General features: G+C 45.7%; 10 protein-coding genes across 10 annotated transcripts; 2 read left to right on the top strand and 8 right to left on the bottom strand.

The window, feature by feature from the left end:
* Positions 1-1,757: 1,757 nt before the first annotated feature.
* PtA15_18A258 (uncharacterized protein) lies at positions 1,758-2,560 on the bottom strand (the record flags this gene model as incomplete). The annotated part of the gene is made up of 2 exons (XM_053164779.1): positions 1,758-2,341; positions 2,512-2,560. The coding sequence occupies 2 exons, from the start codon at positions 2,558-2,560 to the stop codon at positions 1,758-1,760; spliced, it is 633 nt and encodes a 210-aa protein (XP_053028755.1).
* An 11,519-nt stretch (positions 2,561-14,079) lies between these two features.
* Positions 14,080-15,951, bottom strand: PtA15_18A257 (uncharacterized protein; the record flags this gene model as incomplete). The annotated part of the gene is made up of 6 exons (XM_053164778.1): positions 14,080-14,153; positions 14,241-14,682; positions 14,761-15,414; positions 15,490-15,579; positions 15,672-15,805; positions 15,888-15,951. 6 exons carry the CDS (start codon positions 15,949-15,951, stop codon positions 14,080-14,082), a joined length of 1,458 nt encoding a protein of 485 aa, XP_053028754.1.
* A 454-nt stretch (positions 15,952-16,405) lies between these two features.
* Positions 16,406-18,629, top strand: PtA15_18A256 (uncharacterized protein; the record flags this gene model as incomplete). The annotated part of the gene is made up of 9 exons (XM_053164777.1): positions 16,406-16,417; positions 16,490-16,903; positions 16,975-17,115; positions 17,212-17,256; positions 17,320-17,416; positions 17,504-17,778; positions 17,908-18,136; positions 18,221-18,351; positions 18,450-18,629. 9 exons carry the CDS (start codon positions 16,406-16,408, stop codon positions 18,627-18,629), a joined length of 1,524 nt encoding a protein of 507 aa, XP_053028753.1.
* Positions 18,630-19,514: 885 nt separating this feature from the next.
* Positions 19,515-20,030, bottom strand: PtA15_18A255 (uncharacterized protein; the record flags this gene model as incomplete). The annotated part of the gene is made up of 1 exon (XM_053164776.1): positions 19,515-20,030. The coding sequence occupies one exon, from the start codon at positions 20,028-20,030 to the stop codon at positions 19,515-19,517; it is 516 nt and encodes a 171-aa protein (XP_053028752.1).
* Positions 20,031-22,453: 2,423 nt separating this feature from the next.
* PtA15_18A254 (uncharacterized protein) lies at positions 22,454-25,015 on the top strand (the record flags this gene model as incomplete). The annotated part of the gene is made up of 14 exons (XM_053164775.1): positions 22,454-22,517; positions 22,617-22,716; positions 22,803-22,994; positions 23,072-23,309; positions 23,396-23,405; positions 23,478-23,626; positions 23,711-23,792; positions 23,907-23,928; positions 24,012-24,056; positions 24,150-24,222; positions 24,335-24,414; positions 24,502-24,679; positions 24,771-24,911; positions 24,992-25,015. 14 exons carry the CDS (start codon positions 22,454-22,456, stop codon positions 25,013-25,015), a joined length of 1,398 nt encoding a protein of 465 aa, XP_053028751.1.
* A 5,436-nt stretch (positions 25,016-30,451) lies between these two features.
* On the bottom strand, positions 30,452-30,931 carry PtA15_18A253 (uncharacterized protein; the record flags this gene model as incomplete). Its single annotated transcript, XM_053164774.1, has 2 exons — positions 30,452-30,468; positions 30,658-30,931. The coding sequence occupies 2 exons, from the start codon at positions 30,929-30,931 to the stop codon at positions 30,452-30,454; spliced, it is 291 nt and encodes a 96-aa protein (XP_053028750.1).
* A 2,232-nt stretch (positions 30,932-33,163) lies between these two features.
* On the bottom strand, positions 33,164-34,006 carry PtA15_18A252 (uncharacterized protein; the record flags this gene model as incomplete). The annotated part of the gene is made up of 2 exons (XM_053164773.1): positions 33,164-33,373; positions 33,476-34,006. The coding sequence occupies 2 exons, from the start codon at positions 34,004-34,006 to the stop codon at positions 33,164-33,166; spliced, it is 741 nt and encodes a 246-aa protein (XP_053028749.1).
* Positions 34,007-41,687: 7,681 nt separating this feature from the next.
* Positions 41,688-42,970, bottom strand: PtA15_18A251 (uncharacterized protein; the record flags this gene model as incomplete). The annotated part of the gene is made up of 4 exons (XM_053164772.1): positions 41,688-41,844; positions 41,942-42,494; positions 42,591-42,677; positions 42,778-42,970. The coding sequence occupies 4 exons, from the start codon at positions 42,968-42,970 to the stop codon at positions 41,688-41,690; spliced, it is 990 nt and encodes a 329-aa protein (XP_053028748.1).
* Positions 42,971-43,900: 930 nt separating this feature from the next.
* Positions 43,901-44,883, bottom strand: PtA15_18A250 (uncharacterized protein; the record flags this gene model as incomplete). Its single annotated transcript, XM_053164771.1, has 4 exons — positions 43,901-44,094; positions 44,259-44,487; positions 44,634-44,716; positions 44,829-44,883. The coding sequence occupies 4 exons, from the start codon at positions 44,881-44,883 to the stop codon at positions 43,901-43,903; spliced, it is 561 nt and encodes a 186-aa protein (XP_053028747.1).
* Positions 44,884-56,007: 11,124 nt separating this feature from the next.
* PtA15_18A249 (uncharacterized protein) lies at positions 56,008-56,734 on the bottom strand (the record flags this gene model as incomplete). Its single annotated transcript, XM_053164769.1, has 4 exons — positions 56,008-56,030; positions 56,279-56,378; positions 56,449-56,556; positions 56,726-56,734. 4 exons carry the CDS (start codon positions 56,732-56,734, stop codon positions 56,008-56,010), a joined length of 240 nt encoding a protein of 79 aa, XP_053028746.1.
* Positions 56,735-70,150: the final 13,416 nt, after the last annotated feature.

Below are 70,150 nucleotides of genomic sequence, written 5' to 3'. Positions count from 1 at the left end.
ATCTTCCCAGCAAGAATCTCCGCTCAAACCTTAATGTGAGGTGAGTTAATAGTGGTGATGAATATTGGGGAATATTAATTACTGGTGCAGGGACAAGCAGTGATAGTCGGATCATCTAACAGTTGGATAGTGTGAGTCACTGATGTTTGGTCAAATATATTTACTCTTGATTCACTCCTACTTTCATCCAATTATTTGGTTTCACCCACCATTTTTTTTCTGCTGTAGTGATGGCCTCTCATGTTCCTGTTTTCTTGCCTATTCTATGGCTCAGCTTATCTCAAAGCTTAAGTACTTTATAAATCTCTCCTGGGAAATGAGAAAAATTTGTGCAACTCAACCTCACCATTAGCTCCTATGAACCACAAGTATTGAATTATCTTGTATACTTTGTTCATTTATTGTGGATGAATTTTGAGTAATAAATAAATCCAGCACATCATCAAACTTTAATTTAAGGGATTTCCACAAGGAAAACAAACCCTTCAGTGTCAAACAGAGATAAAAACCAAAGCTTTGGCTACTAAAAGGCAGGGAGCATCTGAGCAGGGGACTATTCTTGCAGCGGCAAAGCCGCCTTGGCCTCTAGTGGTACATATAAAATCATCATTTGAAAGTTTTATGATTTTATGATTTTATGTAATGAAAATTTTCTGATTTCAACTTTGAACACCTTAACTGTAGACTAGAGGCCAAGGCGGCTGCGCCGCTGCAGGGCATACAGACCGGGGCCACACAACAAATTTAATATTCAGTAAGGTCTTACAAGGCCTCTGCTGTGGCTGCAAGGCCCGCAGGCAACCCCAAGTTTATCAGCCTCCATAAAATGGCCCGTAGCAAACAAAACCCCGGGCACTGCTTAGAAAGTCCCTAAATTGAATACAGGGTCAACACAATAGAGCGCTAGGAGAGAGTTCCAGGGATAAATTTCAGCTCACTACAGGATTTCATATTATGTAAAGATGAGGCTTGGGAGCCTTGCTAGCCACGGTCAACCCCAAACAAAGATCAAGGCTCTTTGAAAGGGAGTATGTAGCAAAGTTTTGATCAATCGATCAGTAATTAGTGATCAACTTTTGAACACTTGCAAACTGTCAAAGGGTTGTCATTGATGTGCTCTCGAATCTCATACCAATACAACCAGATATAACCTAGCATACCATCCAATCATCAATCAGGAAAGGCCATGGATAGTGTGTAATCCAATCTCACAACAAGAAACTAACATTCACTGCTATCTCTCCTCTGTTTCAGTTTGTTCCATCTAGAGCCCCAAGCCCAATGGCCCACCAACAATTGGCCAAGCATGGGTCTCAGTGCCATCAACAGTAAGATTTGACCAAGGTGCCCATCTCTTTGCACCGCCCCATCTCTATCACACCGTCATCAAGGGGGAAATGGTGATTCAGTATGTTTACTACACCAAGAGGTTTCTCCAAATCAAAGCTTCTTCAAAAGCTAAAATATATGCTATGGGAAGGCTCACTGACCACCTTTACTGGCCATATTTCAGGATATTTCCCCAAGGTATTTGGAATGTTTTTTTTTTAAAAAAACATGTTAGTTTCTCTAATACTGGCTGACATTTTCTTTCTCTCTTTGTGACTGGGAATGCTTGTAATTTGAATGAACAGCTCTGACAAAAAAAGAAGAGGATATTTTCAACTTTGTTTACTTTGCAGAAAGATTACATTCAACAGTGGAACCATCATATAATTTGTGAAACCCAAATGATGCCTTTGCATACCAAAAGTACATCAATAAAATACGCTGTTTCCAGGGAGACACGCACATGCCCACTTGAAACACTCCTTGGCGCGCAATAAGCACTCTTTCCCGTGGATCCCCATCTCCACCGTCCGGGCCCCGTACATCTCCCAGAGTCTGTCAAGGCTAGGACTGGTCGCGGAGCCGGCGACCACTGGGAGGAGGGGCACGGAACGTGTCCGGGACGACGGCCCCGGCTTCTCCTTGCCCCGCTGCTGCTGTTGCGGGGCTCGGTCTGGGTCGCCGAGTCGGAGCCCAAGTGGTGGGGGCGGCGGGCGAGGAAGCCGGGCCGCTTGAGGTGCCATTGCTGGAGGTCGTATTGTGCACGCAGTGCGCGCAACCTTGCGGGTGATATTAGCCGCCGGGAAGTTCCAGGGACATAGAGCAGCGACGACACCGATGGGCTGTTTGATGACGAGATTTCTGACGGCAGGGGTAGAGCTGGGGACAATGATCCCTTCGGTCCGAAGAGCCTCCTCGACGAACCAGTCCACAAGGCTTGCCGCATAGTTCACCTTGCCCAGCGCATCCTTCCAGCTCTTCCAGCTCTCTGTCACAATCAGCGGGCCCAGGTCTTTGGCATTCGAAAAGATCAGCTGTTAAACTTGCGGAGATAACTCTGGCGGACAGCCGGCGTGCTGTGCCGATAGCTCGAAAGGCCCGGCTGGGCCCAGATCTTTCAAGTTCTTGTCCGGAAACGTCCCTATTTGGTCACCAGTTGTGTACCTCTTTGTGGCTACATACCTTGGAAGAGCAGGTGATGGGCTGGGTGGAAAGGGTGGTTGATGGGCATCAGGCGGGGAGAGCTTGAGCGGGGTGGATGAAGAGGCGAGGGGAGGCCGACGGTGGTGAGCGGATGGTGGTGAACATTACTTGGAGTGGTCTGCTGAGGAGAAGCCGAGAGATCTTCCCCATCACAACTTTGACTTCAACCACAGCCCAATCAACTCAAACCAAAAACAATGTGTATGACAGCCCATTCAACAGCGCCGGATACTCAATACGGGCAACAGCTTGTTTGCTGTCAGGTCTGGTATTGATTGCATTCAACCCTATTCAACCTACACACAGAGAGAGAGAAATAAAAAGCTGTCAGTGTCGGGTGCGAAGAAGGAGGAGGAGACGTACCAGAATCGGCAGATTGCATTGCCAATGTTGTGGCTGAAGTTTCAGTCCGATTGGAGACATCATCCCTGCAAATACAACCGAACACTGTTGTCAAGTGCTGAGCCAGAGGCCAACACATGACTTGTATTGTTGGGCTGAGTACACCACAGGGATCAGATTCTTTGGTTATGCCATGCCGGTGTCTAGGCAATGGCAAGCGTGGCGCAGGTATCAAACGGCGGGATTAATGGCTGACATGAGGCAGGGGCCTGGCGGTGAAGTTGTTGCGGGAAAGCGGGGACCTGGATGATGGGGTATATAAACCAGCCAGGTTGTGTGCAATTGATCCCCAGGGCGTCCTCTGCCGCTGTACTTCCAGCGTGCGGTTCGTCTCACCCCCTCCGCTGTTGCACTTGCGCAGTTTGAGGGGCTCTACTTGGTGGCCCCCCTTTGCATAATGCCTTCAATGCGGCGCGCTGGGGGTCATCCTCTCACCATTTTTTAACCCTGCTAGACAGGGATGGATGGTGGGCCACGGTGCATCAGCTTGCTGATGTTAGGTGGCTGGGTGCAGATTATTGCTCTGTTTTTGGTTGTTGTAATATTGTGGTTTTTTTGTTGATTTTGGCATTTGTAGAGGGTAAACCCTTCATCTTTTTTTCCTGGAGGTTGTAAAGGGGAAACCCTTGATTTTTTTTTTTTGTGATTTTTAAAGATTTGTAGGGGAAACCCTTGAAGTTTTGTTCTGTGATTCAGAGGCTTTAATAAACTTGGATTAAATGTAAGAAGCAAGAAAATACCAATGAAAACTATGAATGCTAATAACTTCTGATCCAAAGGGAATTTCAGGGTGGTATGAGTGCTTGAGTGACTATGGATGAAATGAGGTGTAGAATCTGAATCTGGGATAATAATGATGGATATGTGAAGGATATGTATGATATGAGAACGGACTTACTTTGCGCACTGCAGAAAACTCTTTGCGCACTGTGGGGGTTGTTGTCTTGACGTCCCACCCCCAGTGCGCGCTTTCGCCACGGCTCTTCGCGCACTGTGCATTCCCCCAAAAAAACGGCTTGCATTTCTTGAGATATTTTTTGATGAATCAATAGAATGGCTTTTTATGATCCCCCTAAAAAATAATCAAGTCATTTAGGGGTCTCCTTGAGCCTAGAGAAAATTGACATGAAAAAATCATATTTTAACGCGGCAGGGACCTGTAATATCGCTTCCTGTGCCCCAGTAGCCCCAAAAATTTCACAGTATCATGGTACATGTGCAAATTCATGACCTGATAATTTTCAGAATTTTCACCAGCTTTCCTGTAGCCCAAATAGGTATTGCGTTTATTATTTTGCGTATATGTATAACTTTTTTGTTACACACACCAAAGGCACAAAATTTTAAGAGCACAGAGAAATATGCTTCAAATTAATTCCCTGAAATTCCTAGCAATATTGTGTCATTATAAAATGAGATATAAGGGGTGCGCAGCAGGCTTAGTAGGAAAATTACTGTTAACTGTATAGCTTTTTTGTTACACACCCAAACAGTCTCAAAATTTCAGAAATGTTTTCATTGTGGATATTCTCCGCTCCATAAATTTCTTGGCAATAGTGTGTCATGATAACATGAGATGTAGTGCAGCGGGCTTAGTTGGAAAATGACTGCTAACTTATCTCATGTTTTAATGACACACTATTGCTAAGATCTTTATGGCGCGGAGAATATGCAAAATTGAAACATTCCTGGAAATTTCAGACTGTGTCAGCGTGTAACAAAAAATCTATACATGTAGCAGCCATTTTCCTACTAAGCCCGCCGCGCACCCCTTATATCTCATGTTATCATGACACACTATTGCCAAGAAATTTATGGCGCGGAGAATATCCACAATGAAAACATTTCTGAAATTTTGGGACTGTTTGGGTGTGTAACAAAGAAGCTATACAGTTAGCAGTAATTTTCCTACTAAGCCTGCTGTGCACCCCTTATATCTCATTTTATGATGACACACTATTGCTAGGAATTTCAGGGAATTCATTCAAAGCATATTTCTCTGTGATCTCAAAATTTTGTGCCTTTGGTGTGTGTAACAAAAAAGCTATACATATACACAAAATAATAAACGCAATACCTATTTGGGCTACAGGAAAGCTGGTGAAAATTCTGAAAATTATCAGGTCATGAATTTGTCAGAATTCTGGACTCATCCGCTCACAGTTTTCTCTTTCTACTTCCCGTCTAGCCAAGTGGCTAATGTTTGTCCTGTCATGTGTGGCCAAGTGGCCTCCATCATCCTGTCTGGCCAAGTGGCCCCTGTCTCCTGTTTGACCGAGTGGTCCCCTGTTCCTGTCCCCTGTTCCTGTCCCCTGTTCCTGTCCCCTGTTTCTGTCCTGTCCCCTGTCCTGTCCTCTCCATGTCACCTGTTCAGTAACCTGTCCAGTACCCTGTTCTGTCCTGTCCTGTCCTGTCCTGTCCTGTCACCTGTCCTGTCCCCTGTTATTGTGGTTAGGCCCCCCTTTGGATCTTGCTGGGGGGCTCTCTAGTTGTTTGGTTAAAGTCCGCTCCTCGGACATGAAATAAAAATCATCGAGTCTGAGCTTCAACAATCTCAACCCTGCTCCTTGGTCCTATCTGTTCACCTGATAGCCCCCCCCCCTTTTTGTCGCCTCAACCTGAAGAGCTGAAATCTTAACAGAATTTGCACATGTACCATGATACTGTGAAATTTTTGGGGCTACTGGGGCACAGGAAGCAATATTACAGGTCCCTGCCACGTTAAAATATGATTTTTTCATGTCAATTTTCTCTAGGCTCAAGGAGACCCCTAAATGACTTGATTTTTTCTTAGGGGGATCATAAAAAGCCATTCTATTGATTCATCAAAAAATATCTCAAGAAATGCAAGCCGTTTTTTTGGGGGAATGCACAGTGCGCGAAGAGCCGTGGCGCAAGCGCGCACTGGGGGCGGGACGTCAAGACGACGACCCCCACAGTGCGCAAAGAGTTTTCCGCAGTGCGCAAAGTAAGTCCGTATTAGAATGGTGATATAAGCGGGAACAGGGTTACCACACTTCTTGCATGGACACAGCCCATGCTGGAGCGGTATCCAAAGCCGGGGCAGGGGTGGTGGCCAAAGGTCCAGAAGAGGTATCAGGGGCTGGTGATGCGGCTTCAGACTCCTCATTGTGGTCATGCTTGTACTTGAATTTGAATTTGAAGGCCAGGGACTTTGGCGGGATCTCAAGGGTAACTTCTTCTGGGTTTGATCTCTGTGCATAACATTTCAGCCTTGTTGGAAAATAATCAGGGCTGGGAATGAGAAAACTTACAATTAACTTAGACCATTTGTTTGCTTGGGCCATGGTCAGCTAAAAATACTGTTTTGGGTTATTGGGGTTGACACAAATGTTTGCCTCAGGACTCGCGGATAGACCCTTTGCATGTTCATGGATCATGTGCAATTGGGTGATCAAGTTGCTGAGTGAGGCCAAAGCTTGAACCCCTTCCAATTGTTCCTCAGTTGGGGCAATGGGAACAGGCACTCTGCCTGCATGAGCTCCCGTGAGCTGCCTCAATGCAGACTCAGCCTAAATTTAGCGGAGAATCTGTTAGTTGCCAATCATGGGGATTTAAATACACCAAGGGAAGACTCGCCTGTGCCACCACCTTGGGATCTTTCTGGTATATTTGGCAGAAAATCTGTTTTGATTCCAAAGTCCCCTCGGCAACCTCAAGGAATAGCGTGAAGATTTCCGCAGAATTGAGTCAAGTTTTGTGGCTGGCTGCAAATATGCCACCAGATGGAATCACTATGTTCCAGTAGAGGTTCCCAGATTCTTCCTGTTCTTCCGCAAATACTCCAAGGCCGACACTTACAAGAGTCTTGATACGGTCGATGACTGTAGCTTTAAAGAGTTCCATGTTGGGCTTGTTTGTCTTCTGATCAATGATGATCCTGTTGCGGTCAGATGGAACCCCTTTGGTTGGGATAGGGAGGGGGTTTGGGGTGGCTCAAGATCGCTTGCGTGCACCGCTGCTGTTGGCCGGTTGATTAGGAACTGGAACAAAAAACACACATTCTATGTGGATTGGGACCTTGGGGCGGCCAAAGGTTGATGCAGCACTTCTTTGGGTCAGAGGTTTGGAGACACTGGAGGGAGGTGGGCAAGCTTTGCTGGATGCTGGAGTCAGGAGTGAGGGGTCCATTTTCTGGCTTCTGATGAATGTGCCTTGGCAAAGATTGAATTCTTCAACGAGGTGAGAAGTTCCATCAAAGAGCGTTGGAACATAGCGCTCCTCCGCCGGTGTGTTGGATGGTGGAGCCATTTGGAAAAGTCTAGGTTTTGGTCACCCATTCTGCGCCCAGAACAGACACAGCCATGTCATTTGAGAAATGCGCTGGAAAGAATGAGATAAGGGACTGAGGGACTTACCAAGCTGTGGAGATGGTCCTGATCCAAAGCCAAGGTGTTGTGGGGAGTGGATTGCTGCCATTGTTGGATTGCTGTGGTGATCTGATCCAGACAGCCGGCCACCTCACGCCTTGTTGCAGCCCCCCGGGGGTCCCCGGGTTTCAGCCGTGCACGGACTGCGCACGGGCTTCTGCGAGTGCACGCCAACTTTTTGATTTTTGCGGCCAAAGCTAGCTTAACAAAGCCTCTTGGGCGGAGGGTCCGGGGGACCCTGCCCGGAGGGCTCTCTGCAGGAGAGGCTTATGAGTTAATTCTTGATTTAAGCAGGAGCAGAAAGGATCTGCTACACTAAAAATTCCAACTAATATAAAAAAACTGAATACACCGAGTTGTAGGTTCTGTTCTTGCAAGGAATTTGAGTTACTTATCTATCTTGTAGCTAGAAAAGCAACTCCTGAAGTCCCAAACAAGTGGAGCCTCATTTGGAAGACTTGTGCATTTTTGATCTTTTGAAAAGTTCAACAGATTGTGATAGAAAAAATCTGAGTAGACCAAATTGTAGAGAAAGAAAAGTAGCATAGGGTACCAATAGGGCATATTGGTGGAGAGGCTGGGGGCAGAGATGGCCCCTGTGAACACGGGTACCTGTTTGGATGCGGGTACCCGCCAGCTTTTTTGCCAAGTTTGACACCCGCACCCACACCCGCACCGCCTGGGGCAGTCAGAGCCGGTACCTGCAGGTACCCGCGTGGGTACCGGCGGGTACCTGCCCCTCAAAATCGACCGGAAGGAATATTCCTTCCAGTCAAAGAGGTTTCAAAACCCCTCAACTGGAAGGAATCCTTCCGCTCGAAGAGGTTTTGTAACCTCTTCGACTGGAAGGCCTTCGAAGAGGTTACAAAACCTCTTTGACTGGAAAGGCCTTCCAGTCGAAGAGGTTCTGTAACCCCTTCGACCGGATTGTAACCTCTTTGACCGGAAGGAAGGCCTTCCCAGTCCTTCCGGTCGTCGTGGCAGCCGCCACCTGCCCAAACAAGAGCGGGTACCCGCTAGAATACCCGGGTACCCGCTCGATTTCTCCCAGAAATCCAGCATCCGCACCCAAACACGCACACGCTGGCGGGTACCCGCCGACCATGGGCGGGTACCCGCCAGCGGATAGCAGGTACCCGCGATGGGTTCGTCGGGGCCATCTCTAGCTGGGGGAGGAGATATAAAAATTTTAAAAACCTCTCAGCCAAATGAACTTTCTGCTTCCGCGTAAAATTTGGGATAATGTGCGAGTCCCTCCCTGCGGGAGGGGCGGCTTCGCCGCCAGCCACAGCAAGCCTCCCACCAGGGGGACTTGTGTTAAGTTAAGGCCAAATTCACAACCTTACTTGGACATGCTGTAATTTGGGCACAGAGGGAAACTTGTTGCACACAGGAATTTCTGTTGGCTTGACATCACTTGACGTTGGGCCTCCCTCCGTGCGCACCACCGGCTCCCCCCAAAAAAATATCTGCACGGAGGGGGTCCAAACGTCAAGTGAAATTGAGCCAACAGAAACACAAAGTAAATCCATACAAAAAAATAACCTGAGGGGAACACCCCCCAGGGATTTTTAACCTGTCAAAAACTATTTGGTACACAGCCCCGCAAAAACAGAGTTTGAGGGGCAGAAGTACATACCCCATGACCATTTGCTGTGCCGATGGCTGGCAAAGACTGGTCCTGGACCAGATTATACCCACTCCCTCAATGACTGCACAGCACGCATGTGGAGTGCAAATCACCAGTAATCAAGGGGATTAAGCACTCCTCTTGATGACCAGAACGGTCCTGGTCATTGAGAGGAGTGCTTAATACCTTTTGCCCCTTGAAATCTGATTTTGAAGGGCTGTGTACCCAATCCATGAGTTTTTGGCAGGTTGAAAATCAATGGAGAGGAGGAGCCTGCACTCAGGTTATTTTTTGTTTTTCCTTTTCATTATTATTTTGTGTCAAGCTGAGGGATCCAAATCCTCCAAGAAATTGGAGGAGGGGCAAGAAAAATCACCTCTGCCGCCTGGAATGGGAATTTCAAGGTTTTAATTTGCAGTGCACAAAGAATTTTGAGCTACCGCACACTGTGGCAGGGACTTCAAGTGGATGCCCCCTGCAGTGTGCAACAATTTTTTTGCAGTGTGTGAAGGACATCTGTTTTTTTAATGCAGAATCTTGATTGCTTCTATAGAAAAAAAAATACTGAAGCTCAAGATTTTGAACTTTGATTCTGCTGGTGCCTCATGCACATGACCCAGAACCTCTGGGAAGGGCCCAGGTACGGTTTCCAGCCCTACATTCAACTGGCACTGATTTTTTTGAAAGAATAACCCCTGTTTAAGTAGAAGTGATTTTGCAGGTTTTGGGTTTGATCTAATGTTTTTATGAAATATTTTCTCCATGGAAAGAGTTTCATTCCCTTCATTTTTTCAAAGCCTTTATGCATGAACTGATCATGCATACATTTTGATTCACACCTTCTTCCAATGCGGACCAAAATTGAAATGAACATTTCTTTATTCAAAAAAACCTGTAAAAAGATTTCTGGATTGGCATTGAAGTAATAGTGGAACAGGACCTCACATGCCGCTTGTGCAATCAGCTCAGATCTTGTGGATTCATTCTTTGTTTCATCAAAATTCAGGGCATCTAATATTTTCATTTGAGTGAGTTTGATGACAGAACTTGAACTAATCTTGTGGTATCCATTTGCTTGAGGATGAGCTTACCAAGTGAGGATTGTGTAAAATTCATTTTGAATCCCAGTTTGCTCATCAAAAAAAAACCACATCATCTGAATGGTGTCCCAAGCTGTGTATCAATCTGAAATATATCTTCAAAATTAGGTTGATGAGATCTTCAATTTCCAGAAGGCTCCAGTTTCTTAGAATAAATGTAGGGTATGATCACCAATGTGTTTTTGCAATTGAAAATCCCACCATTTCCTAAGTTCTTCAATCATTGAATGATTGATCCTCAAATTTAGACTTGTAATGAATTTTTTATAATTTTTTCCAAACTTGTATACCATTTTCCATTGTTCTTGAGAATTCATTTCATTCTGGGGATTGATGTTTTCTGTTTTCATTTCAAAAACTTGTCTGGTTTTATCTCCTTTTCTTGGATTTTCCTCCACAATTCCTTCAATATTTATCATTTTCCTTGTTACAAATGGATGTATTTTCTCATTTCCCTGATCAATTAATCCTTTCTCCTGATTCCATGGTAAGAAATTGTGATTCCTAATTTTCCGTTTGAATGTTTCCAAACCTTTCCTGTGAGCCAAGCAGACTGTATCCCAATATTGGACTTTTTGTAAAAAAAAAACAGGAAATCATGATTTCTTGGGAATAAAACTCTCCACATGTTTTCTTTAAATTTCTTGTTGTCAGAAGAAAGATCCTTGTTGAGATTTTCATAGTAATTGATCATAATGGTGAACGCGGCTTGTGTCATCAGAATTTGTTTTTGACAGACTGATTCAACTGGGTTCAAACTTGTATGATGTAATATTGTGTAAGATGGAGGTGTAAATTTCTCAGAAAGAGCCCTGAAAATCAGACTTGTGATTGCTTTCTGTTGTTTGTTAGCCGCTGAAATTTTTTTATCATGATTTTTTGCTGAAGGGCTTACTTCATCCTCCATTCTTGATCCACCAAAAAAAATCAACACCCAGCTTTGCAGATTTTTTTGTTCTTGGTAATAGTCCTCATCTTTTGGATTTAGCATCCGTAAAAATTTAGAATTCACACCCCAAAGAAGATGTGAAAAGGCTTTAAAACTGTTGCATGATTTTGGGTCTGTTAATTCTTCAATTGGGATCAATACTTCAGAATTCATCAGTGGATAGATCAAGAGAGCTTATAAACTGCAAGATTTGCACGTCTCTTTCCACCAAAAGTTTGTGACAAAGCACATCAGGGATCCCCAGCTTCATGGTGTACATCCAGGCCCAGGTTTTAGGATTGTAATCTTCATAACATAATTCTTCCTTATGAGAATTGATGTTTTCAACTTGAAAACATCTTACTACTTTTTGATGATTCTGAGCAGCTTCACCTGCCTTTCCAACTTTCATTTGAATTTGAGTTTTTTTCTCTTCTGGCACACAATTTTCATGCAAAAGAATTTTCCTCTGTGGCTCTACTAAAGTTTGCATGGGAAAATCTTCCAATAATGATTTGCCAAAATTTTCTGAAGGTGAAAATACATTTGAAACTTTATGTTCTACATGAGACATGTGCAAGTTTGGTTTGACTTTGACTGGACTGCTGCATCTAGTTTTTTCTAATTGTGAAATATATGGATGGTGGTTTCCTGCATGTAAGTGCAATAGGGCAAAGTCAGTTCAGCACTAGATGTTTGTTTTACAAGTCAAAATAAAAAAATGCCAACTTATACCCAAGCTTAAGTTTAACCAATCTTGATGATTGCTTTTTCCCGCCATCTCAACCTTTATTTCTCCCTGGACAGGGTGGTACACTTGTTTCTTTTGTGCTGGGTGACTAGAAATGTGATGGTTTTCTGGATTAGTTACCAGATGTGAGCCTGAGCCTCTATAGTGACAGCAGGACACAAGAAAAGAGGGGGGAATATTTGGATTTCTTTGGATAAAGAAAATACAAATATAAGAGAGAGAGAGAGAGAGAGAGAAAGAGACTGAGCAGATTCAAGATTAAGCAGATGTTCAAGATTATTCTCATGGGAATGCACGTCCACTGGCAATGCTACCTCTTTAGAAGAGTGCTGCCAAGCTGTGCTAGAGAGTGCAACAGCCTCCTCTCACCAAAGAAATGTGGAGGGCTTCTGGATTAGACAAGTTTAATCCAAGAGTGATACTTACTGTCAATATCCTAGGCGCCTGTGACGGTAGGTATACTGGGAGCGTGGTATCCTCTTTGGTGGTGATCCTGGGCTATCTGGGGGTGTGGTTCTGGGTGTCTGAAGTCTGTAGATCCGCCTCAGGCAAGGGGGATCCTGACTACGAAAATTTTCACAGTTTTCTTATGTAATTTACATATGTACATGTGGTTTGGCGCGCCTGGTAGCGCTGACACGTCACAACTGCGCATGCGCGCCACAACTCAAGAGCTCAGGGAAGGAGTATAGTTACAAAGAATTGGTAAGTTGTAACTAGGGTTAAAATTGAATGAGGAAACAGAATATGAAGTCAAAACAATGTTATCTCTAAAGATGAAAAAGATATGAAGTAATTCATATGTAAAAAGTAGAAAAAGGGCAGACTTTGGGTCAGCTGAGTTGACTCTAAGGCTGACACCAGAGAAAATTCCAGATCCTGGAAAAAGGGCCTCCTCTTGGAACTACCCTCCTGAGGAATGTAATCTAGCATGCCTATCATGGGATTTGTGTTTCAGAAGTCATGCAACCAGATTTCCTGAGCTCAGTTTGAACTGGTTTTTTTTTTCCTTGGCTCTGGGGCTTGTGGTGGGAAGGTTGAGCAAAGTTTAAAAACTCACCCAAGAAATCAATTTCACAATTTACTTCCCCAATTCTGGGATTCACTAAGCCTCTGCAAATCATCTTTTGTTGAATATATGACTTGATGGACGGGAAGCTTGATCTGTGTGATGAATTCCCATGATCAGTAAGCAAAACCCCACTATAATCAAGGCACCTTTTGTGAGCTTTTCCAACACTCAACATTTTTCTTGCACTAGTGCCCTTCTCCGTTGGGTTGAGTACTTGTGGGGGTAATTTGGAAAGCTCAGATAATCTTCCTTGAAGTTGAATGAGTAGTATGAGGGGTGTGCATTTTAGGATGATTTTCATATTTTTGACTGGGCCTTGAATTTTTGATGTATGGAGACTGAAGTGGCCGGGGAAAGTTAACTTTGTGAATAGGGAAAAACATACAATTTTTGTCAAACACAATGACAGCCTTTTTTTGTAGACATTATGTACTTTCTCCATGTGTTTTGGTGATTCAGAATCAAGTATGTGTACAAAGCTTCAGAGACCTTCACTTTCTTTTAACAACAGAATGTCTCAAAAATAGATGTATCTCTTAAATACTGGTTCATGTCACAAATTTCAAAACCTGTTTTTATGTAATACCAGATATTTATGCCTATTCTATTGGTTTAACCCCTTTAAACCCAAAAACAAAAGATTGATAGGCACCTCTACAAATTCACAGAACAGCCTGGGGTGTGTTATGGCTATCCTCACAAATTTCAAATCTGTTTGTATGTACAAATCCACCAAACAGTCTGGGGTGTGTTATGGTAAACAGGATGGGGTCAAGGCTGTATCTTGGCTGCTGGTACCAGGTTTGAGGTCCAGCCCGTGGCCCAATCCCTGGGTTTACAGGGTCAGATCCTGAAGCCCCAGGTTTTAGTTTTATTTTCCACCAGTAATAGGGCATGCCAGGATAAGTCCGCCCGCTTTGAATCCTCTGTAATACTTCCAAGGGATTGGCAGTCCTTGTTCACTCAGCAGTCAAGTGCAAACAATGGCTGAAAATTCACCTACCGGATAGGATGGGAATCTCAAATTAACATCTTGAATATTCTCACGATGCTTAATTTCCGGGGGTGGTATCAATGTATTGCAATGCGGGAAAGATTGGTGGATGGGTGAACGTAGCAATCCGGGTGACAAAAGAAGGGAACAAAATGAGATGCTTGAAAATTTATTGGCGCTGGGTATATGTGGACGAGATTACCCAAGAACATATGATCGGATTGGTGGGGCCAGAGACTCTGATTTTTGAGCCGTTGGAGTGGAAACTGCTCTTAGCGTCTAAACGTGGAGCACTGCATGTTCCGAAGCATGGATGTACTCTTGGTAGGGCGCGAGCGCCGGTGTCACCCAATCTGTTGAAGATCAAAGAAAGACCAAAGTTTATAATCAGTGATCTACTGATTTCAAGGGAGATTGGAGTGGAGAGGTTGAAAAACAACCTTTCATAAAATGGTCGACTTGTTCGGGAGCACGGCCAATGAAGGTTTTTGGGTCCAAGAGTTGATCCAACTTGTGATGAATCGGTTCAAAGAAAGCGTCATTTCTAATTCGCTCAATCAAGTCGTTGTCCCCACCTTCTTCCTTGATCACTTTAGCTGCCTGATGACTCAACACTCGAATCTGTTCATGACAGTGTTGCCTATCCCCTCCCAGCCTGACCATCTCCATTATGATATTTTCAGTCGCCATAAATGGCAGCTCGGCATGTATGTGTCGTGAGATGATCGCTGGATAAACCACCATTCCTTCACTGACGTTTTGTAATGTTGTTAAAATGATATCTGCCGTCAAAAAGGCCTCTGGAATCGTGACTCGTCGATTGGCGGAATCGTCTAGAGTCCTCTCAAACCATTGCACCGACGCGGTCATCATGGCATTTTGCTTCGACGCAAGAAGAAAAATGGGTATTAACATCAGAAGAGAAAGATATACAAGTTAGTCTGATTTGAAAATACTGACTTGGAGGACCATGAGATGGCGAGCCAGTGAGCAAATACGCTCGCAGCGCATCGGATTTCGCTTGTAAGCCATTGCACTACTTCCTATTTGACTAGACTCAAACGGTTCTTCAATTTCTTTAAGGTTTGCTAACAATCGAATATCAGTGGCGATTTTGTGAGCGGTCGCACCGAGAGAAGATAGCGGTGCCAAAGAATCGATATCAATTTTGCGAGTATAGGTTTGACCTGAGACGGGATAGGCGAATTCGAAACCGGATTTCTTGGTGACCAGCTCATCAAGTTTTTCGACTAATTCATGGTTTCCATCAAAAAGTGCTAGGAATGATGCTTGAGTTCCAGTTGTACCCTTGACGCCGCGGAAACCTAGATCAGCTTTGGCTCGTACCAGATTCCTCAAGTCCATCAACAGCTCTTGGATCCATAGTGTCGCTCGTTTTCCAACGGTTGTCAATTGAGCTGGTTGGAAGTGTGTCCAGCCTAAGGTCGGTAGGTCTTTGTATTCGACCGCAAACTTTGATAATCGCGCAATGACCAGGGCCAATTTGGGTATTAGGATTTCAAATCCTCGGCGCAAGAAAATCAGATCCGCATTGTCTGTAACGTAGCATGATGTTGCACCGAGATGGATAATTGGTGCAGCCTTCGGACACACCTGGCACGAAAAACAAGGCATCCATTTTTTGATTAATTGCTGGGAGAAAAATAGACACAGAAGACCACACCTTACCAAGCCAAACGTGTGAACATGAGCCATAACATCGTGTCTCCTTTTGCGTTCCTCGTCCGCAGCGATTTCCATTTGTTTGTGGTCCAAAACCTTGTTGAAAGATGTATTTTTTTATCAGAACATTCGACATCCATCTGATTTTGAAGGGTAACCTCCAACACAGGGCGAGAAAATTTGCTCACAAGATTGGCCCTCATTTCTGTAATAGCTTCTTCGGAGATTGGCAATCCCAGCTCCTTTTCAGCCTCAGCCAAAGAGAGCCACAGCTGTCGCCAAGTACCAAATCGAGTTTGGTTCGAGAATAGGCTTGACATTTCTGTTTTAGTAAGTATTACACGATGATAAGCTCTCCAATTGCTTGAGCTTGCTTCCAATTCCAAGGTGCAAAAATGACTGACCAACAGATGCATATCGTGATGCCAAGGGAGTCTGGTAGGTGTCCAGGGACGATGCAGAAGGCATGGTGGAAAGATTTGCTGGTCCGATTGTACAGACGTTGTGGCGAGGATTTTCGGACTCAAGTGTCGCGGGCGGTGCGCAGCGAGCGGACTCGGAGCCACCGTCGGGTATCAAGGGAGCCCGCGGGGCGCCCGACCCTTGGCCCGACCCGCAGCAATGTGGTGTGGGTGTGCACTGTGGACACTCTGCATTCGGAGTGTGTGCGCTCGGCTGAGCTCAGCCGGTAATCTGGCCGAGCCGAGGGCCTCCCGGAGTGTTGATGCCACGATCGGTGGAACATTGCTGACCAGGGCCGCTTGGTAATGAGGCATGAGTCAATCCATCACCACTCTACCTTATATCTCCTCACTCGTCATCTCCGACCATGGACGTTCAGTAACATATACACCCCCTCAGTAGTCGATCCTAGCGTCCCTTTCGAAGCCGTTCGTCGCCTTGTGTGAAGAAAAATTCCAAGATGTCTGGCCAAGTTGAGCAACTTCTCTTCCATTTGATTCTAAAGTACCTCTTCACACGTTCTGATCATCAAACCGTGGTACAGGACATTTTTCCCGACCTCGAAAAGCACCAATCATATCGCACCAAACGACGTGTCCTATTCATTGCCGCTTTAATCTTGGTCGGCTATGTAGCAACTACACGCATCCTGGAGTATTTAATCAGATTACTCAATGGGTCCACGCCGATTGCGTGGGATCAGCAAGTCTCCTCGCTCTCGCGTCCTCCGCCCGCGCATCTGATCAAGACTATCGAGCAACGTCGTTCGAACTATCAATCTAGCAGCGCTCTCCTAGGAATAACAGCAATCATAAGCCTCGCATTGCGAAAAGAGCGGGAGAGTAGGGCAGGCGGTCTGGAACTACTGTTACAGTTTCTGGTCAAATATCCCTTTGTCAAAGAAATTATCATTTGGAATGATGACGTGACGAGTAGCGGCCTCAATTTGAATGGTGAGGTTAGCTTGAAATGAGTGTTTAATATGAGAGAGAAATGTTCTTGATGACTGATCCTTGAAAACACTGCCAGGATTTGTTGTCGACGCTCAAGTCTACCGATGATGGCGCTCCCTTGCCAATTCTGCGAGTGATCAACTCACCAGGGCGTATGGGCGAAATGAGCAGGCATATGGCTTGCTCCCTAGCCAAATTCGACACCTGCTACCATACTGTAATGTTTCATCTCACCTCATGTCTACTCATCGCTCCGTCTCCTCTAGTTCCTAACGCTTAGGATCAATCTCTCTACCCGCTGAATTAACCTTAGGACGAAAACTTGCTGAATCTCAATTTGGATACATTGTACACCAAAGTAAGATCCCTTTTTAACCCTTGAAATTTAAAGTACAGTCGCTTAACTTCTAGGTGCAAATAGTATCTGGAATCAGACGGCGAGTCAGAAGCAACGATAGTTGATCATGCATCACCGGAAGAATACGTGGCAGAGTCAGCGTACAATCTTTGGCAACCTGGTGAGTCAGCCGTATTCGTGATCCTTTTGAAAATAACTCTTTGAACATGGCTTGAGGACAGCACTTAATCTGGCTTCATACTTGAAGATTACTCCCTCAATGCTGGTATAGTTAGCCAATTATCACGAGGGTCTTTGGCAGCCAAGCGCCTTTCGACTAGGTACTTTCAGCAGTTGACTACTGCGCTTCGATCTCCTGAAGAAAGTGATATCTGGCTCAGCATCCCGCCCTCAGTCTCAAGTGATATCCAATTCTCAATCTGGTCGAACCGACGCCCACTGAAACTGATCACGCCTGTACAATCCTCGCTCATTACTGATTCGCCCCCGACGAAGATCGCTTATTTGGATCCCGAGTTTATCGTGAGTCTGCACCTCTTCAACCATTGTACATCTCATCATCGTTATTTTTCTACTTTGATTCTTAACCTGGAAGTTTGAGTTACATTTTTCTGATAACTAATAACGGCTGTGGTATGATTTGTTGCACAGGATAATGCCTATGGAAGATTGAATCAGACTATTCAAACCTCCGATCCTTTTCTGGTGCCGAGCATGTTTCCGCGGGCTTTACCTTCTCATCATTTGAAGCCGGAATCGGAGATTGGTCTAGCCTCAGCTTATGATGATCGATCAATGTTAATCACCAACCTGAACTTCTCGAGTGAATGGCCACTGGCCGTTGATGGCGAGCTCTCTACATGCTGGAAAGACTTGTCAGGTATGTCCCATCATCGTGTCTTTCTTGTATACCGAAACTCAATTTCTTCACCTTTTTCGATTGTAACAACGCATTTCATCTAAGGTACAGAGCATGGGAGTTTTGTTGGGTTGAACTTTGTAAAAAACGTTCAATTGAAACGATTGACCTTCTTCGGGAAAGTTGAACCCGAAAACTGGAAACTTGAATTGTTATCGGCCAACGACCAAAAATGGGTGCGTACAGCGTAGATTTTGATCTTGATCTAGCCACTGCAGAGTATCAATGAGTCTGATTCGATCTTTCTAACTGTTTTTGGGACTTGCGTTGTCAGATTTCCAAATCAGTGGTTCCTAAAATAATTACACATCAGGAACCACCTCTTACAAAATTTGTGTATGACACAACATCCACACTTGTGAAAAAGGTCCGATTGATCATTCCGCAAGGAAAATCCAATCTAAATGGGATCACCGTATGTGGATGGATGATCAATGAAGACTGGGTTGTATGAAACCTGACTAGCCTCACTCGCATTCGTTTCTCTACATATTTATATTTTTTTTCTTTTTAACTGGTCAAGTCACATCTCTGTGATTTCGCGGCTGAAATCAAGTAAAAACTGTTACAAAGTATATAAAATCTTCTCTTAATTTATCCATCTTTGGTTTTAAGGTGTTGATCATTTTGCATGAAATACACAAACATCAGACTCTTGCAGCTGGAAAATCTCCAACCAATAGGATATATATCTGTTGGAATGAGAGCTCGGGAGAAGTGATGATTTTCATTAAGGACGAAAATCAACCAAATATCTATCTACATGAGCTGTGACAGGTGACGCCGTCGAGCACTCTTTTTGTCACAACAAAATCTTGCGATGCATTCCCTCGATCTGATGCCAATCCAGGACATGTCAACCAAGACGATGTTGTTGATGCCGGTGTTTTTGGGTTAATCTGCCTGCAACCCAAAACATTTTGATACTCCTCCTATGAAAAGCAGCAAGTGACTCGATCAATGAAAGGGACATTCACAAATTCAACAATGCCGCTCGGGCTTAATATCTTGTTTGATTCCAATTTAAAAATTATCATTCTCAGCTGCATTCTAACTGTATTTTGTTTTCGTTTTTGTTTTCGTCATAGAGATTTACAGATAAATAGAAAACTGAAGCAGCATCGTGATTGGCTTCTTCTGACAGCATCGAGGAGAAAGGAAACACACGAAGGAGATAACCCAAGAATAAGCAATCAACAAAGGTCTCAAGACGCTTGTCTTGAGTTCTTGAGCGGTGAATTCAATTCATCAATAGGGAAAATGACCAAAATGAGAAATACCACGCGTGGAAACTATACAGGTTAGAAAAATTCACCATTTGAAGTCATTCAATAAGACATTAGGAATTTGGAACATAAAATTCCAGGTAAATCTTCTTCAATAAGCCCATGAATTGCTCCTGATCATTGAAGAACTTTTGATAAATATGTGTTTGTTCGGAGGGATACCAGTAGTTGATTAAAACACATGCGGCCTTGCTGGGATCGTAGTCCGCTTCAGGTCGACCAAAATAACCACTCAAAAGGGCATCCAGGGTCCGGAAAGGGTTTTCGATTTCTTGTTTGACCAAACCTTCGACAAGTTTTTGATTCGTAATATTTCCAATGATTGGGAAGCCAGTTGAAGGGTTAAATATTTCAGTTAGTAGCCATTTGATTAAGGCTGCATTCTGACTTGGAAACTCGCGAGGATCGATTCCAAGTGCCTTCAAAAGCTCTGAATGAAAGCAGGTCATGAAGTTTACTAAACGAACAAATCTGCCAATCAGAACTGGAAGCGGGCAAGGGGCTCCATCTGTCTTGACAATCCGATTGAAATGGATCACCTGGCTGTCTCGCCCTTGAACACTAGACATCACAACTGGTGTGCGGTTTGTCCTTCTTTTTGATGTGATTGTCAATTGTTCCGTGGGGGTATTTAACTGGGAAAAAGTAACATGTAGGCTGTACAAATTCTTCAAGAATTCGGACAAAGAAAAACTGATCTGTTGATCCATCCAATCTTCTTTTTTTATTGGCTGCTTGACTGGAGTCGGAGATTGATCAATGTTTCCAAGTGGCAGAGTGTTTGATTCGACTCTATCCTGGACTAGATTGCGGCTGCTACTTGAACCACTCTCAAATTTTCCACTTGACCCCTCACTCGGGAGATTCTCATGTTCATGACTTTTTGAAGCAAAACTACCTCTGAGCTTTATCTAAACGTAATTAAGTTGAAACAGACGTGAGTGTCTCATATCTCAAGCACCGGAAGGCGGAGGCACATCCCGCAAAGATTATTGAGGTCTTACAGTTTCTTGAGATGATCTTACAGTACTCAGAGGTGGTCTGAAGGTACTGAGAGGTGGTCTGGCCCCATCTGCCCCTGGATGCCACGCAAATTGCTGGGGACTATGAAAGCTTTCAGATCCAAACCGGGTTCTTTTCAGGGGTCTAGCAAGCTATATACCAATAGAAAAGTCAGTTCTTCAGCTTTCTCAGTAAGACTTATACCGATATAAACCCTAAGACCCCGTTCTTGTGTGTGATAATCAAGTAATTTAAATATGGTGGAGTCAGGTGAAATCCTGGTGTACGCAAAACACAACCATGATGCTTGATTCTGACGCAGCAAAGGGGGGCTAAGAACTATTGTCAAAGAATTTTCATTTACTATTGGAGGCAATCTAGACAAGGATTCTGTAGGTTCGTGGTGGCTTGCAATCAAAGAGGCGTAGTTGTTAAAGGGCTTTTTTGTTTTTATTTTGTAGCAATCATGCAAAGAGTACGAAAAATGTCAGCGTTCCGAGCTCCCTCTCCCCTCTACTTTTGGTCTTGACCACATGGGCAAATGCCTTGATATCTGTGATTGAAAGGTATTCTTACAGGAGTTTCCGTAGGATCATTTACTTGGTGGGTGTTCATGTTGAAGCCAGGGCGCCTCGAGACATCTAAATAAACCAGACACAAGCGTTAATAGTTTTAAAGCTCAAATTTGACTCCATTCCTAGTTTCAAACCAATTAAGTGAACCTTGCCGCCTTGATTAATTCAGCCATAGTGAGACTGCTAATGATACTAGTAGAGGCAAAGCTGGAGATGTTGAGATCACACCTGGCACTGATTCTTTTATGGGCTCCACATTTGAGATTCCTGGATTTTGCTTCGGGCTTGCTGCAAACCACGAATCTATGTAACATAGAATCAGGTTGATATTAGACAACGTGTTCAAGTGAAGCAAAAACACTCAAGGTATCAACCGTGGGCAGTGCGATAGGCTACTTTCCGACTAAAGACGCAGGATCATTTTCAGAAGGAATTAATTCATCACCGTTAGGAATCAACTGGTCACTCAAGGGGCTTCGTAGGTTTGATGCAATGATTTCAGCCGGTCTTCTCTTGGCATTAGAGGCATGAACTGATAAGCCACTGGTTCCAGCAGCAGCTTCTCTAAGAGACTCAGAGGGATTCGGCATTGTTTCAATTTGGTTGGCCCAGTACATCATCAAGATAAGTAGCAGAAATGAAGAAACTTCAGAGATCTTCATGTTCACTTGCAGCTCTACGGATATAGTTCCAGATTGTCAGTTTGCGGTTCTTCGCAAGTTTATATGAGGTTGCTTTTGGAAACCCAATCAGCTCTGGACCAAGCATCTGGTAAACCCGCACTCAGCACAATTGCAGAAGAATTGAATGGTATTCCGCAGCGAGTTGAGCTGGCTGTAGCTCCCCTGTATGTAATCTTTTCAGAAACCTGTTTTGCCTCTTAACTTCATTTGTTTGTCCGTTCCGCAGGACCCTACCATCGCGCCAATGTGACCAGCGGGTACATACTGGCGTTAACGAAGAGCTTGTATTACGGCTGGGACGGCGACAGGCGGCTGTGCGATGGATATACGATGAGTGAATACGACTTCTTTTTGCGAAGTTCGACATCCTTATCGAGTCTCCTTTCCTCCAAACATGTACAGAAGTTGTCTGAAAGGTTATAAGATTCAACTCTGACTAATTCATTTGGCAGGGCTCTCCTGTGTATCTACATAAATACTCCAGTCTCCTATGACCAGGACCTATGTAGATATTCACGGCCGATCGGTGCATCAGGACCTCCGGTTCTACATATCCGTTGCCGCTCGGCTGATTGGAGTTTCCATGATGCATTTGCGTACATAAACCGTAAATTAAGAACACATTCCCCTGCCTCGGTCCTGGGAGAAATCCGGCGATGAATCCTGCGACGAACATAATAACCGATTCAGATTTCAGTACGTGTCAAGGGCTTGCTACCTCAAGATCAAGTGATGGAGAGTTGGACATCGATGATTTGGACGTTTGGGGCGGTATTGTTACTGTTATTCGCACACTGTAAGCTGGGGATGGGATATTGGAATATATATACCAAATTCGAAGAGAGAGAGCGCTCATACTGACTCAACTTAGTGTCGGTTATCTCTCCGGTCTTAGCCGATGGGCAAGGCCAGATTCATCTGGCATTGTTAGCTTCTGAACCTGATGCGAGTAGGCAACCCCTCCCGAAATGGATCGTTCGCCATGCTGGTCCAATGTGAGTAGAAATTATCTCCGTTTTCCCGGGCATGACATACAACGTAGCGCTTTGGAACTACTGACATGTTTTCGGTTGGTACCTAGTGCACCCTTCCATCAGATTGGGGCATATGAGCCACCACCACAAGGCTGCAGGATTGTTCAAGTTAACCGACTTCAGCGACATGGCTCTCGTTATCCGACAGCTAAGGTCAACAAAAGAATTCAACGTGCTCTGCAAAAGATTCGACATGCTACCCACCTGCACGAATCTTTAAGTTTCATCACCAACTATCAGTTAAGGTTTTGTTGATCGAATTCCACTAATAGGTAGTATTGACTGATACATCTCCTCTTTCAATTTCAACGACTAGGTATCACTTGAGTCAAGACTCATTACTTCCTTTGGGTGCCCTAGAAAGCTTCAAATCAGGGGTACAGTTTGCATCGCGCTATCAGAAACTAATGAATCCGGAACAGCTGCCGTTCATGCGAGCAAGCTCATCCCAACGAGTAGTAGATAGCGCAAAGAATTTTACTGCGGGACTTGCTTCCTGGCTTGGAATAAAAATCAACAATATTGAACCTCTCGTCATCTCTGAAGACCCTCAGGTAATTATCCATTAAAGATTTCGTCTTCCTGATTGTGGGTTCGCCTTACATTGTTTCGTTCTGTTTTTAACATGTACAATCCAAAGAGCAACAATAGTAGGTCCCTTTTTCTGATCATCTGCTGTTGATGCAAGGAAAAAGTCTGGTATTGATGGCGTAACCTTTCAGCTTTAGATAACAATTCGTGCCCGAATCGGGAATCCCGTGATGAAAAACATCAATGGTTAGAAATCTTCGGGAAACAAGTCACCGAGAGATTGAATTTGCTGGCCACAGACGCTCACTTGAATAATCAAGATACCTTGGCACTTATGCAGGTAGGCTGTTCAGATATTTTTCTAGGTTTTTCGATATTCATCCATGGCAGATTAAAAGCTTACGTACAAATCGACTATTTACAGCTTTGCATATTTGATTCACTAGCTGATAGGAAACTTAGCAGATTTTGTGGAATTTTCGAGAATCTTGATTGGGCCGGATATGGTGATTTTTCATTCTCACAAATTAAGAAAACCCAAAAAAAGGAATTTCAATCTTTTAATTTCTACATTGGACAATTATTTTTCTTCGATTGTTTTCAACGGTCTTTTCCAACAGGTTACTATTATGACTTGGAAAAGTTAAGTGTTTAAACCCGTTCAACAATAGCGGCCAAGCAATCAATTTTGTGAAACTACTGACAGATATGGAGGTTCTACATAGATATTACGATCATGGTCTAGGAAATCGACTAGGCCAAGCTGAAGGGTTCGTGATTTGGTTTCCAGATGAGTCTTTTTTAAATTTCTTTGAATAAAGATGGCTGAATTTTGCCTTCGCCTCCTGAATGATAAACTTCAGAATAGGCTACGTAGCTGAGCTCATTGCCCGCTTGACTGGTGATAGAAAGTGGGTGAAACACGACGAGTCTAAGGCAAGTCTGGCCAACCAAAAAAAAAAAACCCCGCTGGCAATCGTTTCGTTATAAATTTTGAATGAATGCTAACACTCGTCCCTCTCTCTCATACCTGCATGAAAAATTCCAGGTTAATCAAACCCTTGATCAATCATCGACTACTTTTCCTTTGGACCAGAGTGGTTACGTAGATTTTTCGCATGATAACCAGTAAGTCTCTCAACAGCGTGTTTTCATGAATCGCTTCACTACCCAATCGCATTCAAGCAATAAAGAGATTGATCATGTCGAAAAAAGGATGATTGGTATCCTCGCTGCCCTGGGGCTGCAAGTCCATGAACCACTTCCGGGAACAGGACCGCCCCCATCCGATAAAATCTGGGATGTCAGTAAATGGATGCCATTTTCCAGTCGATTAACTACCGAGAAGATGATTTGTGGCCATCAAAACAAACAATTTGTTAGGTTTGTGCTGGTGAGCCCCTCACCTTGATGGAGCTGATTAGCAAGTTGATTAACACATCAATGTTTCCATTGTGTTTCTCCTGAATTGGAACTCTCTCCAGAATGATGTGATATTGATTCCACCCTGTAAAACTAGTGATAAGCATTTAATGCTTGAGCAAAGTCCTTTCATTTGTCCTCTTGATCAATTTATTGAGTCCAGAAGAGGCTTACTCATACGTGCTAAGAATCTTCATGAACAAGTTGGGTATTCCTACTCATTATCTTCCTCAATACTTCCAACGATCTTGGACTGATCTGTGTTTTTTATGAATGTTTCAAGTGCTTCCGGGAAGAGCCGCAATAACTAGATTACTGCTAATTGAATTGGTTGGAACAAAAAAAAACAAAATTGGATAGAGCATGGATTTCGGGGTCCGGATAAAGGGGTGTATTGATGTGAAGAAACTGTTTAGATTTCCTACATACCTTTGTGAAATTCTTGTTTTTCTACACACAGTTGCAGTGCAAAAAAAGACAATCACGCATTTGGGTGGATTTACAAGTCATGCTAGAGTCTTGCATGTCAACTGGTGATAGTTGAGTGAAATTGCATGAGTTGAGCAAGTTTTTTTTCTTGTTGTGATTTTTTGCCTTAGTCATAAAATAGTCTTTCTGAGTGCTATCACAACCAAATTTTCATAGAATTTCTTGTTGAATGGTATGACTAGATTAGGACTGGTTCTTAAGCATCAGTTTGGATTAAACCAGAAGTGGATTCTTTGTACCAAACCTCCATCCATTCCATTGAAGCTTTCAAAAATCTTTCCATATCAAAATTTATTGTCAGTAGCCAGTTGATTCATTAGTTATAATTTCTGAGGTTCACTCTGGAAGAATTTTCCCTTTTTTTTGGTTGGATTGGCCAAGTAGTTGCCATCTATCTGCAGTTCTGGCTTTAATGAATGAAATTTCAAAAATACATCCAATTAACTTTTTATGTTTACTCCCTTTCTCCCTTAGCATCACTCAAATTCAATCTAGTGCACCTATCCTGAAAAATTTTGATAATGGCTAAGAGGGTCAACAATTCTGTTGAATCGGAAAAAAAGGTATTATGTTTGTATTGAACTCAGTATCTGATTCTCTACCTCACTGATCTGATATTATTAATTTTTTGGAGCAGCTTATGCTTTGAGATTTGAGAGTCTCTTTGCCACAATGCCATTGGTAAGGTTTTTGACATTGTAGTGGAGCTCGGATGATCAGGATCAGGATCAATGAACTCAAAGATGTGATGATGGTTCCTCTTGGATCAGAATGAAATTACATGGGGGCCCTTTTCAAAGTTCAAGAAGAACTTGAACTAAGGTCTGGGGAGCAGTGTGCAACTGCTTGTGCCTGATGCATGTTTGCTACTAAGAAAACAAGATGCAGACACAAACAAAAACTGCGCAACCCTCCAAAACCAGGGAAAAATGCAAACAATCATCTCAACATGGCAAAAATCTGCAGGAGGAACAAAGAGAGAAAGAGCAGAAACAGAAACACAAAAAGATGCTTGAGAAAAATAAGAAACATAGCTAAGTGAGAGTAATGAAATGTAAACCTGAACCAATGGAGGCACAGGCGGATTTGGAACATTGAATATCTTGGCAGAGGCAGAGTTGGAACTCTGAAAATCATGAGCCTTGGTCTGCCAGCTCTGTGCTTTAAGTCAAATTCTGCCATGTATACCAGCAACGCCAAAACCTTTCCAATAAGGATTGCCAAGTGATACCCGTAACCCGCCCGCGGTGCCAGGTGTGGGTGCGGGTGTTGAAATTTGGCAAAAAACACCAGGTACCCGGGTACCTGTTGGTAACACCCGCCACCTAGGTGATAAATGTGCTGTAGCACTGATATCCAGAGACTGCAGGCAAGTCAGAAGAAATCAACCTCTCAGTGCCAAGCCTCAAGCATCAAGACGGTTCAAGACAATTACAAGAAATGGTACCCCACCATTCAAGAATTCAACATCACCATCTTGCCTACCGTATCTTCTTGAGAGCGGTGTGTTACAATCTAACAAAAGCTGTGATCAGACAAGCGGAGATGGAAGTGACAACATGAGAACGGTGTATCCATCAGCCAGGCTAGTATTTGGACTGCTGATGATTGGCTATCCAGAGGGGGGGGCATCCCTAACGGGCCACCTAGTGAAGAAGTGCTACCTTCTGGTGGCCTATCACTTGTTAGAGCATCCGCATTGGTGCGGGTGTAACTCGAGGAGTAACAGATCTGCTTACTCCCGGATTAGCGCTAATCCCGGCCGGCAGCCGCATCGGTGCGGGATAAAAAGCTGTGTAAGTATGTGGTATGCACCTACAGCTTATGTAAGCTGTGTTTGGTGCATACTTTTGGGTGGGGAGGAGTGTCTGCATGCAGCGCTTACTCCCAGGATTAGCGAGGAGTAACTTTACTCCCACTTACTCCAAATTGTACTCCCGGGAGGAGTTTAGTCCGATTAAATCGGACCCAATGCGGTTGCCGAGGAGGATTAGTTACGCTAATCCTCCCTTAATCCGCAACCGATGCAGATGCTCTTACCAAGCAAAAGGCATTCAAAGATGGACTACAAGAAACAGCCCAGCTACCAGCCGTTGAGTTGAGTGTAGTACAACAACCGGATGGCTGGCCTATTTGCCACCATCAAACAGATTGAAAATTCTGACACCGTGGCCAGTCTGAAAAAAGGTACCCAAAGGCAGGACCAGATCAACCAGATCCTGCCCAAGCTGCGGCTGGACTCCAGCTGGAAATTGTGTGCCAATGTGTGCAAATTACCCCTCATAGGACTAGCCGTCACCCCAAGAGTGCTTGCCTTGTTCTTCGAAGTTTCCAGAAAACTTTCAGTTCTAAGGTGCCCAGCTTTTCAAGCTCCTCAAGCCCGTCCTCCACCATGGAATCCTCACCCTCTCATCCGACGCACAAAATCTGCTGGAACGGTCTTGACTGCAAGACTTTTATCTTCCAACTCCAGGGCCTCATCAAAGCCAATTCCTTAATAAAGTGAAATCCCCTACCGGCTGATTCTATCAATTGAATTATAACTGGACTTTCTTTTCAGATACTTACATCTTCTAAAGATTTCACATATGCACACTCTGCCTCTAATTGGTTGTTTTACATGCACAAAATGATACCTCTTTTATCTACACTGTTGTTTTATTAATACTTGTCTTCCAAGGTTTTTGAAGGTAAAAAACAAAATGTTACCCATGGTACCCACAAATAAAAACCTGTGTTAACCACCTGCGGGTGCCAGGTGCGGGTGCGGGTGTCTGTTTTGGGCAAAAAAAAAACAGGTGGTACCTGCACCCGCCGCGGGTACCCGGGTTCACTTGGTGATCCTTATTTCCAATAGAGTCATAGACAGATTTTATTGTTGATACCAAGGATCAGATCACTCACACAATGATACACAATTTCATCAATTTTGTGTATTGGAAAGGAGAGCTTTTACTTTTTTCTTCTGAAGCACATTCATAAAAATATGAGTTGTATTCACAACAGACAGGTCACACGTGGCCACCACTAGATGTTGAAACTCTTTGAACATCAAGTCAACCACCACCATCAAAATAAAGTCTTTTGGAAAGGGAAGTAGGAACTATATTTGCTTGTTCTTCTTTTTTGCTTTATTGGATATACAAAATTTGAAATTCATGGCAATCTTTATTCCAGTTGGCAAGAAACAATTTCTCAACTGCTAGCAGTTGAACTGTGGGCTACTAGGGCTGGACCCCAAAGGATTTTGCTCCCGTGAAAATGCCTGCGGGTAATGGGCCGGGTAAATGGGTAGATGCAGGTATTTTACCTGGGGGGTTCCCGCAGGTTGACCATAATTTGTTGAGTATAACCGCGGGTACCCGGGTTCTCAATCCCATTTCTGGGTTGGCTACGTGGAAGATTATGTACAACCAGCTAGCAAAACAACCAGCCCACAACTCAATGATAGACATTGATCCAAAGACGGAATCAGCTGCCCCTCAACCTGCCCGCAAGTCATGGGTGTGGGCATATTTTGTTGACAAACCAGAGAATGAAAAGCTGCACTGTACAGTGGTTTCAAAGAAAACCAGACAGGCCTGTAATGCTCCGATCACTTGTGACCAAACCACAAGTACAAAATAAAGAAATCTATTGCCAATTTAGATCTAGCATTCTTGTTTGTTAAGTGCGCCTTGCTCCAGAATGTCCTAGAGCTGTCAAACCCATTGGTCAGAACTGGCCAGATGCTTTTTGGAAGGAAGACCATGGCACTGTTGTCCTTAAAAATCACAATAAAGAAGGATGTTGAAAGTAGTCTCAGGCTTATGTACCTGAGACAAAATACCCGTTGGTACCCATGAGATCAGTGGAGCGGCCCAAATGTTATACCAGATAATACCTAACAGGTATTTTTTGAAAAAAAAAAAAAAAAAAAACTCCCAGCCCCCAACCCAACGGGTTGGATAGGCGGGTATACCCGTTGACCCCGTTGCCAGGGTCCAGCCCTGTGGGTTAATGCTGTGGAACTGCTGTTCTAGCTCCACCCAAACAAACATAAGCTTTTTCTGCACAGTCACTGTGCATTAAAGCTTGGTTAACAATAAGCCTTGACAAAGGCTTGTGTTCTTGCATGTCAACTGCTTGACTTTTTCTTGCAGTGCTATAGTTGAGTTGAGAAGGATCTGCAAGAAATATATTATTTGAATCAGATGGAAGGATGAGAGAGAAGAAAGAGAGGCAAAACTTGCTTTTATTCCAGTTGGCTACAGTTGAGTTGAGAAGGTTTTGCAGCAAGGAATACATGAGTTAAATTGGATGGAAGGATGAGAGAGAAGAAAGAGAGGCCAAACTCACTCCAGAAGCTGGTTTTACATAAAAGTACAGTGATGGTTGGCTTTGTGGGGCTATAGAGCTCAAGATTTCTGACAACTTGGGGAGTCTCTGTCTGTTATCCATTGGAGGCAGAGAATTCAGGAGATAATTCAACAACCTGGTGGGATTGAGGAGGGTTGGGATGGCCAACCAGAATGAGTGGGAATTCAACGGTGGGTAGTTACGTTACATTGCGTTATCCGGGCTATTTGTGTAACATAACTACCTGCGTTATCCACCGCGCCCCGTTATGTTATGAGTAACGGGCTGTTTAAGTGGCAAATGGATAGCGTAACGGGTCTTTTTCCAACACCGTTACGCTACGTTATTGCTTGGACTAGAGGCCAAAGCGGCTACGCTGCTGCAGGGTGTAAGCCCCCCCCCCCACTCCATTTACCCTGGCAAGCCCCCAGCCCCGCCTTCCCCCAGAGGCAGCAAGTGTCCCACTCAATTTGTGTGGGCCCTTTCATGAAATTTCAGAAGACTGGTGGTGAGCAAAGGTTTGAATGATGGGGCTGAGGAATGAAGCAAACAGGAAAACTAAGCATCTATGAAGTGCCAAAATAAGCTCCTGTCCTCTTGTTGACTACAATTGGTGATTCCGTGTGGTATTACAGTATTACTATGGGTTATTTCTGATGCAGAGGGTCTGGATAATATGCCCCTTCTCTCAAAATATCCCATCCTGTTGAGATATGCTACTTAGAATATCCTCATGTGAGCTGTGCTTTAGAATGGCAATTGAATTATCAAAACTGATTTGTTGTTTCAATTTTCAAACTCTGTATGTACATTCAATTCATTATATTTTGATTATTGTTAACAGTTAACCTCTCAATGTCATGGACTGGGTTTTTTTCCTCTGATTGGTTGGCAGGTTTGTGGCTGAAGAAGAAGTTCAACAAGCCTTGCTTGCTATCTTGAGACCAATAAATTGTTCAGGACATTATGAGCAAGTGCAATATGTTTTTGACATTGGGTAGGAAATATACCCTTTGCTTATCCAGGAAGCAAGGGAAACAACAGTGGAAATTCAAATCTAACCATCCTTCTGAAAAAGAAGCACATCACAACAATTTGTTTTGGAATGTATACCAGAGGCACCTGGCGTGTCCGGGCCAGCAGGGCGATGGAGGTCGAGCTGAGTGAGATGGGAGGCGCCAAGGAAGTCCCTGATGGAGAGGCCGGAGTCGGCCATAGTGAGGGCCTCAATGAGCCGGACGTGCGCGTGGCCGTTGCGGATGGAGCCCAAGAAGTCCGAGGCGGGGGCCGACGTGCGGGCCCAGATCTTGTTGTTTATCCAGCCAAGCAGGTCCCAGTCGGATGCCGAGAGCTCTTTGGCTGCACACACCAGCACGACGTTAGGTGGGCCTAACATAACCAGCAACAATGGTGGGCCAGCTACGCTAACCATAGCGTTAGCGTGGCGTAGTGTAGCGGAATTCCGCTAAATTTTAGCGTAGCGTTAGCGGAATTGCGCCTTTCTGCGCTAACGCTACGTGCAAAGGGTGCGCAGCTAATTTAGCTGTTAACGTAACGTTAGCGCAGATGCGCGCAATTGCGCTAACGCTACACACGCAGGGCGCAAAAGAGCGCGCGCTACGGTGCGCCACAGTGCTTTTAGCTGAAAAAAAGGCCTTTTTTTCCGCTAAAAGCGCTGTAGCGGCGCGCGAACACTAACAAACAATTGGCGCGGTGTTAGCGCCGCTGAAACGTAGCGCAGCGTAGCGGCGCTAACAGCGCGCTAACGCTACTCAAAATGGGTGGGCGCTTTTTGCCGCTACGCTAACGCTAAGTGGCCCTGTAGCGTAGTGTAGCGTAGCGGCCCACCGTTGCCAGCAAGAGAGAGAGAGAGAGACTTACAAGACTTGGCGCCCACTTTGGAGGGCGACGGGCGCTGCGTGCTTTGTCAAGGCCTCTACTCGGCGCCAAGCTGAAGATCGTTGAGGTTATGATTGCCCGGGGACCCATTGGGGCTCTTGGCGGCGGCGGCGAGCCAATGAGCGGGGGACTGCAAGCCCATCAACACAGCCGCTTCTTTCTCCGACAAGACGTCTGGGTTGGCCGCCAGCCTTGCTTTCTGGACACGTGCCCAAGAAATGGACGGGGATAACAGCCGAGGTGAAGCTGTTTGTATAGCGGGGATAGGGGCATGGAGTGATGAGGAGCAGTGCTTTGTGTGGGGTGCAGAGGGCAGGCGGTGAATGTGACACACCTGAGTTAGTTCCGGTAATTGCTGAGTCGCCACAGTGCGGATGGCAACAAGAGCGTGGCGCATGGCAACGAGCTCGTCGCGGATGGCAACAAGTCTGTGGCAGATGGCAACGAGCCCGTGGCGGGTGGCAACAGGCTTGTGGCGGATGGCGACAAGCTTGTGGCGGATGGCGACAAGTCTGTGGCAGATGGCGACGAGCCCGTGGCGGGTGGTGTGGGGCAACGGTCAGGATATTGTTGGGCAACAAACATGACTGTGCTTATTTAAAAGGGGGAGGGTTTGGCAGCGGATTTTCCCCCCAGGGGCTCCGGTTTTGTCCTACCCCCTCCCTGGGAGCCCACTAATCACTTGATTAGGGCCTTCCTGGACTACTCTAACAATTGGCCCACTTTTGCTCATTGCTGCCGCACAGCTGGAGGGTCATCCATAGGGCTTTCGGGCCTTTGGGGATTTCAACATGTATTGTGAGATTTGTGGGCTGTTTGTGCCATTTTGTGAGAAAAAAACACCCCAAAACTTAGATCCAGAGGTCTAGCATTGTGTGGATTTAAGAAAGTGGGATAATGCAATAACAAGCCCTCAAGGGCCGTTTTGGCGCTGAAATCAGCTTGTTATCTGGTGCGCCGTGGGCCTGGATGATGTAACAAACAGAAAAAAATGGTGCAAGCAGTGGCGCAATAACATAGCGCACCACCGTTACGAGTAACTGTAACAATAACGGCTTAAAAACTGTTACATTACCATTACATTACCGTTATCTGTAATGTAACTACCCACCGCTGGTGGGATGGATCAAGGATTTTGTGCGGCCAGAATGATTGATCAGTTTGATATGACCGAAGATGGGCTACCCCCACAGCAAAAGGCAATGACAGATGCCAGACACCAATCATGTTGATTTGAAATTATGATGCCTGCCGGAGTGTTTCATGGTGTTAGAGTTGGGTATGCACTTATGTGAAAACTAGGCTTTATCTTCTATGTACTTCCCTCTTATGTACATAGAGTCTAACCTAGTTGGTGACAGGTACCAACTTTAACTGTCACCGACGCGCACCTACAGTTCCGGTTCTCACTGGCCCGGGATCCTCTCTCTTTCCTCACCGAGATAGGAGACCCGGGACCGACACGTGAGAGCTGACCCACCGCCGGACTGGATCGTGCAGATTCCGTGCCTTCATACATGGCATGAATCAGCTGATGTCAGATGGCAGAAAGGGGGAAAATACTAAATGTTCGAATGCACATGTCCATGAATTTGGGGGCAGCCAAATTTTCAAAAAGGAGCCAGTCCAAGCTTTCTTGCAAATACAACAATTACACTTTGGATAACTGATAAGAGAAATAATAACAATCTTCGTTGTTCAAATTTTTTTACGGGTTGCGGTTGGATTATCACCCGATTCTAAGACCAAGGAAGAACCCGACGGTGAAAGTGCTTCTGTACTGGAAATCGCTGGTCAAGAAGTGGAGAAACCTGGCGAGGATTGGCTTAGCTGGAGGTCCTCCTAATCGAGAATTGTCCTTGTTCGACCAGAATCTAGACTCGTATCGGTGGGCCCACGTCTTCCAATCGATTTTGATCAATGAGCTTGAATGTAAATACTATTTCATTTATTCATTTTAATTTTTTTGGCCAGTCAGTTGTCGGAGTGAACTGTTGTTTGACTGAGAATCGATTCAAAAAACAAAAGAAGAAAAGCGCACTTGGAGCAGTACGAATCCGCCACCGAAGATAAACGCCAAGAAGTTGAGCCCTTTCTTGACGAACACGCCTGCACAGATGCCAGTGAGTGTGCCGAAGGAAAGTTTGCGGACGCTCAAGAGGCTTTCTATCTCGGGCTCGGTTGGCTGTTGCTGATGATACTCGATCATCGGGCCGGGAGACAGTTCTGACTCGAGTTGGATCGCCGGTTTCGTCAGTTGGTAGCCGGCTATTGCTAGTAAGATTCCGAGCGAGCTCGTGTATTTCATCCCTGATGTTTTGAACGATTGGGATTGCCTCGGGATTGAGACCGGTCGGCCTGATTGAAGTCTTGGGTGGCCCTTCAGGATGTCGAAGTTGTGATTCCATTGAAGAAAACGATTGGTATTCGAGTCTGGGCAGAGTACTGCTGGTCTGCCGATCTTGGATAATCTTAAGCTGTTGGTGATCGAGCTTGTGAGAACTGTTGGTGTTCGATTGATAATCTGGTGCCGGAGCCGCCACATCTGGGGAGTGATTGATGTAATGGACATGCTTATCCGGAACGGGCAGAGGGGAGCCGAGTGATATTTCCGGAAATTAGGAGGAACTGGGAGGGAGCGCTGGGATGACCTCTGAGAAGGGACGAAAGGGAGAGGACGGAGCAGTCTGGGGGAGGGATTCCCAGGGAGAGCCGGCACCAGACCTCCCTTGCTGCCCTTTATGCGCCCTCCCCCGAGCTGAGGCACGTGTCCGTTTCTACCGCCTCACCTCGTAGGCTGGCTGGGCGGTCCCCATGGACTTTTCGGTGACGGTCCAGAAATATCCGCGGATGTTAAGGTATCCGTCCATATCCGCAGGCTTGAGAACCTCGGATCTCAGATATCTGGTGTGCTTCACTAGCCTCCACAGTCCTTTACCAGATATCCCGGATTGTCTACCGGATATCCCGCACGGGATACTGCTACCATTAATAATTTGCTGCAAACTATCCACCTTGAAACTCCGTAAACCCACCAAAACCGTAAACCCGCCAAAACCATGTGGCACTGTGAAAGGGGTTGCATCGGTTGCAAGCCCCCGCGGTGAGGTCAACCGGGGGCAACTGATATAATGTCGGTCGGGGAGACCGATCTTATATCGGCGGGGCCCACCGATACATTAAAACAAAGGGAAAATGTATTGGTAGGCCCCGCCAATATAAGTCTGGGAGGCCAATCTTACATTGGTTACCCCCAGTCAACCTTATCCCAAGGGGTTGTCACCAATACAAACCCCCTGGCAGTGTAGAACTTGAATCTACGCCACAGCCCATCTCAACGTCCTGAGAATGGGGGGTGGGACTGTTTGGTGAACTATTCGCTCCTGCCTAGCGAGCAAGGTTCTCACGCAGTCAAGACAATCAATACGCCAATTGGTATCTGAGGTTAGGGTTCTACTACCGTTTTGGGAACACTTCCATGAAAGGGTTGAGGAACATTCCCCAACCCTAACTTAACACAAGTCCCCCCTGGTGAGAGGCTTGCTGTGGCTGGCTGCGAAGCACCCCCTCCCGCAGGGAGGGACTTGCGCGTAATGTCAAAATTTTGGCTGGGAAAGAAATCACAAATGGCTGGAGGGAAAATATTAAGCCTCAGCCAGCCTCCCCCTCAGGTCCTGTGGACCTGCCCCAGAGCCAAAAGATACTTCTGGACCTCAGATTTCATTTGGCACCAGTCTCATCTCCTCAATCCAAACCATTTGCACTGTACTAATGTTTCAAAAAAAAAGAAACATGAAGAAATGTAAACTAAGGATGTGCAACCATCATGCCTGGTGGATCCTGGATCCGCAAACCCGCAGATCCGACACATGTAGTGTTGCTTTTTGTTGCAGATAGGAAACTCAATTGCATATATTATCAGAAAATCCAAAAATGGATCTTCAGAGCAATGTAATAGGGGGGTTCACAATAGGATAAAAATGAAACTTTAGAGTCAATTTTAAGGCCTTTATCAACAACTTTTTAAAAATATGGCAGGATGTAAAGGATTAGGTGTCCCCTGGCAATCAGAGGGTGTTCTTCATTTTTTAAAAAAATGTCTGTAAAGGCCTTAAAATTGGCTCTAAAGTTTTATTTTTATTGTATTGTGAACCCCCCTAATATCCTTCAGGATTCCTTTGACCTTCAAAACGGATTCCTTCAATCAGTTTTGGAGCTTTTTGCTCCAACTTTTGGGTGAGGGTGCGCATCAGCATTGCCAATGAAACTGTCTATTTGGTTTTTTTGTACATATTTTGCTGACTTTTAAATAATTATTTAGTGGTTTTGGCGTTGAATATCCTTCCTTTCCCTGCCAGACTTCAGACATTAGGTGCAAGCCTCTCCTGCGGAGAGCCCTCCGGGCGGTGTCCCCCAAACCCTCCATTTGAGAGGCTTATTTAAGCTAGCCCCAACCAGCCACTTGCATGTTGGCCGGTGGAAGGATGTTGGCTGATTGCTCTTGGAATGTTGAGAGCTTCAGCCAGCACCAACGCGCAATGCTCCAAAAAGAACATGCCCACCATTGGTCTTGAACAACAGACCTGTTCCTTCAGCTGCCTCATGCAAGCTGAAGAGAAGGGGTGATCATGACCACTGCACCACCATCTGTTGCAATTGGACCTCAACACAAGTATAAACATCTCACTGATCTCCAAAGGGTGCATCTGTTTTTTTCGCAGAAAAAAAACTTCCTCCCAATTTTGCTCTGAGGCTTCAGAGGCTCACAATTCACATCCAGAACGTTTTTGGATGTGTGTAAAGTTATCCACTGGGAACATTGGTATGACATCACAGCCAACGTTCCCCTGATAATCTTCTGACCCTCTGGCACGTCATTGGGCAAACAGGCATCTTGAGGCCCAACCTTGCCTCAACAATTCCAGTTGAACATTCTGTGAGCAGTTTGAAAACCATGTATAGAATGTTCATGGGACATTTGTCCTATTTGCCATTGTTCTGGGACCGTTGGGCAAGGGTATGTCCTTGGAACAATTGGCCCAACATTGCAAGAAAATGTGGATTGAGAGGGGGTTGTCTCAACAGCCTTGGGACCCTCACACCCCTCAAACATCCCCCGGGTTCTGTGAACAATGGACTTGAGCTGTTGTTCTTGGAACAGTGAGATTTCTCCCAATCGCTCCTGTGTGTACATGAAGAGACCAATACACTGGAGGCCTTCCCTTTGATTTACAAGGCCTTGTGAAGTCAGATCTGGCACTTGTAAAGCCAGATTTTTACACTCCGGTTTTACATGCACTTTTTAGCAGCTAGATCAAACTACAAGAGGACACATCCCTCTTGATGACTGGTACAGACCAGTCATCAAGAGGACTCAACCCTTTTGATGCCCGGTACAGACCGGCCATTGAGAGTACGCAACCCTCTCAATGACTGGTGCAGATGTGCCTTCTGTACCAGCCATCAAGAGGACACATCAATCTTGATGACTGGTCTGTACCAGGCATCAAGGGGGTAGGCCATCAAGAGGACACAAAAATGGTCATTGAGAGGACTCAAAACTCTTTATGGCCTACCCTCTTGATTCCCAGTACAGACAGGTCATCAAGATGGATGTTTCCTCTCAATGGCTGGTAAAGGCCGGTCATCAATAGGAAACAGCTCTTGATGGCTGGTACAGACAGTTCATCAAGAGGACACAGCCCTCTCAATGGCCGGTACAGATGTACACTCTCAATGAAAGGTCTGTACTGGCCATCAAGAAGGTTGTGTACTCTCAATGACTGGTATGTACCAGCCATCAAGGGAGATGTGTACTCTCAATGACTGGGTTAATTCAATGGGGGATGAGGCTGAGTTGCTGGAATACCTGGGGTTGTAAATCTGGCAGGTATTCTGGGATCTCAAGCCTGCAGAAAAGCTTCTAAAGCTAAAACTATAAGGTGATGCAGATCTGGCTTCAAAAGTGCCAGATCTGACTTTACAGCCTTGTAAACCAAAGGGAAGTCCTCCAGTGTGAAATTTGCATCCCAACAAACCACCTGAGTGGTGGGGTAGCCAAATAGCTTAAACATCTGCAACCCCTTCTCAAGAGCCAGGAAAAGATGCAAACCCAATTGGTGCATTGTCACAGGCCCCAGGACCCCTTCTGGAAGCTAAGTCTTGCCAAGGAATGGCCGCTTTGGTGCTGCAACACAACAACAAATTTGAATCATCCATTGCTAAGATCCAACCAAGATCCAACAGCCCAAACCTCTAAGTCTCAACATGGATCTGTTGCTTTGGTGCCATGCCCAAAACAGAGTGCAAGTTTAAATCATCCCATTTTTGAGCTCCAAACGGATCAAACTGCCTAAACCTCTAAGTCTTGACAAGGAATGTTTGCTTTGGTTGTGTGACCAAAACAGAGCCCAAATCAAATGCCAACCAAGATCCAACAGGCTAAAACCTCTAACTCCACCCAGGAACAGTCCCTTCACGGCTGTGAACCACAAGACTACAAAGAGATCTTTGTCAGTGCTCCTTACCTTGCTGCCCCTCTTTCTCCATCCCTGGAAAATACATTTATTTTTCTCAAATAATCATTCCTTACCTTCCTCCATCAACATTTCCTATTGTTGAGCTATGGAACTCAAGTTTTGTTTCCATTCTTTTGTGCTTCAGCCATGTCACCCATGTCACACATGTCACACTTTGTAAGTAGACTACCTGAGGCAGCAGGCGTGGAAGGAAACTTTCACCATCCTTCGATGACCATCAAACACTGCCCTGTAACGTGCCTGATGTTCTCAGGTAGGTTATCACTTTTCTTTATTTTCTTCTTTCTCCTGTTGTCTTTCATTTCCTTTTTCTCTTAGTCTGATATGAAATCCAACCATCAAACACCCCCCCATACAGTGCCTGATGTTCTCAGCTCTCAACACTCTCTTGCTCATCAGGTTATGACCCCACGCTAGCTTGCAGCTACTGGCACTTTGAAATATAGGTCTTTTGGTGTTTTCAACTATACACTAGTGAAAACGTTGACTACATTTTTTGAAGGATCAATCATTGCAAAAATGGCAGAAACCATTGCAAACACTCCCGCAGTCAATCTAATGACTGTTTGTAAACTCAATCATATTTGCATCATCCCTCTCACTGCACCTGATCCCGAATCAAAATACTTGGACTGAGTGTACTTACTCAAACTTCACCTCAACACTCACAATTGGTGGCCAAATGTACTGGCTCCAGGAAGTTGTTAATGTGAAAATGGAGGATGATGATATTGACACCTTCATAGAAAAGCTTGCAACCTTGGTAGAGAAGCTTGATGCACTGGTCCTACCGGAAGATCCCCTAACAACAGACAACATTCACGCAGATTCTCCTCTCAAATCTCTCCCCAGAAATTGGATCAGCTGTGTCTTGTCCCTCATGAACGGTTTGGAAGTCTCAGCCAAAATGATTGTACTGTTTCTCAAGGCTGAATCTCTCTGACAAAAAACACACTCTGCCATTCCCCCCGCAACAGCTTGAACTGCCAAGGCAAAAGGGAAAGGTCCCACCCATCATTGGTTGGGAGAAAAAAAATCAAAAGAAACTTGCCACTGCTAATTCTGCAATGTTGACGGTCATGACCTTAATAATTGCAAAAAAACTTGCCTCTTTCTCTTTGAGCTCAAAGAGAACCAGAAATCACGCTCAGAGAAGAAGAAATAGGGCCAAATTCCCAAACCTCACGTCAAAGCCAGGAGGAAATTAGCCTCAACTCTTGGCCAGTCCTTGCACAAGTATGACAAGGACAAAAAGTATGACTGCTCTGGATCCAAATTCAAAGTGAAAACCAGTAATTTAGTTGCCTCTCTCTTGGTCTCATCTAGTCTTTCACCAGGGAAGGATGTAAACATTGATTCTGGGTGTTCGATGTTGATGAACCCGTACACACCAGGTCTGGATCCCCGGACAAGATTTCTACTGCTCCACCTTCACTAGAGCCCCATGTGGGTCTGTAAAGTGCCGTTACAGCCACATTTTACAGGCCCCGCTGGAGATGCTCTAACACAAAGTGGCTGTAACCAATTTTTAACTAAAGTGTAAAGCACCAATCACACACTGCTTGTACCAGAGGGTTATGTCAAGCTGCATGGTGTTGAAACCATTTCACCCTCATGTTATACTTGGCGCTGTGGCCTCAACAGAATGTGACTGGTGTGTGATCACCATGGTCCCTATTGCACTTGACAACAATTTGTTGAGAAATTACACAGTTTATATTCCATCAAGGCATGTACAGCTGTTTTTTTTCAAGTTTCACCCTCATGTAATTGCATACAATAGGGTGAAAAATCACACACTTGACAGAGGGGTATTTCCAACTGAATTGTTTCAAAACTGTTTCACCCTCATTTAATTGGAAGAAATTCCCATCTGGTCTGAAAAGTGTGTGATTTTCCAACCTATTGCAATTGGTTAAAATTGGGTGAAAAATCACACATCCATCACACAATTTTCAGACCAGAGGGGTATTTCCATCTGAGTGATTTCTGAAATGTTTCACCCTCATGTACCCAGCCAACATGAACTTCTCCTTCTCTTGTTCAAATACTAAAAATGTTTGCATTTCCAATATTTACTCTATCCAAATCTAGGCACTTGCTTTGCAGGTGTGGTTTCTATTTGATGAATGCAGTTTGCCCCAATGTAAAAAAAAATATGGGGATGCAAGAGTTAACTGATTTGGAAATGTAGAACTTAGTTAGAATTGACATGAAATTGACTTTGACATGAATTGAACAAATTTGGATGATAGTTTACATTGAATAGTTACATATAACTCCAAATTAGATTGGACTATAGTTTTTGCCCAGTAATGAAACAATTCAGCATCATGTTGTAAGGACTTGCACCCTAATTCAGACAAAAACTAACACCAAATTCAGCCATGGTACTCCCTGGGGAGTGCCCCCAAAGATTTCCTGGTGAATATCAGATAGCAACAAAACAATAACAAGAAGCAGGCCTTCATTGTCTGTGAAGCAAATTGGGTGGGTGTGAACATCAAAGCAGCTACAGGGTGAGAAATTCAAAATATACAGTTTTCAGCCCAGATCAACAAACTAATCATGTGGGAATTTGGATGTAAGGCATAGGCCTCCACTGATGTGGGCATCTCTGCTGCTTGCTCCCACTCCCTGCCTGTGCAGTCCTAGTTAAGCTCAACTTTGCAAGTCTTTTGGGTTGGGCTGAAATTGCAAATTTCACTCAACAGCCAACCTAAAACCAGCCTGAACCCACAAGTACATAGTTCAGGATTTGTTTTTTTGCACATTCATCATCAGAGGGTTCTTCAAATTTTTATTAGGTGTATGGTTGGAGTAAAGGCTAGAATTAACTTCACACACCTGCCACCTACCTCAGCTTTTTCTTGATACTGAAGTGGGTTTCAAGGACCTGGAAGCAGACAGCGGAATGCCCCCTTTTTCTTTATTGATTGAATAAGACCAGTTTCAGCCGCAAAAAAACAAACAAACCCACAAGTGGTTGGCAAAAGTACATGTGCACTTGCCCCCTGCCTCCCCCACAGGTGCAGGTGTCCAAAATTTGAGGATTTACAGGCAAGTACTCATGCTTGTGGCGGGTACCCAGGTACAAACTACCATCCCTATTTAAGAGCATGGCCACACCATGAGCTGATTTCCAATCCAAGCATTCTGCATGTCACCTGCCAGCATTTTCTTGATATTTTCTTGCAGTGTGCAGCAAGACACAATGGAAGAATCCCCCCAGAATTGTGATGTAACTTTTATTAATCAGATTGAGTATATTATATTTCTGCCAAAAAAGGCCGAGGAGAATTGGAGAAATTGCATAGATTTTGGGGTGTATTAAAATGGAGAGGAATTGAAGCTTTCATAGATATCTGCGCAAACTTCTTGTTTTCTGTAATTGTTAATTTTTAAATGTTGAATCTATGGTGACTGTCTGCCCTTTACAGCTACAGTTAGAGAAAAAACAGGATGGAGTGAAAATGGCAGTTATGCTGCAGCATCTTCATTTAAAATGGTGGGAGTTGAGCATATTCATTGCATGTTGGTGCTTTTGCAGCTTTGCAAGTTTTATTGGTGTAGTCCTGTGATAGTTTTTAATTATTGCCGCAACAACTTCTTTTCTGTAAGATTCCGCGCTGAAGCATGTGGGAAAGTCAACACTGGTCCCCCAAGTGTTGGTGGGGTAGATGCCAGAGGCAACTTCTTCGTAAAAATAACCCATCAAATCGCACGTAGCAGTGAAGGTCCTTTGCATATCAAGTTGTCTGTCGGCAAGAAGTAGATCGACCAGACATTCCTGAGCTTTTCTTTGGAAGAACTGGTCAAAATCAGTCGGTTTATATTCAACTGTGATTTTACCAAGTAGTGGCCAGGTACGCTGAGTTTTTTCGAACAAAAGTGTGAAAAGCCATTTTATGAACTCTTCATGTGTACTCCCCGTCACCCCTAACATCGTTTGATCTAGCCCACCTAACCTTAAAAAATTGGAGTAAAGGTTAATATCTTGGAAGATTTTGAGCGTTCGGTGATAAATGTATTTTGCGCCTAGTAAATTGTCTTGGTTTGGTCCCGAATTCTTGGTGTTTGGTTTTGAATTCTTATCATTTGGTCTGATCAGGGATTTGTTTGGTTTCATCTGGTATATGAACTCGTTCGTCGGAGTTGCTGAAGGGATTTGGTAGATTGTGATCGGTAGGTTTTTGCAGTTTGTACGCTTCAATTGAGGACCGGGGAGAGCAATCTTCTGCAACTGTCCTCTGATGCGTTTTTCGTACTCTTGAGTAATTTTTGCATCTTCCCTATCTTGATTCTTAAGTCTTGTCAGCGCGCGGCTACGAATATTCCGGACATCTTTTATACCAACGTTGGACAAATCTACCAGCGTATCTCGAGGAGATGTCCGCTTGGATCGCTTGGGTGCAGCTTGCTCGAGTGGAGTATCAACTTCTCCTGTTGGTTCAGCTCTTGGGCGTTTCCCCAGTAAACAATCTCGGATTTCATCCCGATTAGAGGCCTGTTCAACTGGCTCTAGATATAGTAAGGAACGAAGGTCTCGGATATCTGATCAGCAAGTCAACTTGGCCGAGGAAATGTCACATTGATATAGACTAAGCTGCATTTGACCTTTGTAAGCGATGGCTTCATTGACAATCATGGAATTCACATGTTCTCCTAGTGGGGATGCAATACTCGGTGTATGCTCGGGGAATTCTGGTCCCATTCCCACGAACCAGTTGTCAGAAAAAAGGTCTGTAGAGCGCTTTTTCACATCAGCACCGTAAAAAACAAATGGCGTGTGTTGAGGACACACCATGTGGAAGTAAGAGCTCTCCATGGCTGTGAAGAGGATCATGAAGCGGAGAGAAAGTGTATGAGTGTGGATTTCGGAAACCATTGTGGAGCTCCGGATCACCGAGAGGTGTCAAAGGTGGCCAGTCTCCGAACATATCAGGTTCGATATTTGAAGGTTCCTTAACTCCAGCTTCGGCGAACCAGGGCGACATTGCCAATGTAAGACTGAAATGATGGGGGAGTAGAATGCCAAGGCAAATTAACAAATGCCATTCCAGAGTCAACATTGTAAGATAAAGGCGAACGAGTGATCAGAAATTGGTCCGATGTTTAATGGGATTCTAGAGGCATGCATGCGGTGGAACGGACTCGCGGAGCACTGGGGATTACCTTCCAAACAACAAAAGCGCCCAATCCATAAAACAAATTTGATTTCGTACTTCATGTGTACATACCTCATAATATGAAGAAGAGTGACCCATCCCAATAAAGCTTTGTTGTGAAACCAGTCTCATGGGTTCCCTGGTATAGCGTAGTTTCATGACACCATGGCCCAGTTCGACTGGGACTAATTGGACATGGGCCACAGCAGCACGGCGCAGTCCCTCAGATCAGCTCAGATCCCCTCCTGGCGTGGGGCAGGACAACCTACATACTCTGTGCCTCGGAACAGATCCTGGAGGGTTTCCAGGGGTTTCCCAATAATACCAAATGGTGATATGTAAGGCCAACTGACCCAGATCCCTGGATCATAAATAAAACTAAGTACTAAAGATGGAATGTCATCATCCTCGCCATCAACAAAAAAGCCCGACAAACCAAACCTCATTCCAGTGGGAAGATATAAATAGAACAACTGTCTAAAGATTGGCAATACATTTCAAAAAGAGTTGAGATGTTTCGTAGAAATACGGAAATTGTGAAAGGGTGGCTCAAGAAGAACAAAATTTGAAATCTAAAGAAGATCCGCGAGTGGGTAGGAGTGCGAGCAAAATTGAATCTTGCCAGTTTTTTTGAAGAAAAATAATGCAAAAAACGATCCATCGGGGGCCAGTTGAGCCCGCGCATCCGGCGGGGGATCGTCGAAGCCCTGGAAAGATCTGGGGCCGTTTTTGAAAGCAGAATGATGGTGATGGTTGCCATTAGGGATCGTCGGCGACGCCGTTGTTATTGGAGGAGAAGGATTCGAACGCGAGGCCATTAAGATCGAGATCTACGTTGTTATCTTCGTGCATCTTCAGTATTCTGTCCGCTTTCTTGTTCTGTTGCCCTACATAGGCCGCACAATCGTCTGACGTATTCGCGAATTGCCAAGTGTTGACTCCGGATACCCCGCCTAAAACACACACCCACACCATGACCGGTTAATTTTCCTCTACACACGGAAACCTCCGGCACACGAGGGTTTTTGAGACGACATCAATGAAAGGGGAAGATAAGCTCAGAGGACTTTTTAGATAGGTTCGCCATTGACAGCGACAATTTCCCCGACGAAATAACAAGTTTCGCCGATGTTCTGATTGACATCGAGCAGTTCCTCTTCCTGACCTAGAGGCTGATCGTCATTGTCCTTGAAGTGGCCAGGCACTGAGAACTGCGCTTTTTGCGGCCTGTAGTTGAGCCAGAGGCTAGGGTTTGGTCTGGCTAGTTGCGAGAGCACGCGAGTTCCTCTTCTGCCACGGATGGTTTCTCCTTGTTGTTGAGCTGTGTTGTGAGAGATGTGCCGAGTCTTGTTGTTTGGATGATGTCGTCGAATCCGCTTTCGATCTCGACTTATGTACTGTTATCTCTCTCTTTTGCGACCACCCCAAGTGAGAATTTTCAACGGTTAGCTTCTTGGCAGGATCCCATGGGGACGTGGAAGAACGATCTTACCTGCTGGAGGTGACAATTCTTCCTGTGGCTCCGCTCGGAAACGTCTTCGTAATCGGGATCAGAATCTAATTCCAGGATTTTTCCTGCGGAGGGATGATGATGAGTGAGTGTTAAAGAATACATCTGAGTTCTGGGGAAGGGATGGGAGAAAAAACGTTCGATTTCTAACCTTTCTGAGAGATGACAATGGGTTACCTCTGAGAAACGGGTCACGATGATGAGTTGAGACGGGGTCCTGTTTGTGGGCCATCTTGTGTCCATCTCCCGATTCCAGGGACGTAGCATACGATCAGCTGGAATATAGTGTTTGGTCTTCCTATTCTTTTCGAGCTGCGAGGTGACTCTTTAATTTTTGACGCGTCAATTGACCTGAATCCACTCGTGCAACTGAAATCAGGAGCACTTCTACCCAAGTCATCTCAAGATGAGAGAGACTGACTGCCTGGCATGGTGGTCTTAAGCTTTGAAAGTTCACTCAAGATCCTCACTTTCGAGGAATTGATCAATCGTAGCCTCTTCGCTTCCGAACCGACCGCGTTTTTCATGAGCAGGTTTTTTGGAGTTGGCGCCATTGAAAGTCGAAAACTACAGCCGTCCCTAAAATAGACATATCGTGCTCGAGGCCTACAACCTCAACTCCCTTTCACATTGAACTCCTCCCCCATATGATCCCCTTCAACAACCGGGCTCAACATCACACCGGTCACCGGCCAAGGAAACATACAGCATCAACGACCGACCAGCCCATCCGGTTATCAGTACAAACCAATCAACCCTCGACGACCGATACGATTACGAACCGGTCATCGAGGTGAGTACACTTCAAACATGTATGTGATAGCCACCGACGACCAGTGCAACCTGGTCATCGGCGAGTACACTCTAACCGTGCAAAAAACAGCCACTTCGATGACCGGTTCGCACCGGTCATCAAAGGTTGGGTCACATGCCCGATCAAACATCTTGATGATCGCTACAATCTGGTCATCAAGCTGAGGACACTCTTCAACGGCCGGCATGCACCGTTAGACGGTCTGTGAACGACCCTTTAGAGTTGGTCATCGAAGAAAATGTGTTCCATCAGGATCTCCGGCTACACCACGGCTGCAACCTAAAATTTTGAAAAACCATTTCAAAAACACTTCAAACCTTTTGGAACTCAATCGTAGATGGCTTGAGAGGCCCTGACAGCCTCATCATCGAGGTGAATACAGTGTTACTTTGAAATAACCTGAGGACCGGAATCATGCCGAGGTTTGGACTTGTACGAGTTTCCGGCCGCCTGTCAAGACATGCATGCCGGGCCCGGAGCGCGGAGGGGGTCTATTTCCGGGCGCGACAAGTTTGGTGTTCAGTGCCAGGAGTTTGGAAAGAATCTGTCAAGCTTGGTGTTTCTACCCCCAAACGTTTCTGGAAACTATAAGTCAACAGTAAACGTTTCGCAATCGCTGCGAGACGCCAAAGCATTTCACAATTTTAACCCTGAAATGTTTCCGGATTAAACCACATTTCAACCAGAAATGTTTCACAAAACTAAATGCATTATAACCCAAAACATTTCGGAAATGTTCGCGGTAACCACGAGAAGTGTTTCAGATCAGTTGCAAGAGACTGGATGACTTCCCGTTGGCATTTAGAGAGCTCTAGATCTCTAACTCCTAAATTAAGACACCTACCAGAACAACAAACAGTGCACATGAAAGTAATGAACTACAAACTTAGGAAAGCATTTTCCTTTTTACTGAAAATTAAGAGGTTGGGTGTGTAAATTGAGATCTGGGTGGCTCCCAGACTCAACGGGAAGTCGTCCACTTCTCTTGCAGGGTGTTGGTCCGACAGAGTCCGACGCTCTGGACTTGATGAAAATGGCGGTGAATGCGATACGTTTACAATGTCTTAACACCTATGCAGCTCCGATCAGCCCTGAAACTGCTGTCTTCTCCGCTCGGAATCTTGAGACTTGACCCATCAATCAGGTATGAGTCGAGACCCACTGGCGGTTGCTATGTATCGGATGATTCCCCTTGCAATCTGGGACCAGCTCGCAGATGCCGCTGGAGACCCACAAAGTTAATTTTGCAGCGAAATCTAGCTTTTGATTTGTGTTCTAACTCATTTCTGGAAGGCTTACGGATCTCGACAGAAGTCATCCATTACTCGACTGCAATACAGTACAATACCTTTGCTTTCCGGGGCGGCTCAATCGCCCCGTGTGGTGCTGCAGAGTCTAATTCTCTGGCCTGGGATGTCGGTGAGAAACAAGCAAAGAGAGTAAATTTCGATCCATGAGAGAGAGAAAAGAGAAAACAAAGGAAGAGATGAAAGTGATGAGAGTAGAACAATAGAGCTTACCTGGGATGTCGGTGAGAAACAAGCAAAGAGAGTGAGGAAAAGAAGGTTCACCGGCATCCCAGGGAGGAGTCTTTTAGAGTAAGACAAAAAATACAATAGAAGCATCACCACAAACAATATGCTAATAACAAGTATACACCCAAAACATAACAGCCACCCCCTCAAAAAGACTCTGACCACTGATCAAAAAGTTGAGCAGAAACACAGTTAGATAAAGGAGAGAAAGAAAAAAAATTGTGAGAAAAAAATAAAAATAAATGAACAGCCAACACCAAAACAGAAAAAAGAAAAAAAAATGGATTCAATAAGTAAACAAAAGAAAGAAAGAAGAAGAAAATCCACGAAGGCGTCCGGGACCTGCGGTTCAGAGACAAAAGAGAAGCACAAGAGGTGTTGTTATCTTAATCAAACAAACTTTTGTTAAAGACAATCGCGGGGGGCGCATGATCCTCGCAGCTAGCGCATGCTATCCCCCCTGGTACTTGCCATCGCGTATGTCACGCCCCGAGGGTGACATTTTGAGGCTGGCTAGGATCCTCTCAAAAGGCATGGGTCTAAGTGCCTTAGTCATGACGTCCGCGAGTTGCTGGTCAGTGGGTACCCATTGGAAGGCAAGCCGCTTCCAATGTAATTGTTCATTGACATAGAAATATTCACGATCGGAGTGACGCGTCCTTTTGTTGGCATGATTGTCTTTGGAGATTTTCACCGCCGCTTCATTGTTGCACATCAACGTGGGAGTGATGGTCTGATTAGTCATGTCAAAGAAAAGTTCCTTCAACCACACCAAGTGACGCGCTGCCCATCCGAGTGCCATGAACTCCGCTTGACAAGTTGACGTCGCGACTGAGGGTTGGCGCTTACTTGCCCAGAGGATTGGTGATCCAAAGAGGGTTGTTACCGAGCCGTGAGTAGATCGGGCAAATTTTCCACCCCAGTTGGCATCCACCCACGTCAGCATCCGATTGTCATCCTTTTGAGGCTCAATGACGATTTCTCAACACCCATAAGCCTTGATGTACCCTAGAGCTTGTTGTACTGCCGCCCAGTGTCGCTTGGTGGGAGCCTTAGAGAAACAAGATAAGAAGCCAACAGCAAATGAGAGATCTGGGCGTGTAGCCACGGCCAGGTAATTGAGAGAGCCAACAATAGATAAGTACCCATTTGGATTCACAATTTCTTTGTCTGATTGCGTCAATGTTAAGGAGTTAGTGTCTTTGATTGGCACGGTACGCGGAAGAGTTGTGTCAGTGGTAAAAGTTTTGAGTATTTTACAAGTCAAGAACGGTTGAGATAGCACTATCTTGTGTGCCGATGGTCTCTCAACTTTGATGCCGACGATGTTGTGTATTTCCCCTTCCCAGGTCTTCCGGAGTTTAGCCTCAAGAGCAAGGCGGAATTCTGACATGATGGCAACTGAGGATGCCGTCACGACCTCATCATTGACGTGGATCCAAACCAAAAAATTTTTGTTGCCACGCTGCATGTGATAGAACAAATCATCGTAATGACTGACATGGAAACCAATATCCTCCATTACTTGAACAAAGTGCTTCCACCAGCACCTGCCTCCTTGCTTTGTGCCGTAAAGCCCTTTTTCCAGCTTGAGAGACTTCCCCCGGTGCTCTTCCAGCACCGTCATGCCATCAGGAACCTTGATCCAGATATCCTCATCAATCTCTCCCTGGAGGTACGCCGCAGTAATGCCAAAAGATTCAATTGACCACCCGTTTGCAGTAGCCACCGTGAACAAAATCCGGAGGGAAGCAAAAGTAGACATAGGAGCCCAAGTATTGTGATAGTCTTGGCTGAAGATCTGGCTGAAACCACAGACAATGTACCTTGCTTTATACTTTTTCATTGATCCATCCTGGTTCCTCTTAATGTCAAACAGCTAGCGGGTGTCAGTCTCCTTCCTGCCGGCTGGCATGTGCTCGAAGTGCCAGACTTTCATGCTCCAGATATTGGATAGTTTGGTATCCACATTGGCTGCCCATCGGTCTCCTTCCCTGCACGCAATTGCTCGCGCGTAATTTCGAGGTAGAAGCTGGCTTAAAGTCACAGCCAAAAGTCCTGTCTTCTCAGGAGATTGCGCCTCAACGGTTTTCTCGGCAGAGTCCGTGCCCAGAACCAAGGCTGCATTGAAAATCATGGGAGAAGTCTCCTTGGTATTCAGCAATTTTTCAATAGACCGTCGCACTGGTGGGTCACACAAAACTGTTGTCAGTTCTCCGTTGTGTCCAGGTACAGATAGAGGATCATTTTCAGTAGCTGTAGGCTCTGGCCCATTGTTGAGGATCCTGTTTGTAGAGTTTGAAGTTGTCAGAGAGGTTTGAATGGGTTCAGGAGGATTGATAGAAGATTGATTTGAGTAAGGAAATGTGGCAATGGAGGACTTGAAGAAGGTGTTGTTTGTAGGTACCCAAAAAATCCAGCCTTTGCCCCCTTGCATGTAACCAACCAGGTTACAACACCACACTTGCTGGTTGGTCTTGTTTTGACGGTAGAGATTGGGCTTGTGGACAAATGCCACCTCACCAAAGGTCCGGAGACAATCAAAAATTGGTTTTTTACCAAACATGAGTTCAAGTGGTGTTTTGTCGCCAGTGAGTGAATTGATTAGACGATTATGGGCGAAGTACCCCCAGAGATAAGCAAATCCCCAGAATTTCAAGGGAAGTCCCGAAGAGATCAGTGCCGTCCTTGCCATTTCACCCACTGTTTGGTGGAGACGTTCAGCAGCCCCATTTTGTTCAGGCTCATACAGCATCAAGTGTTGATGCTCGATTCCTTTGTCCTGTAGCCAACCAATGAATGCTTTAGACGTGAATTCACCGCCGCCATCCGTTCAAAATCGCTTTAGTTTCTTTCCAGTGAGCCTTTCCATCCATGCGATGTATTGTTTGAAGTTCAAGCACACGTCAATTTTGGCTTTGATCAAGAAACCTTCCGAGTAAGTGGTTGCCAAGTCCCTGAAGACAACTATGTACTTGACACTGCTAAATCGCTCAACAAATGGGCCCAGTACATCCGACACAATGGTGTCCATAGGACACAATGCTGGCTCATCAGATAGACGATTTACCCAGACCCGCTTACTTTTGCTTACCAGACAGTCTTCACATACAAAGTCCTTGTTTGTTAACCTCTCAGGTAATCCCGGCAGACTTCCAATGGCGCACATCTTAATGATCCGCTTCAAGCTTACGTGTCCGAGTTGTTGATGCCACATGAGTGCATCAGAATTTTTAATGTTAACATTGCAACCCGTGATTTCTGGGGGGATACTCCGGGATGCGGACGCAGAATAAGTAGAAGGAGGAACAACAACAATAGGAATGGAAGATTGGTCGATGATTGCCGGTATTTTCCATCATCGATTGATCGCAAAGGACTGTATTGAGAAGCCATTGGGGAAGGTAACAGACGCATCTCCCCAATCATTTACAGAAAGTTGACCCCTGCCAAGCCAAAGTGTTTCCGCCAAGAGTAGAGTGCAAGAGGCATCCAGGCTGAAATAAACATTTTTGAAGGTGATTGATCTGGATTTATTGCTAAGCTTCATCTTCCCAACTACAGTGACAAAGGATTGGGGAGCGTGAGTGGCAACGGTAAGAGGAATGGGAACAGATAAGGTACGATGATCAAACAAAAGAGAAAGATTATTTGTGAAGGTATGGGAAGTACACGAGTCTAAGCCCAAGAGCTGTCCTCCCCGCTGGATGATGAAGTTGACTTCTTCCTGGGTAACTGGTTCAGTCAACTCATCCAGGGTGATAGATTGTAGAACGGCAGAGTCGGGAACCTTGGTGGTTGGTCCTCCATCAGGCATGTCGAGGCTATGTCCTTGCACATTGGTTCGCGGCGGCGCCAAAGCTCCTCTAAACGGATTGCTGTTGGCAGTGGGCCCGCTGCGGAAGGGATTGTTAGCTCCGCCTCCCGAGGGGATCCCCAAAGACTTACCACACTCCGCAGTAGAGTGCAAGTTCGACTTGCAGCAGTGACACCATTTAGAGTTACCGTTGTTGTTGGGCTTGGTGGACTGACCGCCATCATTCTGAGTAGGCTTTGAGCCGCGTTCATTGCGCCTGTCGCTCCCACCACGCCGATGTTGATGGAAAAGTGTGAGCTCCGTTTTAGCCAGACGCACCAGCTCAGTATTGTTGACCTCAGCATCCCCGCAACCGATGCGCTGATTGATTTGCCGCGCCACATTGACAAAAGGGTGGGACTCAAGGTTAGGAAGCGTGAGGTGAAAAATGAGACCGATGAATGATGCTTCGGTGAGTACAAAACCAGAGCGGAAAAGTTGCTTGGACATATTTTCAATTCGACGGAAATGGGCATTGATGCTTGCCGACCAATTGAAGTGATTGAACTTGAGGTTCAGCATCTCTTTGACTAGCCCCAAGTGGGCCGTGCGACTACGTAACGTGAAGGTGTCCGAAATGAGCTTGAGGGCTGCCAAACCAGAAGATTGTTCAGTGACGCTCGCCTTGAGGTTGTTGTTGACCAAGTAGATGATAGCCGTCTTCAACAGGTTCTCCTCAGTGTTGTCCAAAACTAAGTCCGGTCCAGCTAGAGAGATTGCTCGACCAATCGTGCCTCCGACCACCTGCTGCACCATGATCAACCAGGTGGTGTAATTTGCACCGTCGATTGCGAGTTTTGGGACGCTCGTGAGCCACTTGTGAAGTGTAGCGTTGAGCTCACGTGCGGAGGGCTGAGTTGCAATCGCCGGGCCGCCGGAGCCGCTGGAGTCGCCACGGCGTTCAACGCCCGTTGCAGTCGCTGAAAAGTGACAAACTGTTGCACCGTCTTGTTATTGAGAACAAGTTTCTCCCCAGACGAAGAAGATGATGATTGCTTTTGGCAACTTGACTGCTCCGGGGTGGGTGGGTGAAGAGTGATGGTTGGCCCAGTGGCTTTGCCTTTGTCTGTGACAGTGGGGCCAGTGTTGTCCAACGAAGATGAGGAAGCGCCTGCGCCCACCAAGGATGACACCCTATTATCGGCTCCCTTTGACCAACAGTGGGTCAGCTACGCTAACATAGCTGTTAGCGTAGCGTAGCGCAGCGCAAATGCGCTATTTTTTAGCGTAGCGTTAGCGCAATTGCGCGCATCTGCGCTAACGCTACGCGCAAAGGATGCAAAGCTATTTTAGCTTTTAGCGTAGCGTTAGCGTAGATGCGCGCAATTGCGCTAACGCTAAGCACGCAAGGCGCAAAAGAGGGCACGCTATGCTGCGCTAAAGCGTTTTTTGCGGCAAAAAAGTGCCTTTTTTCCGCTAAAAGCGCCTTAGCGCAACGTAGCGTAGCGTAGCGTAGCGTAGCGTAGCGTAGCGGCTGTAGCGTAGCGCTAACACTAAACAAAAATTGGTATGCTGTTAGCGCCGCTGAAAATTAGCGAAGCGTAGCGGCGCTAACAGCGCGCTAACGCTATTCAAAAAAGGTTGGCGCTTTTTGCCGCTACGCCAAACTTTAGGGCTAAAATAGCGTAGTTTAGCGTAGCGGCCCACTGTTGCTTTGACGTAGAAGCCACACTGTCAAAAAGCGCCTCCATTTGTTGCGCACCGGTCGGTCACCCCAACTCTAAAGTATGAGCAAGAGTGGATGATGAGGAGTGGGTAGGGAGAATGGGTTGGGAAGCGTGGCGTCCTTGTGAAGTTGACCTTGCAGTTAAGGCAGGTCTCCCCTCGCAATTGCCAATGTGATTGCCAGAGCGGTTGTCCGACATGACGGATCTGATCTGAAAATAAATGGATTCAATTGGATTTTTGCAAGGCGGACTCTCTGATACAAAACGCCTTGAACTCCTAGCAAGAGAGAGGGCTCATAACCTCCCATGCTCTGGCCTGGGATGTTGGTGAGAAACAAGCAAAGAGAGTAAATTTCAATCCATGAGAGAGAGAAAGGAGAAAACAAAGGAACAGATGAAAGTGATGAGAGTAGAACAATAGAGCTTACCTGGGATGTTGGTGAGAAACAAGCAAAGAAGGTTCACCGGCATCCCAGGGAGGAGTCTTTTAGAGTAAGACAAAAAACACAATAGAAGCATCACCACAAACAATATGCTAATAACAAGTATACACCCAAAACATAACACGGAGTGCCTGGGTATGTGCCGACGCGCATGCTGTACATACAGCCAATCTTAAAAAGCTTGGATGCTTTGGAGGGAATTTCCACTGCCTATGGGATTTACCAACCTTGTATGCAATGAAGTGACAAGGTTGGACATTTTGATATATGCAGGATGCCTATATCAAAATCAGGCAAGCTCAATCAGAGACTTCTGGCTGTTTTTCCCGGATTTTGATTACAGAATCAGAATCCTTGACCAATTTTCACCCTGGACTCCCACTCCGACGAACGCACCCGGATGTCATGGTGCCGGTCCCCCCAGCGGCCTGCATTTTTTTTTGCTACTGAACGGCGCCACCAATAGCAACTGCACTCGTGGGGATGGATATCCATCTGTCAAACTGTGTTGTTGGATACACACAGGTTGGCAAATCCAGAAAGAATTTCCGCTGGAAATTCCATCCAAAGAAGCTAAGCTTTTTTGGACTGGCTGTATTTAACCTACGGTGGACCTGGGCCAACATTGGTTGTGCCACCCAAAACAAAAAACAAATTCTGACACCGGTGTCAGATACATCTGCCGAGTACAGGCCGTGGTACATAGATACTGCAGTCTGCACTTAGGGTGTTCAAAGTTGATTTGCATAAAATCATAACACCATAAAATCATAAAATTCTAAGCTTAGAAAATATGTTGCACCCAAGCACTCAAATTAGAGCAACATTTCTAGAATGGTACATATGAAATCATCACTTGAAAGTTTTATGATTTTATGATTTTATGCATTGAAAATTTTATGATTTCAACTTTGAACACCCTTACTATGTCCACAACCTTCTTGGGTTTGAAGGGCATGCCCCCGACCCTTCTGCCCAGAACAAGCCCATGAACTCCGGGCCAGGCCCGCTGATCAGGACCACGCACACTCCAAACTTAGTCGGACCAGACCTTGGATTGGCTGCCAGAAGTGTGTTCTTTCGCCGGGGAGGCTCGGCCTATTTATGTCTGTTCGTCCGTCCCCCATCCTGCCACTCTGTTGGGAGGAGGGATGGCCATGCCTGCTTGCATGACTTTGCCAGCATATTTTTGGGGTGCTTGCCTTGATTGTATTTTTCAAGCGCGAACAAACGGACTGCTGCAGCTCGCGGATGCTCTCCAAAGAATTTTCACCTGACATACTAGCCAACAGTGCCACTGAAATAGATCACCTTCCTGAATCACCCAGGCCCTTTATTTAACTCAGCCAAGGGACAGCAAAGATTCCTACTCAAGATATCCTTAATAGTATCATTAGTGAGAACTCTGGCAGAAAAAAACTAATTATAGACTTGATGTACAACCATCCTGAAGGCACAGATTCTGACTCAAGGTACAAATTATCTAAACAACTGTGTTAAGTGAGTGAATCCCAGGGTGGTACACCCTGGAAAGTTTGGAATTTCCTCAGCTTAAGTCCATAGTGCAAAATGCACTAGACTGAGGTACAGGAAGCTTGGTCTGAGGTGCACAGACTCAGTCCTGAGGCAAATGCTCAGCTGCCCCTGACTCATCCAAAGTCCCTTGCATTGCAGGTCATGGGTACATGCTTGACCTCCCCATCCCTCCGGGTCAACAAGAGTAAGCGCCCTTGTTGACAAAGAGGAATCCCACCCAGTCAAAAGCTATATACAAAGACTTTGACCGGGAGGAATCCCTCCCGGTCAATAACATTACCGGGAGGAGTTCCCGGCCGACTGCCATACACAGCAGTCCACCGGGAGAAGTCCCTCCCGGTCGGCTGCCATATCAAGCAGTCGACTGGGAGGAGTCCCTCCCGGTCGACTGCCATATCAAGCAGTCGACTGGGAGGAGTCCCTCCCGGTCAACTGCCATATCGAGCAGTCGACTGGGAGGAGTCCTCGACTGCTGTGTATGGAAGTCGACCGGGAGGGACTCCTCCCAGTTGACTGCTCAATATGGCAGTCGACCGGGAGGGTGTGAGCTCGCACCCCGCATCCTCACCAAAGGAGTCACAAGGGTGTCACCAAACCACCTCCGACCGAGTTCTTAGACCTCGCCGGCCCGCGCCCTCCTACACCCGGGGAGTCCATCCACGGGGAAATCACGCGGAATCCACAAGGACTCCACGTGGTAGCCGCGCGCGAGGTCGGACCAGCGGCTGGAGGTCCAGGGAATCACGGGGTCACCACCGGGAGGATCACCCGTGGATTCCACGGCAGCTTTTGGCTACGCGTGGAATCCCTGTGGATTCCCTGTGATCCTGACGTGGAGGTCGGGCCCACAGGTGGATCACGGGTCCTTCAACCGTGGACTCCCTGTGGAATCGCCGTGATACCCACGCGCTGGTGGGGCCGCCGAGAGGCCACTCAGCTTTCCCCCGTGGTTTGACTGGCTAGCCTGGGGCGGAGCGGATCATATCCGCGGGTAGTAATGTAGCAGAATGTGGTACCGCCAGGGTACCACACGCTGCATTGCAATCCAAATGGCTGTTGTGAAAACATCAAAAAAAGAGATACATAGATGAAAAAAGAGATAGATGAAAAAAATGACAAAGATAAAAAAACACAAATGAAATCAGGGAAATGTGAGAGAAATGATAGGGATGTCGGATTGGACAAAAAAACATCTCTTGATCTTTGCAGCAAAGATTGGGGATGATTGGGGTGAGCTCAGCACGACGGGCCTCAGGACTTGGTCGTTGGTGGCCTTGCGTCTGTTGAACTTGCGCTTGATGAGCTCAAGGTGGACTGGATGTTTGACAGTGAGGAAGATCAGCTGGCTGAGCTTGAAGGGGTCGACGAGCAGAGCACAGTGTTCATGTTGTTGTTGAATTGCCAAAATTGACGAGGGGCCCGGATCTTGGTGCACAGCGAGTTGGGATGGTCGGCACGCATCTCAAAAAGTTTTGTGTCTTCTCTTGGAGTCAGAATGAATGAAATCAACACATTTGTGACCAGTCGTCTAGGACAGACCAAATCAGTCGTAGATGGAAATACAGCGTCAGGGTGACAATCCAAACAAGTTTCTAGAGTGGAGCAATCAAAAACCAGAGCTCACCGGTCAACACTGTGTTCTGTGCTGTCTTTCCTCAATCAACGAAGAGCCTCAGTCAGATGCTTGTTCAGTATGACCGCTGCAGGGGATCGACGGGTACATCCACATCAATGTGAGCGTAGGATAGGCATAGCTGATTGGAAGGAACGACTCACCTTCATGCTGAAGCTTCCCAACAAGCAGATTCTTCTCCTTCAGTTCTTTTTTCAGTGATTCGCACAGTGCTGCACCTGATTCGCTGGCCGCAAGTTTAGCCTATATAGATGGGACATCAGATATATTGACGATAATGTGAGGACCAGCGCTTAAGTGAAAGGATGCTTACCTCAGCGTCTTGCGCTTTTTGTTCAAAAGCCAGTAGCTTTGTTTCGGCCTCGATAAGCCAAGCCTGGGTGTCGCCAACGGCCGAATGAATTTTGGATTCTTTGGCTATCTTGAGGGAGTTGAAAGAGGTGAAGGTAAGGTCAAATATACAATTTATACAAACCATAATGGCCAAAAAGATGTTACCTGACTGGAACTCTTCCAATACTGATTGAAGGTTGCTGGCGCTCTTAGCTTGAAGATCCCGGTCTTCTTTAGGGAGGGATGTGAATGCTCACCTTGAGCATTGCCCGGCTAGGATGAAATGCGTTGAAGCGAACCACCCGGCTGTGCCCACCTCCGGGGGCCGTGAGGAAGTGGGACTGAAGGGTCAGAGGGCGGGATGGCGAGGCCGGGGATAAAGTCGTCGCTTCCCTTGGGAGCCGTTGATTGTCTTCAAGACGCACATGACCCAGCCGATATCACTGAAATAACCCTAACACCGGCAATGCAAGGGCATCCGTGGGTTCCTTGTCGTTGAGAACGACGAGGAACTCACGTGGACAGTTTCCACCGGGATCCCAGGGGCAGCCGTGGAATCCTCGTCATTTTCCCCATCAGAATGACGTGGAAATCCCAGGCGGGTGGAGACAACGGGAAAGCCCGTCGTCTCCACGCATTTTCCACGGGAGGGTGGAGACAACGGGGGGAGCAGTGAAATCCACGTGGATTTCACAGAGCCGGTGATCCCGTCGTCTCCACAAATGCGCGGGCCAGGAAGCACCCCCGCCGTGTAGTCCAGCAGGGAAGTACTGACACTTCCCCTGGACTACACGGCAGTTGCACATCGCCGCCAAAGCGCCCAAAGTTTGGCCGTCAATTTGACGGACGCGCCCCAGCCATTCTTGACTGTTCAGATGCCGGCCTCCAGTCAACCGTCAAGCGGACCGCCGAACTGGGCGGCACCCCCGCCAATGCGCAATTGGAGAACGCGCTGGCAAAACATAGGGCACCTTGACCCATCCGGCAACTCGCCGTCCAACCCGAGACCCCCTAGAAAAACCGGTCAGGGCTTGTTGACCGCCCTTTGACGACAAATAGCCACCAATTTGCCGGTAATTACGCTCACTATTCTTGGGTCAACTCACAAGACACACTCATTTTGGTTTTACAGCCACCTGGGCACTTTTTTTTGTTATCATTGCATTTGACATTTTTTTTTGGAACATGGTCGGACTTGAGCGCCGTGCCAAAGTTGACAACTTTGGTCCGGAGCTCGTTTGAGCTTGCTTGCCCATCCAGATGTGCCTTGATCACCGCCCCGTACAGCTCAAACGCCGCCCTTGTCAGGGGGAGAATTGGCACCCTTCTCACCATCTCCGCCGCTTTCTTCATCAGAACGCTCGCGGGCATCAGCACTCCATCTTTGATCGGAACAAACGGCTTGGTGATTGATCCTATGGAACGACCGGCAAAAGTTTGCACCACTGGATCAGATTCAGGCAGGCTCTCGTCAGCTCAAGATTGGAGCGGATGTGGGCTGGTAATGTAAATATGTATATGCGGAGGGCACACCTGAGCATCATCCAGCGAGTCTGGGGCAGGGCTGAGTCTGTCGAGGCCATAGACCGAGCAGGCCGGCGCTTTGTTGCCACTAAAGAGGGTTGTGTTGATGTCAAACCCAATAATCGTGCCTGAGGGAACGCCAAGCTCGATAATCACCCTTTAAAAAGCCGAGCAAGATGCGGAGCTCGATGGATGATGTGGAGGTTGGCGTGCTGTGGATGCGGTGTGGGCCAGGCAAGGAGGAGGCAGGCGCAGAGGGACACATTGAAGGATGTGGGGGAGATGGAGGGTGGCGGTGATCCAATGAGTGGACTTAGAGAAAAAGAGGCGGGTGGATGGGTGGCCGAGGGTGACGTGTCCCTCTGATGGGCGGACTTTGTCTTGGCCCCCTCTGCCCTTTTTTTTGGGTTAGCCTGGAGGCCGGCATCTTGCCACTGTTCCCACCGGCTGTTGTCAGGTCAAGCGCGTTCCTTGGCAAACCGACCCCAGGCAAGTTATGTTAAACTTGCCTGAAGTCAAGTGCCGGCCGTTTGGCTGTTAATTCGGCTGGCAGTTTGACGGCTGACCGGAGGCCGACAGGTGGGCGGTCAATCAGGCGGGTGTTTTGTCTTTGACAGCAGTTTTGACGGGCGAAACCTTGATCCGTGCAACTTCCGTGTAGGTGAGCACCCAACCCTTCCTCTTCCCTTTCTCCTCTCTCTGTTGTATATAGAGGGAAGTACTGACACTTCCCCTGGACTAGTTTGCAATGCATCCCTAGTTAGGTTCCAGAAGTGCTCCCCTCCAAGGTTAAGACCTTGTATTGTGCCCCGCCTGTGCCTTGCTCCTGCCCTTGCGCCCCCATTAGTGAAGCTTGCTCGCCGAGCTTACACTTTTTTTTTCTTGAACCTAACTCGGAGCTGTCACACGATGGCCTCACCCCTCGCACCCTCGCCCCCCGCACCCTCGCCCCCCGCACCCTCGCCCCCCGCACCCTCGCCCCCCGCACCCTCGCCCCCCGCACCCTCGCCCCCCGCACCCTCGCCCCCCGCACCCTCGCACCTCGAACCTCAGGCAATAGCCAAGCAACCTTGACCCCCAGCTCGCGTCATCATGACAATGACACTGGAGGACACCCCCATCCGCATTCTGATAGACACAGGGTCAGAAATTAATCTCATCTCTCGTGAGGCCGCGGACGCCTCAAAACTACTCATCCTATCGCTCTCGACGCCAACACGCGTACATCTAGCGATGAAAGCACCCTCAGCCAAACCTCTACTTCTGCGAAACTATGTCGTGGAGAATCTAACAGCCGCGGACAGCCCCTTCAAATTCCCTGAAGTCTCTCTCAGGATCGGACCGGTGACAGGGTCATACAACGCCATACTAGGAACGCCCTTCCTGTTTTGTTTCGATCTCATGGTTTCTATCCGGGGCTCCTTGATGATACACGAGCCATCCGGCGCTAGGATCCACGGACACGCGCCCTCCGCGACGTCAACACTCCACACAGCCGCAGCTATTGCGGAACCAGATTGCGAGACCTCGGAGCGCCAAATCCTCCTCAAGTTTCAAGACCTCTTCCCAAGCGACATCCCGGCAGTTTCAGACGAAGCGGAGGAAGCCGGACGTTTCACTGATGGATCATTCCCAAAGAAAATCCAATCCAAAGCATCGCGAACCCGACATTGGATCATCCTGACGGACCCAAATGCGGTAGTAAACAAAAAACAGTACCCTTACCCCTGGAAACACCTCGCAGCATGGCAGATATAGCCCAAACAACATCTCGAAGCCGGACGCATACGGCGATCAACTAGCCAATACGCCTCTCCCAGCTTAATCATTCAAAAAAAAGACCCGACGGCCCTGCGTAGGTAGGTATGCGACTATAGGAGACTCAACAGCTTCACAGTTTGTGATTGCTCACCACTGCCTAATGTAGATGAACTGGTCCGCATGGTTGCCGGGGGGAAAATATTTTTGATTCTTGACCAGACCAACGCCTTCTTCCAAACCAGGACGCGCAAGGAGGATATCCTCTTAACGGCCGTGAAGACTCCCTGGGGCCTGATGTGAAGCCCCCGCTGTGGATGGGGTTTCACACAAAGGATCACGACATTACGTGACCCCCCGCGCAGACCAAGTATATGTTCTCAAGTTTCTTCTCCCCTAGTCCGGCCATCACACATTCCTATATATAGACTACTACATAGGTGCATAGACCGGGCTATACAGATGATGTGGTAGTCAATTTCCGATTCCCACCAGTTCCCCGCGGTTCTGCTACATTGCCACATATTTACATGTTGTCCAACCTGATCGGCTTGAGACCCCCAGCCAGCGGCTGCGCACGCAGCTCCTCGCGCGGCAGCCGCATCCCAAGTACCTGCAGTAAGAATAGTGCTCCCGACAACTATGTCATTGGAAACTCAGCCTTAATACCACGCCAGCCTCAACAAACCAACACCAGCCCAATGCCTCCTAAACAAACTCTGTGGGCCACTGATTCAACTTTCCATGTCAGCCTTGCAAACACACAAGTCCGCACCCACATACCTAGGCAAACAATTATAAATGAATGAGCGCGTTTGGCCACAGCCATTGAGACAGGAAGACGTTACGGAATGCTACCACGATCCCAGCGGCCACTTCGCAACAGATCCAATCGACATTCTCATAATTCTGCCCCCCATGCTCTCTCCAATGGCAATGACCCAGGACATCAGCACGTGGCCGAAGACCATCTTGATGCCCTCCAGCCCGCTTTAAATCATGCACGATTTCACTGACTGCGTTCATATGCCAAAGCACGAGAGCGCCAAACTGGAGAATGGGCTGAAATAGAAAATCAAGCGGCTGCCACCTATCTGTACTGCCAAACATATAGCAGTAACTGGAGTACCGGGGAATACCCAAATGAACACATACCCTTTGAATGCAGCTGCTTGCCACAGGAGGTTTCACACCGCTCAATGGATCTGATTGATATTTATAGTGTGTGATTTGAGCGCTTTCTTCCTCAAAAATTCCGCTAACCCACCAATCCTTGCCTTTTATTGCAGACCGCACCACACAAGGCAAAACAATTCCGTTTTGCAAGTGCACACCAGATGTGATCTGGCTGTTGCATTTTGGATTCATTGCATGCTCTGCCAAACGACCACGAACTGCCTTCTCAATCCCGCTCCTTCAGTTCCACTACACTCTATGGCAAACCACAACCGTATCAACATCAGGTTTTGTAAAAGCTCTTGCTAAGTTTCTTGATAGTTGACACAAACAGCCGCTCCTTGCACGAGGCTCAACAAAAAGCCAAGACTTTTGACTGCCATTCACCTAAAGCTTCAACATGTATTCTCACATACTCATGCTGAAGGAACAAGTATTACAGGAAGGACTGCAAACCACCAACAAACAAAAATGGGCTTCCAATCCAAATGCCCTTGATGCTTTGGCCCCAAAGAAAATGAGGTAAAATCCGATCCCAATGAGCCCGACTTTATCATTGCTATGGACGGGAATTACCAGCAACAACACTATGCCTACGCTAGTAAGGACTGGCCTACAAACAGCCAATACCCCCCAACATTCTTGCCACCCTCCAAAGTCAACACCAGTGAAGCTCTGTGCGAAGCTACCAATGTGCATGTAACTGGCGTTGAGGTAAGCTTTTTTCTTCTCTCCACCACAATTTTCACCAAGCTGAGACATTTTTGTTTCAGGATCCTTGTGCGTTAGCACACAAAGTGGCAGATGACACCCGTGATGACACAACTTGGCAGAAATGTGATGACAATGGTCTGTTTGCTGGGGCCTGTCAACACAGAATCCCGCTGCTGTATGCAAATGTCTACAAATCCGGTGAAAAGTGAGTATTTTTCCGGTTTGTTCGTTATTTACCGTAAATTTAAATTCTTGAACTGTACGCCACATAGACTGTATTATCCAATATCCATCCTGGGAAGGATAGTTTCTGAATTCCCGCACTCAAGGATTGGTGTTCTATATGACATTGGGTGCCAGCTGGAGACACATCAAAAAAGTAAGTGTTCTATTATTTTTTCTTCATTTAAATATATGCCTTACTGATGAGTACAACAAATCCAACAGCGGTTGTTTTTCTTTGACAGGCAATCCGATTTGATGTTTGGAACATCAGTTTTCCATTCCTATGTACACAAATGGTCATGTCAGGTGAAGTACAACCCCCAACTGAATAAGTCATGGGGGCTATCTGATGGGTAGGGGCTGGAACGTTTATGGTCCAACTTGTCCCCCTTAATATCTTCACTCCGGGTATCATCTCGATTACACCGCTTGATGGCGGTTCACAACAGGACCCTATATTATGCTGCATGCCTGAATCAAACCACCAGTAAGACATTATTATCCTCTTGATAATCTTACTTGTTTCAATCCACACCGCCAAGAGCTCATCAGACATGATATCACAGGCAAATGGCTTCTTTGTAAATTCAACTTGGCTGCAGAGACCACTCAAGCGGCCCACAATGCTCTTGATTTGCTTAACCAACTTCCAAACCCTTATTTGGAAACTGGTGGCACCTACACCAACATTTTCTTCCAGCAGCAATGGGATGATGAACGCGCCTACCACCTTGAAACAACTTGATCATATCAAGAGAAGCAGAAGAAAGAACTTGGGCATCTTATATGTTTAGAAGAGCAGCTAGAGGCAGAATGGTGAGTTTGGTACACAAATTAATCTCATTCCATCAATTTTCATTCATACCAGTAATTTAAAGGTCCCGGGAAGGATTGTCAGCAGCCCAAGTAGCAGCCCAAGCCAATATAGCATCTCGGCTCTCAGACCAAATCCTCGAACAGCAAACAAAAGTCGGCGACCCTACTATCCTTGAAAACTTGACTGGTAAGCTGTGTTTAATTGAATCATCAATTTTCATGTCAAGTGAACTCATCTGGTTTGCCAAACCAAGTACCTCAGCAGGACCTACTGCCTAAGATTTGGTACTTGAAAACAGACCTTTGCCGCAAGTTCCTAGCATTGATAGAGGAGAAACAGCCTCTTGTTTGCGTCAGTCTCCCAGGAGAGCAAACAACACTTGGTGAGCTAATCATTTATATGCGTAGATCATAGCATTCTAATGTGATTCAAAATTCAATTTAGGAACCAATGGGCAGCAGAAATTAATTGAATCTGTTTGGAAAAGAGCCAAGGCACTTCGCAAGGTTTTAAATAAATACACCAAGCAGGTCCACACCTTCATTCGCCTCTTTTCTGACCGTACACACCCAAGACCGTTGGAGTATGATGAGCTATTGAACCTCGAATCTGAAGACCCGTTTTGGAACAATGGACTATTTACAAATGAAAATCAGCCGTTGTGGTGCTCCATTCCAAACCATAAGTAGTATTTTATTGCTTTTCTTTACATACATTCATCATTACATTTCCCATTTCCCCCATAACCCTTCACAAATACTTCATTATTATTGCATATTCAGATTCTACGCCAAATTTTACCTATAGTCACTCATACATAGTACCCCCTTATCTTCAATGGTTCAGTAGTTATAAAGGATATAAGACTTACAGACAACCTACATTCTTCATTAGTTACAATACTCATTTCATTAGTAACCTACTTGAATCATTACAGTAAATTCCTTTTACATATTTATTCTCACATACTAAACTCTTTACATACATTTCTTATTATGTACTATGCCTATTGTACACCTTACATCATTGGATCTGTGCTTACCTCTTTCAGTAGTGCTCATCATTACAAGTAGTTACTATGTTCTCATCACTCTTCCCCATTAGTACATTCTTTTATTCCCATAACTAGCATTCCCCTTTCAGCATTGCTCATCATTACATACTGTTACTATGTTCACATCACATTTCCTCATTTGTACAACCTTCATTCTCATAGCCAGAACTCCTCATTGTCTGTGCTCATCCTTCCTTCATATAAGAACTGTCTTTCCCCCCTCACTTGTACCTCATGCAGAATTGATAGATAATTTTAGATACAGAAATTATAAGTGCCCATTCTCATCAACCCCTTGCCATTAAACCTTGCCATTGCATTCCCCACTCTCATCACTCCTCCAACTCTCTTACCCTCAGTAGTCAGTAGTTAAAGCTCATAGTACTAGCTCTTAAGATCAATGTGAGCCTGAGTCTCTATAGTGACAGCAGGACACAAGAAATGGGGGACAACAGTTTGATTTCTTGGGATAAAGAAAATACAACTGTAAGAGAAAAAGAGAAAGAGAGAGAAAGAAACCAAGCAGGATAAGATAGAAGAGAAGTACTAGGTTATTCTAGTGGGAATGCACGTCCACTGGCAATGCTACTCTTCAGAAGAGTGCTGCTAATCTGTGCTAGAAGTGCTACAGCTTCCTCTCAGGAGGGTATCTGGATTAGATAAGTTTAATCCAGCCACAGTTTTTTAGACTTCTCTCTGGACAGTCAAGGTTCTTAATGGGAAACCTGAGGGACAGCCCTGCAACCTAGATTTTGAGGCAAAGGCCAAGTGATTATAAGGGACAGCCCTGTGATCAAGATAGAGGCAAAGGCCTGTAGAATTGAAGGGACAGCCCTGTGATCAAGATAGAGGCAAAGGCCTGTAGAATTGGAGGGACAGCCCTGTGATCAAGGAGGAGGCAAAGCAAGAAGAAAAGGCAGATCAAGCAAGACACAGAGTTGTACCTCTGAGATAATCAAGGTTCAGTGAAAGAGGTTACTTACTGTCAATATCCTAGGCGCCTGTGACGGTAGGTATACTGGGAGTAGAGTAGGCTCTTTGGTGGTGATCCTGGGGTTATCTGGGTGGTGGTTCTGGTGTGCTGAAGTCTGTGGATCCTCCAGCTGCATGGGGGATCCTGACTTCGAAAATTTTCAAAGTTGGATGACATAATCACACATGTACATGTGGTTGGGAGTGCTCAGGCGCGACTACACGGCTCTGCTGCGCATGTGTGTCACAAACCACAAACTCTATGAAGGAGTAGAGATATTGTAAAGTGATCAGTGAACACTAGGGTCAAAATTGCATGAAAAATCAGAATCTGAAGTCAAAACAACCTTATGTTGTAAGGTTAAAAAGATATGAGCACATTTAGGCATAAAATGGAGATAAAAGGCAGTTTTAGGTCAACTGTGTTGACTCTAAGGCTGACATTCCCTACCACCAAAGAGGTTTGATTTCCATAAGAAATAAAACCAAGAAGGTAGAAACTTTCACACTCCTGGGCCTCCTTACAGGATGTATGCATCTTCACTTGAGATGTTCAGCAGAAATTATCCCAAGTCTGGGGCTGATGGGTCTCTGCTTGGGTTTCACATTCAACTGCATATGTTCCAAAGTTGAAGTCAATCAGGGGATCATAATTGGAAAGATTCTCCTGTTCCATGGCTAGGCTCATGTGGTTGTTTCTATGATTGTCTTCTTCATCATCCAACTCAGATTCTTCCTTTTGATTGGAGTCTACTTCTTTGTCTTTCTTATTCTTGGAGTCATCATCAGAATACGTACCTACATTATGTAACTCACTTCTTGTTCTGGGACATTCTCTAGAAAAGTGACCTGTTTGTTTGCAAAAATGGCAAATGAGTTTTTCTTTTTCTGGATCTGGGACAGGGTTCCTTCTTGCAAAAGAGTCAATTGGATTTTCAGCTTTATCAACTGCTGAGGTATTTTTCCAATTGTTTCTATTTGGATTGGTATAGTTGTTGGCTACAGGTTTATTGCTTTTCATAACTCTGTCTATGACTTCCTCAACAATTATAACCATGTCTTCAAAGTTCATCTCAGTAGCATCTTTCTTGTATCTGCTCTTAACAGCATGCTCAAGGTTGCCAGGACACTGTTTCAAGATCTTCTCACAGATGAGATAATCACTGAGTTCAGGCTGATAAGCTCTGAGCCTTTCTCTTTGGGTTCCAAACCATTTGTGGACTTTTCTACCATCATAATCAAAGTGGTCATTCTCAAATTCTTCTTGCATTCTCCATTTCCAGTTTTCAGTACCAAACTTATTTCTAATGGCATTTTTCCACCATGCCCAAGATTTGTTCCCATATTTATCTCTGAGTCCAAGGTACCAATTTCTAGCAGTGTCAGTAAGAAGAATGGTCAACCTGCTGATTATCATGCTGTCCAACATTAAGTAATCTCTGACAAAAATATCTGTGTTCTTAATCCATAACTCATGGTTGTATGGCAATTCTCCTGAGAACTTCTCCCAGTCACTATTCTTTGGTATGCCTTTCCACAACTCTTTCCTCATGTCAGAATCAATTGATCCATGATCAATATAAGGGAATTCATCATTGGTAATTAGATTATCATCATTGCTAGCTGACTTGGAGGAATTGACTCTAGCAGATTTGTGGGGGTCAGGTAGAGGAGTATTGTCCATGGCATGTGGAGGTTTTTGAGAATTATATTGGGAAGGCTTTCTCTGATTGCTTTGATTGTGATTACTCTCACTCTGCACATTAAGTAATGGGTTATTATAATTAAGATGAGGAGGACAATCCCTATTAGCAGGTGCAATGAAACTTTCTAACTTGGTATTGGTTTGATATACCACAGAAGAAATATCACTAAATCTTCTCATACTTTGCTCAAACCTGTTATGACCATTAGCTTGAAGATCACTCATTTTGTTTTCTAAAGAAGAAAGCTTGTGATGCATTTTGTCTTCCATATCATCTAAGTTCTTACCAAGTGTGTCCATGTTGGAGTGGCATTGGGCTTCATTGACTAGAATAAGGTCTTTTACTCCTTCCAGTTTCTCTTGGACACCTTCCAGCTTCTCCTCAATGAGTTTTCTCAATTGTTCTAACTCATTTGTGTTCCCAGGTGGTCTTTCTTTGGCACAGTCTCCCACTTGGTTCAGGAATTGATCAAGCAATTGGGGCATAAATTCCTCTCTAAAGAAGTCTATGATTGAAAAATTCAGTACTTCTTTGAAGTTATGGACGCAAGATTCTAACAAGTTACCTGGGATGGTTTCAAAATTTTCAGATAACTCAGACAGGAATTTAGAGAAGAGTACTTTTAATTTTCCTTCTAGCAACAAGGGGCCATTATTGGATAAGTTATCATTCAAGGTATTTAGAAATAATTCTCTACTAGAGGGCCTACAGGGATTTTCTAGGTCTAAACTTAAACCAATGGGAGAGGCTGAACTTAATGAGGAGTGCTTCTGCCTCTGCCTCTCTTGTTGTCCCTCCCTGTAGTTTGAGTGAGTCTCATATAGAAATCCCCTACATTGAGGATTTGATTGGTGTCCGCCATGGGAAGATTCCTGTTTCTCCCGGATCCTCTCAAGCCGCGCGAAGGGGCTTGGGTCTGTCTGCCCGCGTGCAGCACTTCGGCGTGCGGATAAGAAGGTTGATGTTGTTGGTAGTTCGCGTCCTGGCGCTTGTAGGGATGGTGTCGCGACGCTAGGTTCGCATCGAGCTGTGTAGAAGCTGGATGGCATCTTGCTATTTGCTGTTGCAGCGGCGGCGGGAGCGCGCGCTGAAGCGGCCGGTCGGAGGAGTGGGTAGGATCCCGGTAATCTACTCAGTACGCTCGGTGTTAAAAATCCGGCGGCTCTGGCGTCGGTGTAGCCATCAAGGGCGGGTGGCTGGGGTGCGGAGCTATAGCTAGGCTGGGATGGGTCTGGGGAGGCTTTTGTTTGTAAGCTTTTGTGAGGGGTGGCTGTAGAACTGGTCACGAACAAACGGCTGAGCAGCTCCTTGTAGCTTGCTCTTGGGCAGTTCTCCGCTGCACTCGCCGTCTCTTGCTCCACCTGAAGAGGGATGGGAGTGAATTGATTCGACTCCATGGCCATGGACGTGGCTCTCGAGTTGTACAGGGCTAATGAGATTACCGTTTCTTGCGGGAGGGGTTTCCCTTCCGCAAAGACCAATAGATCCTTGTTGACCATAAGCAAGGCTGTCTCTACATCTTTGAAGCCTCTCTTCGGCGGCAGGGCTAAGTTTGTAACGGAGGTGTTGCTTGGTTGAGATATCTCGGCCATCTCTGAGGGGCGGAGGCATATCAATCAGCTCAGATGTTTTCTTCCTCTGCGCTGTCCTGCGGCGTTTGACAACTTTTTGCGGTCTATATCGGGAATTATAGATAAGAAGCCGAGGAATCTTTCGAGCGTATTTAGATTTTTTTATCTCTTCTTGTTTCGAAGATATAGACAATGCAATGGGGAATAAGTCCGACAAAAGGGTAAATAGCGGTGCGGAGGAGTCGCAATTCTGCACTTTCACAAGTACACAGGGTGTAAATTTTTTTTTTCAAGGGTTCAGTTAGGAAATTTATCAATATAGAATCAATTTTAGGATGTTTTTGGAGAGAATTTTGACATTAGTAGGATATGTAGAAAGATTTTCTTAGTGAATTTTCGAAATTTTAAGAGTTTTTTGTTTGATTTAATCAGGATGATCAGTCCTTTGGCTTTTAAGCAGTCTAGAATTATGAAAAGATGAGGAATATTCCCGATGAGGCCCCCAATTGTGAGCCTGAGTCTCTATAGTGACAGCAGGACACAAGAAATGGGGGACAACAGTTTGATTTCTTGGGATAAAGAAAATACAACTGTAAGAGAAAAAGAGAAAGAGAGAGAAAGAAACCAAGCAGGATAAGATAGAAGAGAAGTACTAGGTTATTCTAGTGGGAATGCACGTCCACTGGCAATGCTACTCTTCAGAAGAGTGCTGCTAATCTGTGCTAGAAGTGCTACAGCTTCCTCTCAGGAGGGTATCTGGATTAGATAAGTTTAATCCAGCCACAGTTTTTTAGACTTCTCTCTGGACAGTCAAGGTTCTTAATGGGAAACCTGAGGGACAGCCCTGCAACCTAGATTTTGAGGCAAAGGCCAAGTGATTATAAGGGACAGCCCTGTGATCAAGATAGAGGCAAAGGCCTGTAGAATTGAAGGGACAGCCCTGTGATCAAGATAGAGGCAAAGGCCTGTAGAATTGGAGGGACAGCCCTGTGATCAAGGAGGAGGCAAAGCAAGAAGAAAAGGCAGATCAAGCAAGACACAGAGTTGTACCTCTGAGATAATCAAGGTTCAGTGAAAGAGGTTACTTACTGTCAATATCCTAGGCGCCTGTGACGGTAGGTATACTGGGAGTAGAGTAGGCTCTTTGGTGGTGATCCTGGGGTTATCTGGGTGGTGGTTCTGGTGTGCTGAAGTCTGTGGATCCTCCAGCTGCATGGGGGATCCTGACTTCGAAAATTTTCAAAGTTGGATGACATAATCACACATGTACATGTGGTTGGGAGTGCTCAGGCGCGACTACACGGCTCTGCTGCGCATGTGTGTCACAAACCACAAACTCTATGAAGGAGTAGAGATATTGTAAAGTGATCAGTGAACACTAGGGTCAAAATTGCATGAAAAATCAGAATCTGAAGTCAAAACAACCTTATGTTGTAAGGTTAAAAAGATATGAGCACATTTAGGCATAAAATGGAGATAAAAGGCAGTTTTAGGTCAACTGTGTTGACTCTAAGGCTGACAATCAAGCAGAAATCAGCCACACCTTTTTTTCTTCTTTTTCTTAGTGTTACTCTCATCCCCTCAGCATTAGTCAGGAAGGCAGCCTGTTTTTAGAATCAACTTCAACCAACAGTAACACTATCAGCATCTCCACTATCAACCTTCAACACCCTTCAGATTTAGAGTAAACTTATCTGCTTCAATCATGTCTGCCCAAGGATCTCCCAACACCAATGTTGCTCCCAGTCTTTACCCTCCAGTGGATCCATCCAGTAATGCTGCAGTTCAGGACTCCACCACTTCCAACACTGGTCAGACTCAGGTTCCTCCCAATGGTCCAGGTTATCAACCTTCTTCCAATGCTCCAGATCCCCAGGGTTCTTCTACTCCACAAGTCAACTCCAGTTCTTACAGACCTCCACCTGGACCTCAGACTTCCAGTATCCCTAGATACACAGGATATAGAGATACCAATCAGCTTTCAGAAAATTCAGAAGATTCAAATGCACCACCACCCCGCTTTCCCAGGTTCCAGCGCCAAAGGGATGACTCAACACACTCTACCAGGTCCAACACTCACTTTTTAAATAGGGAACCAGCTATGCCTAGGTATGAGGATCCTGTCAGCAGAGGAGTAAAGATCAAACCCATGGACAAAGAGCTCT

Source organism: Puccinia triticina, chromosome 18A (genome assembly GCF_026914185.1).
Source record: "Puccinia triticina chromosome 18A, complete sequence".
Classification (NCBI taxonomy): domain Eukaryota; kingdom Fungi; phylum Basidiomycota; class Pucciniomycetes; order Pucciniales; family Pucciniaceae; genus Puccinia; species Puccinia triticina.
The sequence above is the reverse complement of the archived record's forward strand: the minus strand, read 5'-3'. Positions and strand labels throughout refer to the sequence as shown.